Source organism: Lactuca saligna, chromosome 1 (genome assembly GCF_052625555.1).
Source record: "Lactuca saligna cultivar CGN05327 chromosome 1, ASM5262555v1, whole genome shotgun sequence".
NCBI lineage: Eukaryota > Viridiplantae > Streptophyta > Magnoliopsida > Asterales > Asteraceae > Lactuca > Lactuca saligna.
This window is the reverse complement of record NC_136417.1, coordinates 194,680,042-194,752,130: the sequence shown is the minus strand read 5'-3', so window position 1 is coordinate 194,752,130 and position 72,089 is coordinate 194,680,042. Positions and strand designations below refer to the sequence as shown.

The 72,089-nt window shown below is 37.6% G+C and overlaps 3 protein-coding genes and 1 non-coding gene across 4 annotated transcripts; 1 reads left to right on the top strand and 3 right to left on the bottom strand.

The window, feature by feature from the left end:
- The first annotated feature begins 36,781 nt into the window (after positions 1-36,781).
- LOC145014610 (ATP-dependent 6-phosphofructokinase 2-like) lies at positions 36,782-42,907 on the top strand. The gene is made up of 2 exons (XM_078973026.1): positions 36,782-37,366; positions 41,910-42,907. Exons 1-2 carry the CDS (start codon positions 36,782-36,784, stop codon positions 42,732-42,734), a joined length of 1,410 nt encoding a protein of 469 aa, XP_078829152.1. The 3' UTR covers positions 42,735-42,907.
- Positions 42,908-43,420: 513 nt separating this feature from the next.
- Positions 43,421-45,511, bottom strand: LOC145047257 (DNA-directed RNA polymerases IV and V subunit 4-like). Its single transcript, XM_078995502.1, has 9 exons — positions 45,379-45,511; positions 45,159-45,212; positions 44,802-44,849; positions 44,620-44,694; positions 44,459-44,533; positions 44,168-44,357; positions 43,968-44,001; positions 43,822-43,890; positions 43,421-43,660 (listed from the first exon to the last, which is right to left on the bottom strand). The coding sequence occupies exons 2-9, from the start codon at positions 45,205-45,207 to the stop codon at positions 43,556-43,558; spliced, it is 645 nt and encodes a 214-aa protein (XP_078851628.1). The 5' UTR covers positions 45,208-45,212; positions 45,379-45,511; the 3' UTR covers positions 43,421-43,555.
- A 1,541-nt stretch (positions 45,512-47,052) lies between these two features.
- LOC145047247 (C2 calcium/lipid-binding and GRAM domain containing protein) lies at positions 47,053-52,527 on the bottom strand. The gene is made up of 9 exons (XM_078995492.1): positions 51,652-52,527; positions 50,333-51,550; positions 49,943-50,125; positions 49,587-49,870; positions 49,364-49,480; positions 49,014-49,276; positions 48,699-48,924; positions 48,338-48,604; positions 47,053-47,572 (listed from the first exon to the last, which is right to left on the bottom strand). The coding sequence occupies exons 1-9, from the start codon at positions 51,995-51,997 to the stop codon at positions 47,357-47,359; spliced, it is 3,120 nt and encodes a 1,039-aa protein (XP_078851618.1). The 5' UTR covers positions 51,998-52,527; the 3' UTR covers positions 47,053-47,356.
- Positions 52,528-56,863: 4,336 nt separating this feature from the next.
- Positions 56,864-56,970, bottom strand: LOC145028044 (small nucleolar RNA R71). Its single transcript, XR_013675801.1, has one exon. It is a non-coding gene; the product is annotated as a small nucleolar RNA R71 (small nucleolar RNA).
- Between the last annotated feature and the right edge of the window lie 15,119 nt (positions 56,971-72,089).

Sequence of the window (72,089 nt, the reverse complement as noted above, 5' to 3'; positions counted from 1 at the left end):
GTGGACCATGATTGAGTTCGAAGAGACATCCCTTGAGAGGGAGGTCGAGAGCCTTTCAGAGTATTTTGGTAAGGAGCCAGAGGGAGGGGAGAATTTCGGTCTGAGTTGAGCAATCAGTCGATAGAGGAGATGTCACCTTCTATGACCTGGGTGCTGCTATTGATGTTCGTGTACGAAACATGAGAGGCATGATGTTTAAGTTTTGGGCTTGGGGGTAAACCCTGCAGGTTGTCATTGAGGATGATTTTCCATCAGAGTATCAGGTAGCATGTGTGCCGCGAGCCAGTAATTTACCATGAGTAGATTGTCAGTCGGGACTGAGATAGTCGAGGACCACATTACACCTATTTGAGTATAGTAAGGCGTATTGTAGAGGTATCAGTGGGGAGTCCAGTCGAGTTTATCAGTGCAGTGGTTTTTCTATCTATGTTGGGTATTGAATATGGGAGTGGGTCCCTGTTCTTGGGAAGATCCATGTGATGGAACGTCGGTTGATGAGTCGAGGTGGGGGAGTATGATGATTTCGTGGTCCAGTCTATGAGGCAGTGATGTTATTGGACAGTTGAGTTGTTTGGTTTTGGATTGGTACGAGACTTGGAACGACTAGAGGCAGTCGTGACGAGAAGTTCTTGAGGATTTCATCTGAGGTTCAGAGTATATGAGATCGATTGATTTCCTTAAAGGGGATTATTGGGCGTTGGGTAGCACTTTCCAGGGGTAGGTGCATTATTGTTGTTGAAAATAGTTTGTGAGATTGTTAATGTGTCAGATAGTGATGGTTCGAACCCTAAGTGGGGGAGAACCGGGTGGTTTATCGAGAGAACCAGAGATTTGTGCAAGAGCGGTTAGGGGATTGGATACAGAAACCTGCGGCTTGAATTCATGAGATCAGGGTCATTGGTGATCAAGGAAAGGTGCAGGGTGAGATAATGCATGTGGTATATGTATGATGGGTGTCTCCACGGCGGGTGGTCAATGGTCAGGAATCTAGGGGTGGTCAGAGTCGTTTCAAGCGGAAGACTCGTAATGATGGTATGGGAAGTTGAGAACTTCTGGGTTGAAATATGAGTAGAAGATTGTTGAGTAGCCAACTCCCGAGCTGGGATGTGTATTCTTGCTTGGATTTTAAGCAGTAGTGGAAAGGGTTTCAGAGGATCATCAGTGTGTTCTGAAGAGTTAGCGCCTTCCTTGTACTCCAATTGAGTGTTTGGATGCACTAAAGTTGCGCATTGAGTGAAATAGGAAATTATTATGGGATTCAGAGGAAATGTATTGATGTATGTGTATGGTGCTAGGAGTGAGGGAATCAATGGTAGAGGCACGACATTGTGATGCTCTGTTATGGTGTTCCGTGGTTTCCGCGTATAGCGTCCCGATTTCGGAGTTATTTAGAGTCTTGGGTTTAAGACGACTAGTGATTTATCATGTATCTACGGTTCCAGTAGGATCCCTTCGTGTATTGTCATCAAGAGGGATTATTTAAGGAATTGGATCTCCACAGAGGTAGGTTCTGTGTTATGGCGGTTGCCGCCAGAGTCTGTAATGCATATCGGGGCAAGTGTGTGTGTAACTATCTATGATAGTCTTCGGTGCAGGAGTAGTGAACATAGTGTGGCGTTGTAATGAGAATGAGAGTATAGGGTGAAGCTACGGGGAGCCGTAGTATTCACCAGTCAGAGGGAGTTGTGATGCTACGGGGAGCCGTAGTACTCACAAGTCAGAGAGAGAGAGAGAGTCGTGATGCTACGGGGAGCCGTAGTATTCACCAGTCAGAGGGTGTTGTGATGCTACGGGGAGCTGTAGTACTCACAAGTCAGAGGGAGGGAGTCATGGTACTACGGGGAGCCGTAGTACTCACTAGTTAGTTGGCGTTGTGATACTACGGGGAGCCATATTATCACTAGTCAGAGGCTGGCGTAATGTTGCGGGAAGCCATAGTACCCACTAGACGGCAAGAGAGTATGATGATGGAGTGTTCTCCGATAAGTGCATTATGAAGAAGAGTTCTAGGCTTGAGTAGCCATAGTGTTGAGTTTATGGAGCCTAGTGGTTAAACCGGGGCGAGACTGGGTTCTCCGTCTCTGTCGGGAGGGTCAGCGAGCCGCGCGGGTGAATATGCGCTACAGACGCCAGAGGTTGGAGCTGAGTCGATCTTCGATTGGATTGTATTTTTTTATGAGGTAAAGAGAATTTCGTGACTTGCGTGTCACTAGGCCGTGATAGTGGTCACGGGGAGGAAGTTAGTGAGACATTTTGGATCATGTTATGTGTGACCTTTGGGTGTTCAGCTGTGGGGCCAAAAGTTGACCTGGTGCTCAGTATCGAAGATGAATATGAGAAATAAGCTAGAGTTTGCCATAGGTGATGTATGTGGACACTTCGTAGTGAGCGAACGATTCAGATGCTTAAGGATATGCTTCAGACATGTGTATTAAATTTCAGGGGGAGGGGGGATTGTGGCCCGTATTTGACCTTGGAAGAGTTTTCCTACAACAACAACCATCATTAGTGCATCAGTATGCCACCCTTTGAGCTGTTGTAGGGGAGGAGGTATCGGACCCCATTTGTTGGGGAGAGGTAGGGCAACGTGTGATAGGAAGTACAGAGATCGTGCTTCAGACGTCAGAGCATATACAACAGGTCATACAGAGGTTGTTAACCGCTCAGAGTCGCTAGAAGAGTTATGCGGACAGACGCCGGTCCGAGCTCAAACTTTTGATCAGTGACTTTGTACTCCTGAAGGTCTCTCCTTGGAAAGGAGTGATCCGATTCAGGAAGAGGGGCAAGTTGGGGCCCCGATATATCGGTCCTTTTGGGTGATCATGAGGGTAGGCAGGGTAGCCTATCGGTTGGAGCTACCTGCAGAGCTAGGTCAAACCCACGACACTTTCCACGTGTCGCAATTGCGGAAGTGCGTCGCCGACGAGTCAGCAGTAGTGCCACTAGAGGATATTCAGGTGGATGCGAGCCTGAATTATGCTGAGAGACCAGTGGCGATCAGAGATCGAAAGATTAAGGTCCTGAGGAATAAAGAGGTGCCACTGGTGCAAGTCCAGTGGCAGCATCAGAAAGGGTCAGAGTTAACTTGGGAGCCAGAGCGTGAGATGCGTGAACAACATCCGAAGCTATTTCAGGGATGAGACTTCGAGGGCGAAGTCAGATTCAAGTGGGGGAGAATTGTAACATCCGGAATTTCAGGTATTATATTTATTCATTTTATTTTGAGTTTTGTGGAAGAACTCGGCGAGTTGGTGCGTAGACTCGCCGAGTAGAGACGCGATTTCGACCTAGGGGTTGAGTAACCGAGTTGGGTGAGTGACTCGGTGAGTCGGAAGGGACTCAGAGGAATCGGGTTCCCATAGAGACTCGACGAGTCCACGCCAGACTCGGCGAGTTGGGTTGACTGTTGACCATTGACCAGAGTTGACTGGTGTTGACTTGATAGGGTTAGTTAACCTTAGTTGGGAAAGTGTTAATTAGAGATGTATTGTGTTATAGTAGGACTATAGCTCGGGAGATCGAGCACTAGTGATTTCAGGGATTTACGAGTTACCGAGATACGCGAGGTGAGTCTTCTCACTATACTTTACCTTGAGTAGGTAAAAAGAGTTATGTGATACAGTGTTTTATATCTATTGTTGTTGTACTGCATTCTTCTATGTGATTTATGCTGTGCATGCTTGCAGAATTAGAACCCGAGGGGTTCACAGAGCTTGGGTGCAAGGACCCACAGAGTTATAGCCTCGAGTGGCTAATATGTGTTATACATGGTATTTTGGGGAACTCACTAAGGTTCGTGCTTACAGTGTTTTGTGTTATGTGTTTCAAGTTTCTCTCAGGATCACGGGACGGCACCGGTTTGATTGTACACACCAACGAAAGAATCATGTTTTGAGGATTCTGGTTTATTATGCAAGTGAAAATGGAGTTATGTTTTGTAATTTGATTATGAATGAGATTTTAAGAAAAGTGTTTTTAAGAATTAAACCATTATATTTAAATGAAAAATTGTTTTGAAATTTGCGGTGTTACACAAGAACACCCAAAATAAGGCTGAAAATTCATGGTTGAGGGGCTGATTTTTAGAGAGAGAAAGTGAGGTTTTTAGAGAGAAGGAAGAGAGAAATTGAGATTCTGTCTCTCTGGATAGACCATCTCTCTCATTATCTATTTGGGTCTATACTTCATTAAAAGAGGCCCTAAAACTCCAGAAATGTTGGTTAACATCTAAAAAATGAACTGGAAAAATAGCTCCCACAGAAAATGCCTCTAAGATTGGTTTTGCCCTCTAACATTGACATGCAAAATCTGACCTCGGGATTTTGCATAAAGGAGTAATAATGAGTGAGTGAGAGAGAGAGAGAGAGAGATAGAGAGAGAGACAGACAGACAGAGAGAGAGAGAGAGAGAGAGAATGAGTGGAAGATCCTATGAGCGAATTTTGGGAGGAGAGAAGGGATTAAAGGCTTGTTGAAAAGTGGTGAACTTTATAAATATGGCCCCATTTCAAATTTTATAAAAATTGTCTTTAGTTTTTATAAAAGTTCTAGATATATTATATAACCTTCAAAGAGTTTATTTCTTGGTTTTCATTCAAGTACTTTTTTTTTAAATAAGTTCATAGAATTGCTTTTTAATTTATAAGTGTAGGAATTAATTATATTGTGATTTAAATTTCTAAAAAAATCAAATATATAGCTCATGTAAACGGAATAAGGGTTCATAATATAAGAATGTAGGATTAGACAATCCTTGAATTGTACTTTTGATTCATAAATGAAATTATGAATTGCATGGACATTGTATCAAATTTGTAATTAGTTCATATTATGATTTAATTTTGTTCATATTTTCTTAGAATACGTAACCTTGTTAAGCATTTGATTGTTCCAATATGGAAATTTTGGGTTCATAGCATACCCTTGAGTTGTGATCTACCGAACATAGTTTTGTGTTTAGACTTAAGGTTGAACTTTGACACTTTACCACATATTTGGTTCATTCACATGTCAATGTGATTGTTCCATACAAGCTAAGGTACACAAATTGTTCTGAAGGATCTATTCAGTCGCGAACCTAGTTCAACTTGTAACTCTAAAGAAAAGTTAAGTGCACACAAGGAAATGGTAAGGTTCTAGATGAGTCCTAACCTGAGTTTTGACAGTTGTCACACTACATGATGGTGAGAAAATAGTTGGAATCGCTTGCTTGATAGTCGGGTCTTGATCTGTCATCAACATTGTTGGTTCCCATTCGAAAGTAGTTTTAAAAGCCATTAACAATCATTTATAAGATTCTATTGAATTAGTAGCAAGTAAGCCAACTGCAAAAGTGACACATTTTTTGTGATTTTCGATACCGGTAAATGGCACGAAAATCATGAAGTACCTGTATAACAAATAATACGATATAAATTAAACTTGTTATTACTCACTAGAAGTCCATATGATACAACCAAACTGAAACATGATACCTTTTTTAATAAGTAAAGCTACTACACACTTGTTTGTTCGGTAAGTAGCATCAAATCCGAAAACATCTCCAAATACAAAATAATTACGTTTTGCTTCTTCATCTGCCCAAAATAACCTACATAACTTCCCCTAACTATCCACATGATATTCAAAAGTAAAGTCGTGTAACTACTCCTTTTTTAGTAAGCTTCTCAATTACCATGTCCATATAACTCTCACCAATATATGTTATCATATCCATCTTCAAATTCTTGCATTTAACTTCCTTTGCCCCTACATTGACAAATCCTCCTTGTGTTTGCTTCAATATCTTGAATGCTCTAATTGGACCAATATTTATATCTGAAACATCATGTATAAGTTGTCTCTGATGATATGTAAGCCTCGTGTTACTTTTCAAAAAAAAAACAAGACCTTCTAGATTAACGAGTTCATGTGTGTGTTTCTCCACAAAAAAATTTGACCACCCAAAGATTTACATCATTAACCTTCAATCGGATACAAGCTTCACATTGTGTTCGGTGACTTGGCCGATTATTACGCTGTTTGCTCTGGTTTTTCAAAATATCAAAATGAACGTTTTTTTTTCTCTCCCTCCCTATCACATACTATGTACCTATGTGAATAACCATCTCCCTTTTTCGACTGCTCTGTAGTTGCCTTTCGTATTTCAAACCCACTATTGCATGCATATTCTCTGTAAAATGCCAGTGCTTCATCATACAAAGGAAACTTTCCCTACATATGATTTCAAGTCCACTTCTGGCGTCCAACTTTTTCTACAAGTTCTAGATACTAACCCCATCAGACTGAATACTTGTTGGTTGCGATTCAGACATATTTGTAACACATAAAAAGGTTTATGTCACATTCAATGAAAACACAATTAATAAAGATTACAAACTTCATCATTTCTCCTAATGGGTTTATTGGAAATGTAGTCTAGGAAACAACATAAAATGATGCAGACAACAACTTCAATCTAAAAGTGATTCATGTATAAACTGATTCACATAATTTTAATTGTATGCTCTTTGATTTTTATAAATATTATAAGCGTTGTAAAATCATTATTTTTATACTTACCGATTCAAGTAATTCAGTTTTTTTGACAATTGTGGGCTACTTGTGACAATTGTGTTTTTTAACTGATTCATTAAAAGACAAAAATGAATCCAGTGTTTCATCACATCTGTTTTACCGATTCCAGTACATATATTGTCATGCTATTTAATTAAAACTAGTTTCAACTAACCGGAAAACAGGAGACACAAATTATATTTAATTAAAACATTTGTTTAACAGTTTTTATAAGTCAAGAAACATATTGCATCGGTTATCATCTTCTTTTATAACATGATTGAATAATATAAGTGTAACATCCAGATTTCCAGGTATATTATTTTATTCATTTATTTTGGAGTTTGTGGAGGGACTCGGCGAGTTGGTGCTTAGACTCGCCGAGTAGTGTCGCGGATTCTCATTCGGGTTCATGACTGGACTCGGCGAGTCCATGAGTGGACTCAGCGAGTCCACGCTGTTTAATGAAACCCTAATTTCCCGGGTTTGGGACCTATCTAAAGGCCCTTAGGGCCATCATTTGCGGCTACCAAACCCCAGAGAGACCCTAAAAGAGCTAGAGCGATTGTGAGAGGAAAGGAGCCATTTCTTGATCTTTGTGGTTGATTCTTGCAAGAAGGATGTGTTTCCAGCTTAGAGGAGACCAAGGAGGGGGTGCATCTGTGGATTTCGAGCTAAAGACTTCACCTTTGAGGTACTATATCGCCCCTTTATCTGTTGTGTTGATGGAATCCACAGATGTAGAGTTTTCATGTCCTTTAATGGAAGAAATTGTGAGTACATGGCCCTTATTCACTTTGAGATTTCGGATCTGGACCCATAATGGTCTAAAGAGCTTATCTCAGCTTGCTTTATGTTGAGCTATAGAGGTGTTGAGCTTAGGATGTTATTTTTGGGGCTAAATCACCAAGTGAAACCTCCTAAACGTCCCATGAGTGTCAAGATTCGAGCTTTACGTGTTTATAAGGCTTGGGAAGGTCAGATCTATGGATCAAAGGAACAGATCTGACCTCAGGAGGTCAATTGAGTTTGTGCATGGCATGAACTCACCGAGTCCAAGGGCAGACTCGGCGAGTAGGGTTAGGGTTTCTCGTAAATCACTCAATGAGTAGACCCGCTGAGTTGGGGGAACGACTTAGTGAGTCAGAGAGGGATTTGTAACATCCCGGAATAACAAGAGTAGAGTTGAAGGACTAAAAGTGTAAATTTTGAAGGGCGAATCGGCGAGTCCATGGATGGACTCGGCGAGTAGGGTCGCGACTCAAGTGGCCTACTCGGCGAGTCCAAAGATGGACTCGGCGAGTAGGTGCTAAGTGGAGAAAACCCTAAATCCGGGGAATAAGCCCTATTTAAAGAACATTATATCCTCTCCCCAGCCTCTTTGATCCCCCTTGAAGTCCAGAAACCCTAGAAAGCGTGATTGTGGAATATTGGAGTGCATTTGGAGCTTGGGGAGGTGTTTGTTGAAGAAATCTTGAAGGAGAAGAGGCTTGGATCAAAGGGCTTTGCTTGGATTCGAGTTTCATTACAGTTGGGGCATTCTTTTGAGGTAATATCTCATTCTTGGGCTATCACTCATATGGATTCATCATTTTGGGGTTTATGGGGAGCTTATCTTGGTATGTTTTAGAGTTTGGAGGTTAGATCTGAGGTTTCTACCTCAGATCTGGGATGGGGAAGACCTAGAGAGCATTAAAGTCCCTGTGTTTGAGTGCTTAGTGAAGCCATCATGTCCCAAATCCTAGCTCTAAAGTGAATAAGGCCTAGATCTCTTTGGATTCACGAAAAGTTTGCCACTTTACGTGATGGATGGATTGTAGGAGGCTAGATCTATGTTTTGGATCAATTGCATGGCCTAGAATGCTTCTGTATGGATTCAGACCGGTGGTACTCGGCAAGTCACATGGGTGGACTCGACGAGTTGCTTGAAGATGAGCTAGAACTCGACGAGTTGGATGAACAACTCGGAGAGTAGGTTGAAGATAGCCTTAGACTCGGCGAGTCTGTTCTTGGACTCGGCGAGTCTTGTCGAAGAGTCCCAATATTTTCTGGTTGAGTCGAGAATCGGTGAGACAAGGGATGACTCGGTGATTTGGGTGCGAGTGGACTCAGAGTTGTTGGACTCGGCGAGTCTCGGGGTGACTCGGCGAGTTGGGTCGCGGATTGAGGGAAGTTCTGAGCATAGGGACTCGGCGAGTCATCGGGTTGACTCGGCGAGTAGAGTCAGGGGTTGACTTTGACTTTGTCCAAGGTTGACCAGTTGTCTTCCAGGGGTATTTTGGTAATTAAGGGTATATATTGAGTTGAGTGTTTTGGTGTTCAGTGGAGGAGTTCGTGTCGGAGTTCGGAGCAGCGGGATCTTATCCTTTCAGCCGGCAGTTTCGAGGTGAGTTATCCTCACTATATCAACAGGGTCTAAGGCACCAAGGCCGACCCTTTTATCGGATAGAGATCCGGGTATCTGTTGTTATTGTTGGGTTTTTGGTCATAAGACATCCTATGTGCTCATACAAACCCTAATGCTTGGATCTAGGTTTCTCTATTGTACATGCTTTGAATCCAAGACTATAAACCCTAATTCTAGCATACATATAATCATATTAACATGAGAATAAGTTTATAGTGTTACCTTGATTGTTATGTAGCAATAACAATCCCAAATCTCCTTGTATAGACTTTGGAATGCATAGAGTCACAAGTGTCACTCCTCTAATGGCTCACAAACACCATAAGCAAATGGAGAAGGTATAAAGAGAGAAGTGAGAGGTTAGAATTCGTATCTAGGACCTCTTGGGAAGGGATACACGAATTCATGGCCCTAGGGGTGTTTATATAGGTGTAGAGATAGGGTTTCAGTCATTATCCTTATCTAGTTGATTATCCATTAAGCAACCAATAAGATAATCCTTGAATCCTTATCATACTCGAATTCTAAGGGATTTACACCTCAAATTCGTTCACCATATATATAAGATAATCCTTACCTTATTTTGTAACTATCACATAATTACAATTCAGCCCCTCTAGTTTAATTAATTACATTTGATCACAAAACTAATTCTTAATTAATTATTGACCAATATTAATTAAACAAATATGATTTCTCCTTTAATATATTATTCTTATAACATATTAATAAATCATATTATCCTCTCTCTCTTTATTCATTTCTCCAATCAAGTTGCTTTGGTGAAGGCAACCCAAAAGGACCATGCACCATCGGGTCAAGTACATACCAAAATAGTTATGGACTTAGACACTAATCCAACAGTCTCCCACTTGGATAAGTCTAACAACTATTCTGCGTATGACTTCAGATCCTGATCTGCAATCGTAGCTTTCCAAAGCCGATGTCAACTCTGATCCTATCAGATACGCGTATCCTTAGATAAGGGATCATATATTCCTCCATTCTAGATATCGTATGAGATATGATTTCTAATCATTCTCTTTGTACTATATCTCGATTTCTGATTTATGACGACAAACTAATTGAACAAATCAAATTAGCCCTAGCCCGGCCGAGCATTTACGTATGTCATCACTAAACCATCGAGGGGCCCAAAGATATCGCTTTTATCCTACTTTGGATAAAAGGAACGGATAAACTTTGATACAATGCTCTCTTGCACTCACTCACCGAATTACACACAACAATATGTTTTATAACACCAAGTTACTGGTGCGTTTACATATTATCAATGTGCAACCGATCAGCAAGATACAACTCACACATCTCGGTTTCAAGAATATAAGATGTTATCGTCTCACTAATCACTCGAGATAGTGATCCAAGTGAGCGTGGGTTTAATCCAATGCTCAAATCATATTCGTAAGCACTCATGAACGTTGCAGCAAACATTTGCTTATGTCTAATACTCTTTTAGACAATCCACACACCAATTCACGACAGTCTTCATTCATATCTACTTCCAACATATGAACGACTGTGGCCCGTTTGAATAATTCGATTATTCTTAATAAACTCAATTATTCTGGAAGTCAAAACATGCAAGGTGAAACACAAGAATAATACTAATCCCATATGGCCTCAAACCTTTAAGTATAAACAAACACGTTTTATTTATCACCATATCGATTACTCATTATTTGTCGTTTCGGGTAATCAACTTCGCATTTGAATTCCAACACTTGTCCCATGCTCCTAGCATGCACACAATGTTTACCTATGGTTCTTACTTTTGCGAAATAGACAAATTGAACACATTTCCAATCATTCTCATTTTGCAATTCCAAATCCATTTTCTTAAGTGTAAGAATATCAAATTCTTGTTACTTATAGAATATATTAGATTCTAACACTTTATGCAACGATCCTTTCGTAATGTCACTGCACCAAAGTCACAAAGACTATTGCCAATGATATTACAAAGACCTCTATCGGAGATTGTTACAAGACAATTCCTTAGATATGATGTCTCTCTCTCAAAGTACATTCCTTTGAACATCCTTTTGCATAAAAGTTTCTAATCTAGACATAGATTTTCAATATTTACTTCCCAACATGGACACACTTCCATATTTTCCATATGACAACTCATTCTTAATAGTATCTTATCTATTCGTAATGATGTCGATATTGTCCATCCAATATGGAAACACTTCCATAATTTCCAATACTATACTTCCAACTACTCACAAGCGACCAATCCTCGTCGAACTTTGGATTGTCCTTTGATAGTTGTTTAATTATTTTAGTCAAAACCAATTCTAGTCCCTTTTCCCTCTAAATGCACTAGACATTTGGAAAATTTTAGAATGGTCAAACATTAAAGCATTTGCAATCGATCCTATACCCGAAGCGTAAGGGACATGATGCACAATGTTTTATTTGCTATGTTCTCAAAATTCGAATTGCGAAGAGGAATGCCGTAATCACAATCGAAATTTTAAGAACACACTATGTACCTTTGACTAAATTTATCAACATTTTGCAACCTAATCCTTTAGATTTGAAATGAAGTATAATATTCTCTCCCTTAATTATAGAAAAACAACATTTCAACTCTTACAACTTTGCAAAGTATGACTCTTGTTTTCTATAATTAATATTGCCAACTATGCAATACGTGCCTTAATAATCATACAATCATAACATTTATGCTCCCACTATCATGATGATTATTATAAAACATAACACTTATGCTCCCACTAGCTTCGACATGTATTCATAAACATCTTAACTTTCAGAAAAACAATACTTATTGAATTTCTTAAGTTCATGTTTCTAATACTTAGTGCTTTGATAATCTTTTATCAAGGCTTCTTGAACTTATACACTTTTGCCTTAGATAGTTCATATGTGTGTCTTAACAATTAAGACTAATTGCCAAACCTCACAATTCAAATTATGGAAAGGGATGCCGTAACCACGATCGAATTTGAGAATGCAATTTTACAATTACTATCTTTTAAAATCTTTCTTAGTGAAAGCATTTTCTCACAATCATTTTCATGAAGGAGGAAATCTTATGACACTTAGATTTAAACGGTGTATGTGTTCCTATCCATGCGAATTTGTTAAAACCAAAGTTTACGACAAATTCAAACTCATATGGATCGAACTTTCTTAATCTTGATTTCTTGCCTTATGGTAGCACAGCTGCCCACCACGTCTTCCAAGTAGTTAAGCATCTTACCTTTTTCCTATCAATGTACCTTTCATTGATCAAGGTCCTTGCATTTTACGCATTCAAATGAGAACTCATAGGACTCACATGCATAATTAACTCGATTGGATTGGCACAAAATAATGTCTTCACGATAGGTTGTAAACCTCAACTCGTGTGCTAGTGATGATCGATAAGGTTTATTTGATTTGTTCTTGAAACTTTTCGAGACCATTAAGACTCCCACTGACTCCTTGACATATAAGATTCTTTTGTCAATAAACATTTCTTGACAAACAAATTTTCAAGAGTTAGTGTAGCTTGTATCAAAACACTTCATAAATTGGTCATAGTTGGTCTTTGTCTTATCCAAGACATCACAACTTTCCACATTTGATGAATGTTATAAACCTTTAATACTTTTTACTCATTGTCACAATCTTAACTTTAAGACTTGTTATTGGAACAAAGTATGATTGTCTTCTTGATTTGACCATTTCATCAATCTTTGATTCCTCTTCTTGGACATACAATTGTACCAAGACTCACTTAGAGGATCAATTGAGATATGGTTCTTAATCATTAAGACCTATCATAAAGCATAAAAGCCACTCTCCCTTCTTCTTAGAATGGAGAAACTCTTATCTTTCTGCCTACATGATTCTTCTTATTCGTTCTACTATTGATCTAAACCCTTTAATCAATTTAGAATTACACTTAATCTTGTAAGTATAATCATATTTACTAAGCCTTTTAGTAAATCATGACGAATATCTTTGTTATTCTTATGGTGAACTTGATCAACACACAACTTTGTGTACTCGATCTCCTAGTCCTTCACTTGACACATTGTCAATGAATTTGTCTAATTTCCAAATATGGAATTTCTCATTCATCATGCAACCAAGTTGCGTGATTCCAAATTTCTGTCCAATTGAAACTTGGGCGATGAGAAACTCTCCCTATTTGGTAAATTCTTGACTTTCCATAACATAATAAGAAACAAATCCATTATTGCTAATAATTTTAACATCAATTTTTCATACACGCCATTGTAAGGATAAATAAATAAAATTTAAAATCAAAATTTATTTTATTGCGGAAAAATTTGTCCTTCACAATGCAACTCTTTGAAAAACTTATGCGAATACATCTTTCTTAGCACTCTAATTCTAACTCTAAGTAGTAGCTCAAGAATCTAATCTTCGAGAAACGCAATCGAAATCCATTCCTTCATGGTTAGATTCTGCTCACTTCTTCCCTTAAGCTTCTTTTCTTTTCTTTGATCCTTCTAAACATCAAATGTAATCTTATCTCATTATGTATTCAGAACCTAGAATGAAGCTTAAAAGAGTTAGTTAATGGATTTTACCTAAATTAGAGCCATACGTTTCGACTCTCCCATCTCTTAGATCTCTTAGGTAAATAGGGCAGCTTCGTATCCAATGCCCCTTCTCTTGGCAATAAAAGCAAATTGACTCCTTTTGGAACAACACATGGAACTACTTCAGACATCGCCTTTCTCTTATGATCAAACTTTTCGATCATTGCATGTCTTTCATTGCCATTGTCTATATCCACAGAGGTGTCGAAGGCAGATTCACCAATCAACTTTGCTTTTCTATTGCGCCAAACCATTGCTGATTCAGCAGCAATAAGCATATAGGTGAGATCTATAAGGGTCACGTCGCGGTTCATCATATAGTACTCTCTTACGAACTCACTATATGAGTTAGGAAGTGATTGAAGAACCCAATCAACAGCCATCTCTTCACCGACAATGGATCCTGTCATTCTTAGTCTATCAATGTGCGACTTCATCCCTAGGACGTGTGCACACACCGACTTTCCTTCTTTATGTTTACTTGCCAAAAGGGCTTGAGTGATATTGAACTTTTCAATTTTACAATCTTGTGGGTTAGGGAGAATAATTGGAGGAGGAGGAGGAAGTGAAGCATGATTTCTTGTTCCTCGATCGAATCGTGGAATATCATCTTCATGTGGAATGCTTGTTCCACGGGATTTGAGAAGACCATAGTTGTCGAACTTTGACATCGGGAGAAAAACGAATTCAAGTTAGTTGATTGATTGAGTCCTTGGTAAATCACCCAAATGAAATTCCAAGGCTAGGACCCAACACAATATCCTACAACTCGGGAGAGGGATGCCGTAACCCAAATTGCAGAACATTTGAAGGTAAGTGAATGACGATTCACTAGTTTCCACCATGAAAAACGAAAAAGAAATTTAAGTTTTAAATCTATGAAAACTCCTAGATCCTTTGAGATTCATTGAACATTTCAATGGCATGTTTAAATCTCGATATGCCCCTCTTGTTTGTGACTGGGATGCCGAGGATCACAAAGCGGGTGTGAATAACCATGCAAACTACATGGTGCCCTCACATGTTACAATCACCTATTCGATGTGCCGGTAAACCACACACGCTCCACCGAACTATGACAAACATTGAGTCACCTTCGCTACCTTTGCTTAGAACCATTTAGTGTGCCGGTAAACCACACACGCTCCACTAACGTCTTCGCAAGGGCACAAAGTGTAATTTCATGGAATTGCATCAATTCACTTTTGCTTAAGTAACTAAGATTGGGAATTTGCGAAACATTTAGTTACTCTGTATTTCATTATACTTATAATGGAAGGTTTCGTCCTATCCTACCCGTTCGGCTAACGACCCTCCACTAGTCAAGAGTGCGGTGGGTAAGAGTGGATACCCATTCAATCGCCATTTTATAGGCAATTTCCTTAAACACCCCTTATAGACCAGCTTCGTGAATGAGGCCTACTAACGGTAAGACTGACTTTTACTCATACATATATAATGTTAGACTTTTAATGTTATATATAGTATAGGGTGTATTTTATACTTTTAAAATACTATATGGTTAACTTTAACAATTACACTTTTAATTCAATTAAAGGTTAACCTAAACTTTTATGGATTTATTAAACCTCTTTTAATTATACTCCTTAACTAATTAATAAAACCATAAGGGTGTGATTTGAACTTTTCAAAACATTACTAGAGTTTTAGAATTTAACATTTCTAATTAAACCTTTAATCAACTTTTAAATTCCAAAACTTGAGGGTAAGTTTTGAAACATTTCAAAACATTAGGGTTTTAACTATTTAAATTTCAAAACAACAAAACTTTTGGGGTTCAAATTTAAACTATAAAACCTATAGGGATAAATTGAAACTATTTCACAAGATAATTCAAATCTAAATTACAAATAATCAAACTTTATCTAATAAAACAAGTGATTATCTAAATTTTGACAATTATCTTCTATTTTGGTAAGAATAATCACATAATAATGAAAAAATTCGGATTTTATCACAAAAGCAAGTTTATGGTAATTATCCAAAACCAAAACAAGAAGAAAATCGCGAATCTGAGCTGTCAGACCCTTTGACTCGTCGAGTCTGGACCTGGACTCATCGAGTACAGCTGACTCGGCGAGTTCACCAAGTGACTCGGCGAGTCAAACATTCAGAAACTCAAAAAATCGATTTTCAGTGCTTATTTCGATCAAATATGCATCAATACAATTGAAACCAATCTAGGCTCTGATACCACTGTTGGGTTTTTGGTCATAAGACATCCTATGTGCTCATACAAACTCTAATGCTTGGATCTAGGTTTCTCTATTGTACATGCTTTGAATCCAAGACTATAAACCCTAATTCTAGCATACATATAATCATATTAACATGATAATAAGTTTATAGTGTTACCTTGATTGTTATGTAGCAATAACAATCCCAAATCTCCTTGTATAGACTTTGGAATGCATAGAGTCACAAGTGTCACTCCTCTAATGGCTCACAAACACCATAAGCAAATGGAGAAGGTATAAAGAGAGAAGTGAGAGGTTAGAATTCGTATCTAGGACCTCTTGGGAAGGGATACACGAATTCATGGCCCTAGGGGTGTTTATATAGGTGTAGAGATAGGGTTTCAGTCATTATCCTTATCTAGTTGATTATCCATTAAGCAACCAATAAGATAATCCTTGAATCCTTATCATACTCGAATTCTAAGGGATTTACACCTCAAATTCGTTCACCATATATATAAGATAATCCTTACCTTATTTTGTAACTATCACATAATTACAATTCAGCCCCTCTAGTTTAATTAATTACATTTGATCACAAAACTAATTCTTAATTAATTATTGACCAATATTAATTAAACAAATATGATTTCTCCTTTAATATATTATTCTTATAACATATTAATAAATCATATTATCCTCTCTCTCTTTATTCATTTCTCCAATCAAGTTGCTTTGGTGAAGGCAACCCAAAAGGACCATGCACCATCGGGTCAAGTACATACCAAAATAGTTATGGACTTAGACACTAATCCAACAGTTATGTTATTGCTTTGATATGTTTGCATCCTGGTAGTTAGGATGGTATTCGTTAGGGACCTGGTTAAGGTCGGTATCTTGGTATGTAGGGTGAGGCTATGCAACTGATCGGTTAGGTCGGTATCCTGTTAGAGTATGTTGTGATATGTGATCTGCTAGATCGGTTGCCTGAATATGAATTGTTATGTGATCGCTTTTTTATGTGCACATGGTTGTTTAGATTGGAGTTGGGTTGAGGCGGGTCCTGCTTCGTGCTGTAGGCCAAGATACCCAGGGCGGACCGGTTATTCCGAAGGCCCAACGAGCGGTCCAGATAGGCTGTAGGCCCCACAAGGGTGGACCAGACGTGCCGAGGCTCGAAGAGTGGACCAGGCCAACTGAAGGCCCGATGCAGGCGGACCAGTCATACTGTAGACGCAGAGAGTGGACCAGGTGAGTTGAAGGCCTAGTGCGGGCGGACCAACCACACTGAAGACTCGAGGGACATGATTGGACACGGAGGGTGGACTAGGTGGACTGAGGGCCCTACAAGGTGGAGCAGTCCTACAGTAGACCCGATATGCATGGCTGTTTTGTGATTCGTTACGAGATAGCATGTTATGTGTACGGTATATGTGGTTGGTATTTTGGGGGTATCTCACTAAGCTTTCGGGCTTACAGTTGTGGTTTAATGTTTTTTTTCAGGTTCTTCAGGAGACTGTGGCAAGGCGAAGGCGTGATCGTACCGCTCCTCATGATTTTGTAGCAATGTGATTCTGGGAATAGTCTAAATGAATTGTACTGAAAACCTTTTTGTAATAATTTAATGAAATCGGGTTGTTTTTGAAAAATTTAAATTGGTTGGATTTTTCGGTCGTTACAAGTTGGTATCAGAGCCTTGGTTTGAGTGAATTGGAGGAACACTTGTGTGACTCCAGTCTCAAATCGAGGAGGGTTTTCAAAAGAGAATTTAAAATGGTTTTCAAAATAAGTAAAGGAGGACGCGGAGGTACGATCAGCCGGAGCCAGTAAGTAACCCCAAAATACCATACATGATATTTGTTTTATTGAGCTTTGATTGAACATCATGCTAGAGTTAGGCTAGGGATCTTCAGGATTTCTTGATGTGTTGCCTGATTTATGATGCCTGCTAGCCTAGGGTTTTCTTGTGAGAGATTTCTAGTGTTCCTCTAGTTGTGAGGATAGAGCGTTGTTATGTATGTTTTCACTAGGGTGTTGTGGAAGTACTTCATACAAATATGGGTAGGTGTGGAAGGTAGTATGGGCTCGTACTACTGAAAGCACAGGACCCATACGCGTATCAGGGAAACCATGACCTCTAGGGTTGGGTTGAGAATTGGTTCCCGGGATAGTGGGAAGTGTCTGAGACTTTTGGTGGTTTATTTTCAGTATGGAGATTTCAGGGCATGCTGGGAGTGGATCCGGGTCAGGATCAGGAGCAGGAGCAGGAGAGGGAGTTCCAGGTGGGTCCGTACTGCCTAAGGTTGTCGGTCAGATGAGTACGCGCGAGTTGGATGCAAGGATTCGTGAGATCCTGCATGATGAGGTTGCTGCATTGTTTCGGGCTGAGATGCCGGAGTTGTTTGGGTCGATCAAGACCGCCATGGTGGAGTATTTTGATGAGCGCTATGCGGCTCTCACGGAGACGGCTGCTGCAGCGGCTACAACGGTTGTAGCAGCGGCAGGGGGAGGTGCTAGTAGAGGTTTTCAGTATCAGGACTTTGATAATACGAAGCCTCCCACATTTGATGGAGTTCAGGATCCGATCATTGCTATGAGAAGGTTATCAGACGTGGAGGGATGTTTCTTCACGTGTTCATGCCCTGCTGATCAGAGGGTGAGGTGCGCTCTGAACCTGTTAAGGCTCGGGGAAAAGGATTGGTGGAGGTTGACCACGGGGTCATATTCGGATGCGCAGAGGGCTGCGGTTTCTTGGAATTAGTTCAGAGAGATGTTCAGCACTCGTTATGTTCCGCAGGTCGAGAGGGAGAGGTTGGATCAGGAGTTCCTTGAGCTGAAGCAGGAGTCGGAGTCGGTGACGGAAATCACCAGGATGTTTACTGAGAGGGCAATGTTTTGCCCTGAGTTCGCTTCGAAGCAGGCTCAGATGTCCCGATATCTGAGTATGCTAAAGAGAGACATCAGACAGTTTGTGTCCGCACAGAGGTGCGAGACCTTGTTGGAGTTGTAGGAGGCCGCCAGGCGGCGTGAGTTAGAGATTGAGTTGCAGCTGCGTGAGCTGAGGCAAGCTCCGGTTCAGTCGCAGCCGGCGACGAAACGGTCTAAGACCGTTGATTCCAGGATGGGAGATCAGGGCACCCACATTTGTGGAAAGTGTGGGAGGCGTCACACTAGAGTTTGTCGGTCCGGTGGTACATGCCGCAAGTGCGGAAAGGAGGGACACTATGCGAGGGATTGTCGGTAGTCAGTGCTGTTTCGGGATTTGAGGATATGTTATCATTCTCATCAGGTTGGACACTTGAGGGTCAACTATCCACAGCTTGCTGCAGGACCGATGCAGGCTCCAGCACCGGCCACGTTGAGGATCACAGGTGGAGGTCAGGGTGGAGCAGAGCCCCCAAGGGCTTAGGGTTGTGCTTTTCAGCTTGTAGTGGAGGAGGTTCGAGCAGTGCCGGATGCAGCTGCGGGTATGTTTCTTTCTTGTTGTCTTGTTTATTATGATTATTGTGGAGTATCGTTTATCTGCTAGTCTCGTTGGGTGGTTTTCGTTTTGGTATCCTTTGATCCTTGAGGGTTTGGCATGGGTATGGGTTAGTATTTCGGTTTTTCGCTGGTTATCTTTTGTGAGGATCATTGGTGGATGCGGCGTTGATTTGAATGTCGGGTAGCATCTACAGTCTGAGGAATGGATATTTGAAGATTGGGTTCCTTTCGAGCGGGATGATTGGTGTGGAAATGTGTTTTTGCGAAGGTTGCTAGTGCTAGTGGGAATCAGTTTGAGTGTAAATGTGGGTTTTGTGCAAGGTTATCTTGGGAGGTCGGTGATAGCGACTGGGGAGTTGGTAGTCAGTGCCTTAAGTGGGGGAGAATTGGAGAGTTCTCCGGAGGATCAACGAGTATGAAAGGTTGTTTACCTGCATGGAATTCAGTAGTGTCTCGGTCAGCCAAGGGCATTGGTTGGTATGAGTAAATGGCAGGCGTGCGGGGCGGGATACAGACCAAGAGCTTGATTGTGCAGGGCCTGGGATCAGGTCGGGATCGAGTATGTATGATGGAGATAGAGTTCGGAACCCCTAGGGGGCTAGAACAGTATGCATGGGAGGTTTTCCTGGAGAGGTAACTCGGAATGTTGATTGCTAGTTGAGCGGTCAGGATAGACTGAAGGCCAATGGGCGTACGAGTCAGGCCGAAGGCTCGGTGAACGGTCCAGCTAGACTGAAGGCCCTGGAGGGCGGTCCAGGTCTGCTGAAGGTTATGAGAGTGGTCCAGTTTGACTAAAGGTCTGGTAAGGCGGTCCAGTCATGCTGAAGACTTTGCATGTGTCATTAGATCAGTGCGAGGTACTGGATTGAGTATGTCGCGATATGATAGCGTTGCAAGGTCTGGCCCCGGATATTGATCTCAATCAGTAGAGGTAGTGTATGGACTTGAGAGTCTTCTCGAGTGGATTCAGAGTATGTATGGTGCATGGGATAGCGGTTACGCTATAAAGAGTTAGTGTAGCGTTGGGTGAGCACCGTAGTACTTGTCGTGGTGACAAGGCGGTCGAGTGGTTTTCCTTGGTAAGGAAAAAGGGAGGAATGTAATTCCGAAGGGGAGTGCAAATTCACGGAAGTGAAAGCGGCAGTGTAGAGTTATGATCAGAGTGGTCCGACGGTGGTCATTAAGCAGCGTGTGTGGCGGCGGTTTGGGATGACATCATGAGGGGATGTATGTTGGGGTCGTAGAAGGGATTTCCGAGGCTGTAAAGTCAAGAGGCTCTTAAGGGATGCAGATATGGAGTTTTGGATTCCCAGCTTGGTTTCGGTAAAGGATTTGTGTATCAGTGGTTCATCATGAGGGATGTTTTGAGGGTCGTCAGAGTGATGGTTTCCTAACCCGAGGGTGCTAGAGCTAGTTCAGCATGTGCATGCGATTGCAAGAAGAGAAGTCATGGGAGTTGCTCTGAAGAGTGTGTCTTTCTGTCAGCATGGAATGGATAGAGTTGGACTCGGATCGGGAATCGGGTGGTGCATAGTTATTTATAGCTCATATGGGTCGAGTAATGGTTGTGATTTGGAGCAGTGATGCATCATGGGTGGTACTCAATTGTTGTGTGTGGTTATCAGAGGGTAAAGCCGGTGCCCGGTTTGAGACGGTGGTCAGGACACCACAAGGAAGGAGAAAGTGAGTTCGAGTTTCGATGGGTATGCCTTGAGGGACCTGGTCCGGTTAAGGCCAGGTGTCGTGTTGTGGGAGTATTTTTGGAGATGAATTGTCGTAGGCTTCAAGGATGAAGGCTAATTTAAGTGGGGGAGAATTGTAACATCCCGGAATAGCAAGAGTAGAGTTGAAGGACTAAAAGTGTAAATTTTGAAGGGTGACTCGACGAGTCCATGGATGGACTCGGCGAGTAGGGTCGCGACTTTGGTCGCGAGTCAAGTGGCCTACTCGGCGAGTCCAAAGATGGACTCGGCGAGTAGGTGCTGAGTGGAGAAAACCCTAAATCCGGGGAATGAGCCCTATTTAAAGAACATTATATCCTCTCCCCAACCTCTTTGATCCCCCTTGAAGTCCAGAAACCCTAGAAAGCGTGATTGTGGAAGATTAGAGTGCATTTGGAGCTTTGGGAGGTGTTTGTTGAAGAAATCTTGAAGGAGAAGAGGCTTGGATCAAAGGGCTTTGCTTGGATTCGAGTTTCATTACAGTTGGGGCATTCTTTTGAGGTAATATCTCATTCTTGGGCTATCACTCATATGGATTCATCATTTTGGGGTTTATGGGGAGCTTATTTTGGTATGTTTTAGAGTTTGGAGGTTAGATCTGAGGTTGCTACCTCAGATCTGGGATGGGGAAGGCCTAGAGATCATTAAAGTCCCTGTGTTTGAGTGCTTAGTGAAGCCATCATGTCCCAAACCCTAGCTCTAAAGTGAATAAGGCCTAGATCTCTTTGGATTCATGTAAAGTTTGCCACTTTACGTGATGGATGGATTGTAGGAGGTTAGATCTATGTTTTGGATCAATTCCATGGCCTGGAATGCTTCTGTATGGATTCAGACCGGTGGTACTCGGCAAGTCACATGGGTGGACTCGACGAGTTGCTTGAAGATGAGCTAGAACTCAACGAGTTGGATGAACAACTCGGCGAGTAGGTTGAAGATAGCCTTAGACTCGGCGAGTCTGTTCTTGGACTCAGCGAGTCTTGTCGAAGAGTCCCAATATTTGCTGGTTGAGTCGAGAATCGGTGAGACAAGGGATGACTCGGTGAGTTGGGTGCGAGTGGACTCAGAGTTGTTGGACTCGGCGAGTCTCGGGGTGACTCGGCGAGTTGAGTCGCGGATTGAGGGAAGTTCTGAGCATAGGGACTCTGCGAGTCATCGGGTTGATTCGGCGAGTAGAGTCAGTCAGGGGTTGACTTTGACTTTGTCCAAGGTTGACCAGTTGTCTTCCAGGGGTATTTTGGTAATTAAGGGTATATATTGAGTTGAGTGTTTTGGTGTTCAGTGGAGGAGTTCGTGTCGGAGTTCGGAGCAGCGGGATCTTATCCTTTCAGCCGGCAGTTTTGAGGTGAGTTGTCCTCACTATATCAACAGGGTCTAAGGCACCAAGGTCGGCCCTTTTATCGGATTGAGATCCGGGTATCTGTTGTTATGTTATTGCTTTGATATGTTTGCATCCTGGTAGTTAGGATGGTATTCGTTAGGGACCTGGTTAAGGTCGATATCCTGGTATGTAGGGTGAGGCTATGCAAGTGACCGGTTAGGTCGGTATCCTGTTAGAGTATGTTGTGATATGTGATCTGCTAGATCGGTTGCCTGAATATGAATTGTTGTGTGATCGCTTGTTTATGTGCACATGGTTGTTTGGACTGGAGTTGGGTTGAGGCGGGTCCTGCTTCGTGCTGTAGGCCAAGATACCCAGGTCGGACCGGTTATTCCGAAGGCCCAGCGAGCGGTCCGGATAGGCTGTAGGCCCCACGAGGGTGGACCAGACGTGCCGAGGCTCGGAGAGTGGACCAGGCCAACTGAAGGCCCGATGCGGGCGGACCAGTCATACTGTAGACTCAGAGAGTAGACCAGGTGAGTTGAAGGCCCAGTGCGGGCGGACCAACCACACTGCAGACTCGAGGGACATGATTGGACACGGAGGGTGGACTAGGTGGACTGAGGGCCCTACAAGGTGGAGCAGTCCTACAGTAGACCCGATATGCATGGCTGTTTTGTGATTCGTTACGAGATAGCATGTTATGTGTATGGTATATGTGGTTGGTATTTTGGGGGTATCTCACTAAGCTTTCGGGCTTACAGTTGTGGTTTAATGTTTTTTTTTAGGTTCTTCAGGAGACTGTGGCAAGGCGAAGGCGTGATCGTACTGCTCCTCATGATTTTGTAGCAATGTGATTCTGGGAATAGTCTAAATGAATTGTACTGAAAACCTTTTTGTAATAATTTAATGAAATCGGGTTGTTTTTGAAAAATTTAAATTGGTTGGATATTTCGGTCGTTACAGGATTAGAGGACTGGAGTTCAAGGCGGAACTCGCCGAGTTGATCTAGAGACTCGGAAAGTTAAGTCGGGGTGGCCCCGCGATTCATGCCAGGTGTGACTCGTTGAGCAAGGGGAGGGACTCAACATGCCAAACGAGACTAGAGAGTTAGTGGACACGTGTAGACTCGCCGAGTTGCCCAAGTGCACTCGATGAGTCGGGTCAAAGTTTGACCGTTGACTTTGGTTGACTTTTAGGGTTTGGTTAACAATGAGGGCCTTTGAGCCAAAAGAGGGGTAAAATGGTCTTTTACCCTTCTAAGGGTGCCAAGAGAGGGTTGAGTCTAGTCCTGAGAGTTATATTTATGAGAGTATTTACTTTATGTGATTAGGCGGAGGCTAGATCGTATTTCTATCGAGTCAGAGATTTACCGAGACATCTGAGGTGAGTCTTCTCACTATACTTTACTTTGAGTGGTAATTAGAGTTATGTGACAGACTTATTGTATGCTATTTATGTGTTGTATTGTACTGCACTATTTCTATGCGATTTATGCCATGTGTATATCAAAGTATATCAGAGATAGAACCGGAAGGTTCACAGAGCTAGGACCAGAGGGTCCACAGAGTTAGGGCACAAGGGCCCACATAGTTATAGCCTCGAGTGGCTAGTATGTGTTATGTATGGTATTTTAGGGAACTCACTAAGCTTTATGCTTACAGTGTTATGTGTTATGTGTTTCAGGTACCAGTGATGATTGCGGGAAGGCGCCGGCATGATTCGTACACACGCATGGGGTTTTATGTATTTTGATATGGGGAAATGTTTTGTGAAACGAAGATATGATACAATGAGATTTTGTTAATAAATGTGTTTGGAAAATGTGTTTTAAAATGTGAAAGATTGTCTTAAATTTTATGGTGTTCCAAGTTGGTATCAAAGCCTTGGTTTGAGGGATTCGGATGCATATTCGGGCGTATCTGAACTCAAACTGAGGATTTGAGGAAAATTTTGATTATAAAGTAAATTTTTAAAGAGTAAAAAGAGTTTTGAGACAAACAGAGCAGAGCCGTGTGTACGATCCGCCAACGCCTGAACGGTGATTTCCCAAAATACCCTTACAATAAGAGTTAAAAGATACGTTATGCTATGCTATATGAGGAATTATGTTATGCATGCTAGAGTAGAGTAAGTACTCTTATTAGGATTAGAGTGGCCCGATATATGATGCCTTAGTCTAGGGGTTTTGTTGCTAGAGATGCTTGAGAGTGTTTAGATAGCAGCGAGGAACTTACGAGAGATCTGCTAGTGAGTAGCACATGATTAGAGAGAGTAGCGTACTTGGGATTTGGGACTTTGGGAGAAGGACTTGGGATGAATACTGATGCGGTATGGACGGCAGTATTGGGCCGGTAGTACTGAAGATACCGGGTCAGTGCGCAATCCAAGTAAGAATCCTTAGGGTACCAAAGATCAAGTAGGATTTGGGATATCGAGTGTGTGTACACCTGAGCGAATTACTGATATCTTATGTTGTATTTCAGAGAGGCATCATGGTAGGGACACGCCACAGACCAGGGACCAGTGGAGGGGGTGTGAGCGATGAGGAGCTCCGCCAGATGATACATGATGAGGTGGTTGCTACCATCTGCGATGAGATTCCAGAGATGTTCGGGTCTATCAAGACCACCCTGATAGAGACATTCGACGAGAGATATGCTTCTCTTTCTGAGGCTACTGTTGTTGCGGCCACCGCAGCTATAGTTGCGACGAGGCCGCAGGGTGGTGATGCGTTGCTGTTTCGAGAATTCAGCAACACAAAACCACCAGAGTTCGATGGGACCCAAGACCCGATTGAAGCGATGAGGTGGATATCAGACATAGAGGGGTGTTTCTTTACTTGCTCATCTCATGAGCATTTGAGAGTCCGGTTCACGTTGAACCAGCTTATTTTGGGAGCGAAGGATTGGTGGAAGTTTGTGACAGCACACTACACGCCTGCTGAGCTTGCTACAATGACCTGGGAAAGGTTCACTGCTATGTTTTGAGATGAGTACGTTCCCCAGGTGGAGAGGGAGCGATTGGCACAGGAGTTTCTGAACCTCAAGCAGGGTACCGAGTCCGTTATAGCGATTACTCGGATGTTTCATGAGAGGGCAATGTTTTGCCCATAGCACATGTCCTCTGAGCAGGCACGTATGAGCCGATATTTGAGTGTGTAGTGGAGGGATATACGAGAGTTCGTGGCGAACTTGATAGACTGGGTATTTTCTGAGCTTCAGGCAAATACCAGGAAGAGGGAGATAGAGTTGGAGACCCAAGCTAGGGAGGAGGTTGGGTCTCAGGGGAGGGATCGGTGGCCGGCTTAGTCTCAGCCGACAGCCAAGCGGGCCAAACCCACTGATTCAAGATCTGGGAGCTAGAAGGGCCGCACTTGTGGCAAGTGCGACAAGAGTCACGATGGGGTGTGCAGAGCAGGGTCTTGCTATAAATGTGGCAAGGAGGGGCATATGGCCAAGGATTGCCTTAAGGGGTTGCAGTATGTTTTCACTGCAACCATACCGGAAACCGGAAGGCAGAGTGTCCACAGTTGCGAGGGACAGCTCAGGGAGCATCTCAGGGGTCTTCCCCTGCTGCGGTGAGAGCTACAGACAGTCGGACAGTGAAGGCCGAGGCACCGAAGGCACGAGGGAGAGCCTTCCAGTTGACTGCGGAAGAGGTCCGCGCAGCGCCCAATGTTGTGGCTGATACTTTTCTTGTAAGTTATGTACCTGCCTTGGTGTTATTTGACTCGGGTCAAGTCGGTCTTTTGTATCTTTGACTTTTAGTCAGCACATTATTATTAGTCGAGAGGCGTTGAGTCGACCCATGAGAGTTTCCATAGCTGACAAGAGAGCGGTGTATGCCACCGAGGTGACCCGAGGGTGTGTACTCGAGATTTTCGGTGTGGAGTTTCCGATTGATCTAGTTCCTATCGCGATGGGTGATGTCTGTGTCATAGTGGGCATGGACTGGTTGAGCAAATTTGGAGCAGTTATCGACTGCGAGAGACAGCTGGTGACCATACGAGACCCTAGTGGGGGAATTCTTACGGTGTACGGCGAGGGTACGCATTCTGGGTTGGAATTTTTTTGAGCCGCTAGAGCGAGGCAGAGTCTACAGCAAGGCTGTAAGGGATTTGTAGTGTATGTGATGGATAAGAGGGTTGATTCAGAGGACCAAGATCTGTTGATGAGGTTCCGATAGTTCGTGAGTTCCCGGATGTATTTCCGGAAGAGTTACCGGGTTTGCCTCCCGAGAGGAAGGTTGAGTTCAATATCGATTTGGTTCCGGGGGCTGCACCTATCGCCAAGGTGCCCTATCGCCTTGCGCCTCCAGAGATACAGGAGTTATCCTCACAGCTTCAGGAGCTGCTGGGGAAGAGGTTTATTCGGCCGAGCAGTTCGCCGTGGGGAGCACCTATCCTTTTTGTTAAGAAAAAGGATGGCTCACACCGTATGTGCATTGATTACAGGGAATTGAACAAGCTGGCGGTCAAGAACCGTTACCCGTTACCGAGGATCGACGATTTGTTCGATCAGTTACAGGGAGCATCTTGGTTCTCCAAGATCGATTTAAGGTCTGGATATCATCAGATGAGGGTGCGAGATGAGGACATCCAGAAGACAACGTTCAGGACTCGTTACGGGCATTACGAGTTTGTGGTGATGCTTTTCGGACTCACCAATGCACCGACGGTGTTCATGGATCTCATGAACAGAGTGTGTAGGCCGATGTTAGATCGCTTGGTGATCGTGTTCATTGACAACATATTGGTGTATTCGAGATCCAAAGAGTAGCCTGAGGAACATTTGAGAGAGATCCTCGAAGTTTTGAGATCGGAGAGGCTTTATGCCAAATTCTCCAAGTGTGATTTCTGGTTATGAGAGGTCCAGTTCCTAGGGCATCTCGTTAACCAGAAAGGGATATTGGTCGATCCGGCCAAGATTGAGGCGGTGATGAGTTGGGAGGTGCCGAGGTCTCCTACAGAGATAAGGAGTTTCCTAGGATTGGCAGGCTATTACCGGAGATTTATCAGGGATTTCTCCAAGATCATCGTTCCACTCACCAAGTTGATCTAGAAGGGTGTTGCTTTCTCATGGGGCCCAGAGTAGTAGGCCTCCTTCGAGACACTTCGCCAGAGACTATGCGAAGTCCCGGTGTTAGCCCTTCCGGAGGGAATGGAGGACTTCGTGGTATATTGTGACGTGTCGATATCAGGGTTGGGAGTGGTGCTTCTGCAGAGGAGGCACGTGATAGCATACGCATCGAGGCAGCTGAAGCCTCATGAGACGAGGTATCCCACCCACGATCTTGAGTTGGGAGCAGTAGTGTTCGGTCTCAAGATCTGGCATCACTATCTGTATGGGGTTCGGTGTACCATATACACGGATCACAAGAACCTGAAGTACTTGATGGATCAACCCAACCTGAATATGCGACAGAGGAGATGGTTGGACGTGGTAAAGGATTATGATTGCGAGATCCTGTACCACCCGGGTAAGGCTAACATGGTAGTCGATGCCTTGACTCGTAGGGAGGAAAGTGACCCGATGCGGGACGTTTGCATGAGATTGACAGTGATGACTCCGGTGTTGGACACCATTCGAGGGGCCCAGGCTGAGGCCGTGGTACCTGAAACCCAAAAGAGGGAGCGAGTTATCGCGCAGGTATCGGAGTTCGTTACCAATAGTCGAGGGCTTATGACATTTCAGGGTCGTATTTGGGTACTGTTTGTGGGCGGGACGCGTACTATTTTGATGGAAGAGGCACATCGATCGAAGTTCTCAATCCATCCCGGGACCACTAAGATGTATTTGGACCTGAAAAAGGAGTATTGGTGGCCCTGTATGAAGAGGGACATCACGTGGTTCGTTCAGAGGTGTCTAACCTGTCATAGGGTTAAGGCCGAGCACCAGAGACCGCATGGTAAGTTGCAGCCGTTAAAGGTTCCCGAGTGGAAGTGGGAACAGATTTCTATGGATTTTATCACCAAATTGTCGAGGACTGCGAGGGGTGTCAATGCAATTTGGGTGATTGTAGATAGGTTGACGAAGAGAGCTCATTTCCTTACTATCAGTGAGAGCTCTTCCGTAGAGAGGTTGGCAGAGATGTATGTGAGGGAGGTGGTATCGCAGCATGGAGTACGATCTCAATTGTCTTAGATCGAGATGTGCATTTCACTTCTAGATTCTGGAAGAAATTTCATGAGGAATTGGGTACGAGACTGCATTTTAGTACCGCATATCACCCACAGACTGACGGGCAGAGCGAGCGGACGATTCAGACGCTTGAGTACATGCTTCGAGCATGTGTGTTGGATTTCGGAGGGAGTTGGGACACGTATTTTCCCTTGGCAGAGTTTTCCTACAACAACAACCATCATTCGAGCATTGGTATGCCACCCTTTGAGCTGTTGTATGGGAGGAGGTGTCGGACCCCCATTTGCTGGGGAGAGGTAGGGCAACGTGTGATGGGTAGTACAGAGATCGTGCTTCAGACAACTGAGCAGATACAGCAGGTCAGACAGAGGTTGTTGACCGCTCAGAGTCATCAGAAGAGTTATGCGCACAGGCGCCGGTCCGAGCTCGAGTTTCAGGTTGGCGACTTCGTGCTCCTGAAGGTCTCTCCTTGGAAAGGAGTGATCCGGTTCAGGAAGAGGGGCAAGTTGGGGCCCCGATATATTGGTCCTTTCAGGGTGATCGCGAGAGTAGGCAGGGTAGCCTACCGTTTGGAGCTACCTGCAGAGTTGGGTCAGATTCGTGACACCTTCCATGTGTCGCAGCTGAGAAAGTGTATAGTCGGCGAATCGGCAGTGGTACCATTAGAGGATATTCTGGTGGATGTGAGCATGAACTATGTTGAGAGACTGGTGGCAATTAGAGATCGGAAGATCAAAGTTCTGAGGAACAAGGAAGTGCCTATGGTGTAGGTCCAGTGGCATCATCGGAAAGGGTCAGAGCTAACTTGGGAGCCAGAGCGCGAAATGCGTGAGCAATATCTAGAGTTGTTTGCAGAGTGAGACTTCGAGGGCGAAGTCTGATTCTAATGGGGGAGAATTGTAACATCCGGATTCCCAGGTATATTATTTTATTCATTTATTTTGGAGTTTGTGGAGGGACTCAGAGAGTTGGTGCTTAGACTCACCGAGTAAAGGCCCTTAGGGCTGTCATTTGCGGCTACCAAACCCCAGAGAGAAACCCTAAAAGAGCTAGAGCGATTGTGAGAGGAAAGGAGCCATTTCTTGATCTTTGTGGTTGATTCTTGAAAGAAGGATGTGTTTCCAGCTTAGACGAGTTTTCATGTCCTTTCTTCATCTTTGAGGTACTATATCACCCCTTTTGTTTTGAAGGAATCCATAGATGTAGAGTTTTCATGTCCTTTAATGGAAGAAATTGTGAGTACATGGCCCTTATTCACTTTGAGATTTCGGATCTGGACCCATCGTGGTCTAAAGAGCTTATCTCAGCTTGCTTTATGTTGAGCTATAGAGGTGTTGAGCTTAGGATGTTATTTTTGGGACTAAATCACCAAGTGAAACCTCCTAAACATCCCATGAGTGTCAAGATTCGATCTTTACGTGTTTATCAGGCTTGGGAAGGTCAAATCTATGGATCAAAGGAACAGATCTGACCTCAGGAGGTCAATTGAGTTTGTGCATGGCATGAACTCACCGAGTCCAAGGGCAGAATCGACGAGTAGGGTTAGGGTTTCCTGTAAATCACTCAATGAGTAGACCCGCCGAGTTGGGGGAATAACCCAGTGGGTCAGAGAGGGATTAGAGGACTGGAGTTCAAGGCGGAACTCGCCGAGTTGATCTTGAGACTCGGCAAGTTGAGTCAGGGTGGCCCCGCGATTCATGCCAGGTGTGACTCGTCGAGCAAGGGTAGGGACTCGACGTGCCAAACGAGACTAGAGAGTTAGTGGACACGTGTAGACTCGCCGAGTTGCCCAAGTACACTCGACGAGTCGGGTCAAACTTTGACCGTTCTTGAGCCAAAAGAGGGGTAAAATGGTCTTTTACCCTTCTAAGAGTGCCAAGAGAGGGTTGAGTCTAGTCCCGAGAGTTATATTTATGAGAGTATTTACTTTATGTGATTAGGCAGAGGCTAGATCGTATTTCTACCGACTCAGAGATTTACCGAGACATCTAAGGTAAGTCTTTTCACTTTACTTTACTTTGAGTGGTAATTAGAGTTATGTGACAGAGTTATTGTATGCTATTTATGTGTTGTATTGTACTGCATTATTTCTATGTGATTTATTCCATGTGTATATCAGAGATAGAATCGGAAGGTTCACAGAGCTAGGACCAGAGGGTCCACAGAGTTAGGGCCCAAGGGCCCACAGAGTTATAGCCTCGAGTGGCTAGAATGTGTTATGTATGGTATTTTGGGGAACTCACTAAGCTTTATGCTTACAATGTTATGTGTTATGTGTTTCAGGTACCAGTGATGATCGTGGGAAGGCGCCGACATGATTCGTACACACGCATGGGATTTTATGTATTTTGATCTGGGGAAATGTTTTGTGAAACGAAGATATGATACAATGAGATTTTGTTAATAAATGTGTTTGGAAAATGTGTTTTAAAATGCAAAAAATTATCTTAAATTTTACGGTGTTACAATAAGTAGCATCACAAAATATAATGAATCATAAAAAATGTTCATCAGACGGATTTAATTAATAGTTTCCTAGTATATAAAAACATATATAATATTGAACAACATATTCACATTAACGTAGAGTTAAAAATTGCATTCTTTAGACTCAAATACACACAACAACAACAACAACAACAACAATAACAACAACAAATGAATTAGAACTTCTTTAACCAAACAATGCACTTATTATCACAATGCATTTATACATTACATATATAAATTATAGTATTATATGAATTATTAATTAAATTTAATTAAAAAAACCACAAAATGACATGTGGATTTAAATTTATTACAAAATTACAAAATTACATGTGACAAATTAAATAAAAAGATAACATTTGACAAAAATGATCTTTATTTATTATGGTAGATATATATTTGTTAAGATTATTTGTATTTATTATAACATTCAATATATTTAATACATTATATATATATATATATATATATATATATATATATATATATATATATATATATATATATATATATATATATATATATTAGTATTCTTTGGCATATTAATTGAACTTAACTAAAAAACCACAAAATGACATGTGGAATTAAACTTTTTTTAAAAAATCACAAAATTACATGTAACAAAGTCAATAAGAATATGACATTTAGCAAAAATTATTATTATTTATTACGGTAGATTTTGAAGGAAAAGAATAGAAAAGTAGATGAACAGTCTTACCTTTACCAGAATAGCCATCATCCTTTCCATTAGACGTGTCATTTCCATTTATCTCAATTTTTTAATCGAACATGTCTATGAAATTATATTTGTTAATGTGTCATGACTCAAGTCAATATCATGTTGATTATATTATTATAGAAAATAATAGTGATATGAAATGGGGTTAAAACCTTCCTACACAAAAGAATTTAAAAACGCAGAAACAAGTAATAAGTAACAAGTAATTCCTCCCCAAATAGATACCTACCATCATAAGAGGCAGCAAATTCATTAAAAAAAATGGACTAGCAAAATACAGAGCCTAAAGAGAAGAGCAACCAACTATGTTGTGTATACCAATGTAAGAATTCAAGCCCATAAAAAGAGAGATAATATGAAAGAAAAAACCCAAATTGAAGTAGAAAATGGAAACAATATGGCATCGTAAAAGTTTCGCATTGCATTAGTGTTTTTTTTACTCGGAGATTTTAAAACAGAATTTCCTCCCTTTTTTGCAGACTTCAGACCAACCCTGTACAAAACAACAGCTTCTACCACCCATGCGATGACAGATTCTACGTCTCCCACTCTGATGTCATCCTTCATCAAATCTTGTTTGACTTTTCTGGTAACTTCCCTTCTTATTCCCCTCACTTGGCCTACCACAGTGCTGGTCTCCGGAAAGAGATCTTATTCGATCCCAGACAAGTGTGTGCTGCCATCGTGATATGTGGTGGCCTTTTCCCTGGGCTTAACACTGTGATTTGTGAGCTTGTGGGAGCTTTATGGTATCCATGAGATTTTTGGGATCAAAGCCGGCTACCATGGGTTTTATTCTAGTGACCCCATTCGACTTGACCCAAAACTGGTTCATAACCGGCACAAGACAGGAGGTACCTTACTCAAGACCTCTAGAGATGATTTTAATCTTTAAAATATCATTGATGCCATTCAAAATCTTCACTTTAATTAGGTCATTTTTTACTTCTTAAACTAAAATCATCTCTGTGTGTGTGTGGCTATTTGTTAACTAGTATTATTGATAATTATCATGGTCTTGAATCCAATATCGATTGTGGGTTAGATATTCAAAAGCCAAATTAGTGCTAAAATAATGAACCTATTGCTAAATGTCCATTTTAATAGTATATGATATATATTAGGGCCGGAAGTATACTTTTCTTAGTTGGTCAATCGTCAAAAAACCCTCCAGCTAAGTTACATATACTTTTTCTTCCAACTTTCCATTTAGACCATATTTATTAGTCTCATAATCGCAATTGCTTGCCACATACTTATCCTAGGCGGCAAAAAAAACAAATAAGAAACATTTTCATCTAAGCATTTGGTTGCAACCTTTTGACATCCACAATCCATTGAACTTTATAAAGTCCATTGTATTAGTATCATAAAACAAAAGTAGGATTAAGATGCACCATAATAAACAAATCAATGAAAGTATGTTGCTATTTATAGCATTAAACCATAAAAAATATTATCATATACCTTTAATGATGACATGAGACCAAAAGCTCCGCCGACAGATTCAACTACAGTATTTGCAATGACAAAAATCTGGGAATAATATAAAAAAATTCATAAGAAATATATATATATATATATATATATATATATATATATATATATATATATATATATATATATATATATATATGGGAAAGTGAATATACCTAACAACCTTATATAAGCTTAGGTACCTAACCACATCATACTACGTAATTTTTGTATCATATTTGCATTGTTATCACCCAATGTTCTTAAAAGTCAACCTCATAACTTGATTGTTTCCAAAATCTTTGGACTTTCACCATTATCTTCCTTCAAATGACGTTTTTTCTATCGGAGACCCCCTGGTGGGCTTCATATACCACCCTTACAAATCAAATGGTATAGGAGGAATATAATGGTGAATGTCTGAAAATATTGGAAGTAAATCAAGTTAAAGGTTGAAGTTTAAGAACATTAGACCATTGCATTGGAAATATAATGCAAAACAATATAGTATAATGTGGTTAGGCACCTAAGCTTATATAAGGTTGTTAGGTATATTCACTTTTCCCATATATATATATATATATATATATATATATATATATATATATATATATATATATATATATATATATATATATATATATATATATATATATATATATATATATATATATATATATATATATATATAGGGTTAGGTTCATTTGATACCACCTATATTTTGTGAGACCGTGAGACGCATTTTTTTATTTTTTTTTATTTTTTTTTATTTTTTTTAGTTAATTCATGTTCCGAAAATAATATTTAAAAAAAGAATTTTTTGATTTTTCCATTTATTTTGCATTTTAAAATTATTTTTAAAATATGTACAGTGTAATATTCTATTTAGAATATTTCACGTATTTTTCAAAACAAATAGAATTTTTTTTTTTTTTAGTTAATTCAAGTTCCGAAAATAATATTTAAAAAAAGAATTTTTATATTTTTCCATTTATTTTGCATTTTAAAATTATTTTTTAGAATATGTCAGTGTAATATTCTATTTAGAATATTTCACGTATTTTTAAAAAAAAAACGGAATTTTTTTTATTTTTTCTTATTTTGTTTTATATTTTTTTTAGTTAATTCAAGTTCCGAAATAATATTTAAAAAAAGAATTTTTGGATTTTTCAATTTATTTTGCATTTTAAAATTATTTTTAGATTTGGTCTCACGGTCTCACAAAATTAGAATGGTCTCAAATGAATCTGAACCTATATATATATATATATATATATATATATATATATATATATATATATATATATATCACAAAACAAGTTTTTGAGGTTTAGATTTGTACCTCGGCATAAGAAACAACTTGGCTCATGAGAGGACTAAATTTGAGTTAAAGGATCAATACAAATAACAAGCAACAATTTATATACACAAAAGATTCATGGCATGACATGCATGAAAAATGGGATGAGAAAAACCAACAAGCCAATAAGAAGCTTGAATGAAAAGAGCTAAATGCAAGAAATAACAATTTTCTTCCACTTATTATTATTATTTTTTTGGAAAGCGAACTTCCCTAACGAGGGTTTCCGGGCCAGCTTTTGCGCACCGACTAATCCCCCGCTGCAAACATAAAGCTTTGCCTCTTGCCCTGGAGTCACTGCAGGTGAACCTCCATGGCCATAAAGGCTGAGTGGTGCCAGGATTTGAACATGCGTCAATAGGTTATCCACCATATCTTCCACATGCCTTACCAAGTCACCACAACCCAAGTACTTATTTGTTTACTGTAGTATCATACTCACATTTCTTTTTATTAGAGTGTTGTCTTTTCAATTTTTTCTTATTAAGGCATTGCACTTTAAAAAGGAACCTAGTTATAGCATTGCACTTTCAATTACTGTCTTATTAGGACATTAGTACTTGGAAAAACAAATAAAGGGAATTAATAAAAATGTAAAGGATACTCTAATACTTTTCTAACAGAATGAGGATCGGTGTAATGATTGCCTCTAGATTCATATTGTAGTGCCCTATCAAATGAAATTGGGGTTTTAATTGATGGGTCCTTTGACAGTAACACCATGTGTTCTTGGATTCCTTGCAAGAACTGTACAGGTTCACAATCCATCAAACATGTCACATTCTCAGGAATCCCTGCAAAATACAAGTACAAATCATTCATGTTTCAAACTAGATAAATAAATTTAGTGTATTTCAGATAAAGTGAAAAAAGAATATTAACCCTCTTCAACCTTGAGCAAAAGTCTAGGAGGTTCTTTTTTTTCTAGAGCTTCCCTTATCTCCCTTTCCCTCCTTTGCCTTGAGAATAATAGGTAGTACTTATTATATTAGCAATCTACTTTTATTGAACATTTTGAAGGAAAGGAAAAGCAGTAAAACAAACATAACTTTACCAGAATAGCCATCAGCCTTCCCATTAGACTTTCCATTTCCATTTGTCTCAAATTTTTCGTCAAACATATCTACGAAATTACATGAGTTAATGTGAAATCATTCAAGTCAACACCATGTTTGATTATATTCTCATAGAAAATACTAGAAATATGAAATGGGATTAAAATCTCTAGGTGACCCTAGTAAGCTTGACCCAAAACTGGTTCATAACTTAAACAAGAGAGGAGGTATTGTATTCGAGACCTCTAGAGGTGGTTTTGATCTTCAAAAGATCATTGATGCCATTCAAAATTGTTACTTCAATCATGTATTTTTTTTTCTTAAACCAAAATCATCTCTTGATGTGGCTATTTGTTAACTAGTATTATTCATATTTAGGGTGGGCTTGAATCCAATATTGGTTGTGGGTTAGATAGTGACAAGCCAAATTACTGATAAAATAATGAATTCGTTGCTAAATGTCCATTTTAATAGTATATTTTATATATTAGGACCGAAAGTAAGTTTTATGTAGAGGTTATATAAGCATTAATAATAGTATAAACTATAGAAGGATACAAAAAATCATGTGCATGTAATAGAGAACCTCTTCTTCCAACAACAAATAAAAGTTTGCTATGGGTTGAGGAAATAGAACTTAGACTTGTGCTTGGGGCAATTTTCTTGTTGCGTGGCTGTAAAAGGGCTTGCGGCATGCATTCCTTTCACTCAAATGAGTCCAAAAAATCATCCTACAACAACTTTTAATCCTAGAGTCTTCCAAGCTCCAAGAAACCTTGTGTATTAGCTACGATGTATTTGTGGTGACTCAATTGGGATGACATGTCATCCCTAATGTTAGGGACGACATTTTTGAGTATTTGCGACGCTTTTTGACATCCTAATTGGTGCGATTTTTGTTGTGCTTACGAGTCAGGAAGGAGGACGAAGAAGAAAAAAAGGCTTTAAGTTCTTTCCAGTTATCAGCCTTTTCCGGTTATCGAAGCTTTCGACTTTCACTTTTTGGTTCAATCACTTTAAATGTTCACAAAACCTTTTTTTATATAAATTTTCAATTATGTCCCCTGTAAACTTCAATAATTTCATAAGCATGTCTATTAAAGTGGAGAAATTTTTGGTCGATGTACATGCAAAAACTGACAACAACGTACCACGTGTTGGATGATCTTATAAGGCTAATGCACACATCTTCCTTCCCTCCGTCGTCCTCAGTCGGTGTCTCATCTGACGATGTCATCCTCCGCTATGAACCCTCCGATCCAAGATCAACTTCAAACCCTCACAATTTCTCCCCTAACTGTCACCCTGAAACGCCTCCCCCACCTCACCGATGACCTCCCAAACCTCCAGACTCAGAACAACCCTTTACAAAACAACAGCTTTTACCATCTTTGTGATGACGGATTCTACATCTCCCATTCCGACGTCATCCTTCGTCAAATTGTGTTTGACTTTTCCGGTAACTTCCCTTCCTCCTCCCCGCACCTGGCCTACCACCGTGCTGGTCCACGAAAAGAGATCTTCTTCAATCCCAAACAAGTGTGTGTTGCCATCGTGACATGTGGCGGCCTTTGTCCTGGGCTTAACACCGTGATTCGTGAGCTTGTGGTGGGTTTGTGGGAGCTTTATGGTGTCCGGGAGATTTTTGGGATCAAAGCCGGCTACCGTGGGTTTTATTCCGGTGACCCCATTCGACTTGACCCAAAACTGGTTCATAACTGGCACAAGAGAGGAGGGACCGTACTCGAGACCTCTAGAGGTGGTTTTGATCTTCAAAAGATTGTTGATGCCATTCAAAATCGTCGCTTTAATCAGGTCTGTTTTCTTAAACCAAAATCGTCTCTCTTTATGGCTGTTTTTTAACTAGTATTATTCATATTTAGCATGGGCTTGAATCTAATATCAATTGTGGGTTTGATAGTGACAAGCCAAATTAGTGATAAAATAATGAATCCGTTGCTAAATGTCTATTTTAATAGTATATGTTATTTATTAGGGTCGAAATAAGTTTTATGTGGAGGTTATATAAGCATTAATATTAGTATAGACAATAGATAGATACAAAAAACCATGTGCGTTTAAGAGAGAACCTCTTCTTTTGGCAACAAACCGAAGTTTGCTATGAGATGAGGAAATAGAACTCAGACTTGTATTTAGGGCAATTTTCTTGTTGCATGCATAAAGGAGGGCTTGCAAAATGAATTCCTTTCACTCAAATGAGTCCAAAATTCATCCTAAAACAACTTTTAATCCTAGAGTCTTCCAAAATCCAAGAAACTTTGTGTATTAGCTACGAGGTATTTATGGCGACTCAATTGGGATGACATGTCGTCCCTAAAGTCATTCGGGATGAAATTTTTTAGTATTTGTGATGCTTTTTGTCATCCCGAATGGTTCCGATTTTTGTTCTGCTTAGTATTCAGGAAGGAGAACAAAGAAGAAAAAAGGGGTTTAAGTTCTTTTCTTGTTATCAGCCTTTTCCAGTTATCAAAGCGTTCGACTCTCCCTGTATGGTTCAAGCACTTTAAATGTTCACAAAATCTTTTTTTATAGAAAATTTCTCTTATGTTCCCCGTAAACTTCAATAATTTCATAAGCATGTCTATTAAAGTGGAGAAATTTTTGGTCGATGTACATGCAAAAACTGACAACAACGTACCACGTATTGGATGATCTTATAAGGCTAATTGCACACATATTCCTTCCCTCATTCATCCTCAGTCGGTGTCTCATCTGATAATGTCGTCCTCCGCCATGAACCCTCCGATCCAAGATCAACTTCAAACCGTCACAATTTCTCCCCTAACTATCACGCTGAAACGCCTCCCCCACCTCACTGACGACATCCCAAACCTCCAGACTCAGACCAACCCTTTACAAAACAACATCTTCTACCACCCATGCGATGACGGATTCTACATCTCCCATTCCGACGTCATCCTTCGTCAAATTATGTTTGACTTTTCCGATAACTTCCCTTCCTCTTCCTCTCACTTGGCCTACCATCGTGCTGGTCCCCGGAAAAAGATCTTCTTCGATCCCAAACAAGTATGTGCTGCCATCATGACATGTGGCGGCCTTTGTCTTGGGATTAACATCGTGATTCATGAGCTTGTGGTAGGGTATTGGGAGCTTTATGGTGTCCGGGAGATTTTTGGATCATAGCCGGCTACCGTGGGTTTTAGTCCGGTTACCCCTTTCGGCTTTACCCAAAACTGGTTCATAACTGGCACAAGGGAGGATGTACCGTACTCAAGACCTCTAGAGGTGGTTTTGATCTTCAAAAGATCGTTGATTCCATTCAAAATTGTCGCTTTATCAGGTCTTTTTTTTTCTTAAACCCAAATCATCTCTCTGTGTGGCTATTTATTAAATAGTATTATTCATATTTACCGTGGGCTTGAATCCAATATTGATTGTGGGTTAGAAGTGACAAACCAAATTAGTGCTAAAATAATGAATTCGTTGTTAATGTCTATTTTAATAGTATATGTTATATATTAGGACCAAAAGTAAGTTTTAAACGGAGGTTATATAAACATTAATATTAGTGTAGAAAATAGAAGGATACAAAAAACCATGTGCGTATAAGAGAGAACCTCTTCTTCCAGCAATAAACCAAAGTTTGCTATAAGTTGAGGAAAGAGAACTTAGACTTGTGCTTGGGGCAATTTTCTTGTTGCACGGATCAAAGAGGGCTTTCAACATGCATTCCTTTCACTCAAATGAGTCCAAAAATCATCCAAAAACAACTTTTAATCTTAGAGTCTTCCAAGCTCCAAGAAACCATTGAAAGGGGACCAAACAATGCATAAAACTCATAGATCTGGATGCTAAATTCATAAAGGTTGGAACTTTATATCGTACAGAGCTTAATGGCGTGTCTAGAAGGCTGAAACTTCACTGGATCTAGCTTTTCTTGGTACCTAATGACTTGTTTCTTCTTCAAGTTATACCATATGCACCAAATCTTCAAGATCTCGCAGGAGGCTAGTGTTTTCTTGCTTAGGATTTCAGGAGGTTGGAGGTTGGCGATGAGAGCAAACCCTCGAAGTTAGTGCCTTTAAATATGGCTTAAAGCTCAATATTTCTTAAGATTTCAAAGAAATAAGCTAAGGTTTCCTTGCTCATCCTTGTTTAGCTCTAACTTAGGTTCCACAGGGTATTTAAATGAATTTAGCTCATCCATACCTTCCTTCTCAAGTATGTATTTATCATAGGTTGTTTGCTTCAAGTGATTTCACCTTCACATTAACCCACATCTATAGTATGACGGTGACCCAAGGTAACTCATCTCAAATTCCTTGTTTATTTGTTGCTTGAAAAACTTCATTTCAACACTGCAAATTCCTATTACAAAAAGATCATCATCAATGTATACCCATTTATTATGAGTTTTCCATCTTTATTTCTTATGTAAAATTCAGACTCATGTCGGTATCTCCAAAAATCCAGGTTTTTTTATGCATTTATCTAAACATGAAATCCAAGCTCTATGAGTCTAAGGGATCCCAAAAAGTTCTTTTGGCAACTTGCATACTTTTCTTAGTTGGCCATTCTTCAAAAAAAAACCCTCCAACTGAGTTTCATATACTTTTTCTTCCAACTCTCCATTTAGACCATATCTATTAGTCTCATAATCGCAGTTGCTTGCCACATAGTTATCCTAGGCGGTAAAAAAATAAGAAATATTTGCATTTAAGAATTTGGTTGCAACTTTTGGGCATCCATAGTCCATTGAACTTTATAGAGTCCATTGGATTTTCACATCATCATTCTACATTCTATACAATTTTATCATTTTTTCTTGTAATGCATTGAACTCTATAAAGTTCAATGGAACATTATAAAAACTAATTTATAATATTTATTTTAGAATTCGAAAACTTTACTTTTTCTCGTTGAAGAATTCAATGATCATAAAACTTCAAATTTATTGAATGTGACATCTCATAATAGTAGAGTTTCATCCTTTTAATGACAATCAAATTTGCTAACCCATTCAACTCTCTATTGTGTATGCTGGTAGATGCTCCTGCAATCTTTTGAAGGCTTGGTTTCCAAGTTTAGATATAGTTTAGAATTAGATATTTTTACTTTTTTACTTTTTATTTTTAATATATATTTATTGAAAGTTTACAAAAAATCTATCAAAAATCATGATTTTAAGTCCCAATAAATGAAGTATGATATTAATATATGTTTTGTATATATTTTAAGGTCTTATATAAAATGTGTTGTTGATTGTGTTGGGGTGTTGATAATTGAAAAAAAAATGGTTGGTAGTATATATGGATGCGAGAGAACATATTTTAATGAAATAATAGCTTGTGACCCGTTGTTGATATACATACTTTAGAAACATTGGTTTTACATCAAGATTATGTACTATCCGTCCATTCTTGGACTAATAGAGCAAGTCAGACGTGTACTAATAAACATAGTCTTAGAAACATTGATTTTCTTACGCATAAAATCAGTATATACATTGTTTAATAAAAACATGATTATGCTTTATTACACATAATACTAACAACGTACTAACATTTTTTTTACCGATGATGCAACAAATAAAATGTATAGCGCACATTGCTAGGGAAATGTTAGTATGATACCATCATGGACAATAATTAGAGTGTATTGCTATTATCGTCAAAAACACATAAATACATTATAAATTTATAATGGTAGGAAAAAATATATAATGCTAAACTATATCGGGTAATTGTTATTCCTTTCCATTTTCCTTGATATTAACGGGGGCTAATTAAAGAAAAAAAAATGGCAACGTACTTCCCATGTTTTTATTTTATCCAATGTAATATTGTGCTTCATTATAATTTACCATTGTATGATAAGATTTTATCTATTATATCATTATACTTTTAAAAAAATAATTATTATAATATCATATTTTTAAAATTCCATTGAATTTATTATGAGTGAAAAATACTTTGTATGAAGAGTCCTATTATTTTTTTACTAGATATTTAGTTTATGGAAAAATCCTAACTTTTACTTTTTCAACAGAAAAATCTCATCATCTAATTTTATCTCATAATTTGTTATTTTTTGTATATAAAAAAAAAAAAAACAACTTGTCAGTAAACATAATTTGTATTTTTTGTATAAAAAAACAACTTGTCCGTAAATTTAGGTAAAATACCATATATAATTGGGATTTTTTTGTTTAAAAAATAAAATTAAACATTTTTCATAAATTATAATAAAATAATAAGACTTTCTTTTAATAATAATCTTATATTTTTTCCGTAAAAAAATGAAAATGTTAGAATAAACAAACAAATAAATTATTAACTTCATGTAGTAGGAATATTGATTGTATTTGTAAGTGTAGGTATACATCATTGGAGGAGACGGAACTCTACGAGGGGCAGTGAAGATATTCAATGAAATCCAACGGCGGAAACTAAATGTAGCAGTCGTCGGAATCCCGAAAACAGTAGACAACGACGTCGGAATCATTGACAGGTCATTCGGGTTCCAAACCGCGGTGGAGATGGCCCAAGAAGCCATAAGCGCGGCCCACGTGGAGGCGGAGAGTGCACCGAATGGGATCGGGCTAGTGAAACTGATGGGGCGTCACTCCGGGCACATCGCCCTGGATGCAACCCTAAGCAGTTGCGATGTTGATTGTTGTTTGATCCCGGAAAACAAGTTTTATCTGGAAGGGAAAGGGGGTTTGTTTGAGTTTCTTGGTATTCGTTTGAAAGAACACGGACATGCAGTGGTGGTGGTGGCGGAAGGGGCGGGGCAGGATATTATTCCGAGGAGTGATTCAGAGAAGCAAAAGACGGATGAATCAGGGAATCCGGTGTTCTTAGATGTTGGGGTGTGGTTGAATTCGGAATTGAAGAGATGGTGGGAGAGAGATCATAAAGGGGAGTTGTTTACAGTCAAGTACATAGATCCGACTTATATGATACGAGCTGTTACTGCGAATGCAACTGATAACTTGTATTGTACGCTTTTGGCACATTCCGCCATTCATGGGATTATGGCCGGGTATACGGGATTTGTCACCGGTCCGATCAACGGGAACTACGCTTACATTCCGATGGAGGACGTGGCTCAGGCCAAGAGTCCGGTTGGGACCAAAGACCATAAATGGGCTTGGGTTCGATCCATCACAGCTCAGCCTGATTTTCAGTTCACTACATAGACTCACTTTACTTCACACGATTTTCGAATCAATGGAATTCAAAGATGGAATCACTGAATTATATATTATAATCTTTTCTGACCCTATCTATCACTGGTTGTTTGGTTAGAAATGAAATGGATGGAATTCAATGCTCAAATCTAAATAATTTTATACTTTTATTTGTATTTAAATAGTTTTTCTTTATTGTAATCGTATATAATTGATTTTTTTTTTTTTTTATTTCGATATATAAAGATTAAACACAAAAAACGTAGGTACTTTTACTTCTTTGTGCTATAGCATTCATGGTATGTTAATTTGAAAAACATACCCAATGATAGCGATGTAATACAAATACAAAACACATGATTTTTCTGAAGTAGTATGATGTCGTAATTGTGGAAAGAAAATACTATAATTGGACAGATTTTATAAAGTACAATGTTTTGATAAAAAATATATATATATAAATACAATGTTGTGATAGAAAGAAATGGAAATAAGATGTTACAATATGTTTGCTTGCTATTTCTTGCATTTAGACCTATCGGCGTCAGTAGGTATTATTTTGGTGTTTTAACAAAAAAAGAATAGTGGACTTGAATTCCTTCCATCAAACATTTTTTTAGTTAATAAAAGGATTCCAATGGAATCTGATTTTCCAACTCCGTCTAATTCGCCAGCAAACCAAAAGCAATAGGAAAGAAACGGAAACGAGAGATAGATTAGAATGTTAGAATTTAGATAGATGTGGATTAGCAACAGAAGCATTGAAATCTATACACTAAAAACCAGAACAGAAAAACAAGCATCGGTTTTTTTTAAAACCATGGATTCCTTCAATCAAGGACTATAGCCTTTTTGGTGCTTTCCATCACAATTTTGAGCTTTTCCAGCTCAGTCAACGCACTTTTCAACGGCTCCTTCACTTTGCTTTTTTTCGCCTGAAAAACAACATAAGTATGATGTTGTAATTGTATTTCTATTTGGATGACATGGCAGCTATATTTGGATAGATTTTTCAAAGTATGATGTTGTAATTGTATTAGTATTAGAAAATAATAAACAAATCAATGAAAGCATGTTGCTATTTATAGCATTATACCTTTAATGATGGCATGAGACCAAAAGCTTCGCCAACAGATTCAACTGCAGTATTTGCAATGAGACATATCTGGGAATAATATAAAAAATTTCATAAGAAAAGAACAATTATATCAAAAAACAAGTTTTCGAGGTTTAGATTTGTACCTCGGCATCAGAAACACCGTGGTTCTTGAGAGGTCTAGATTTATTTGAGTTAAAGGATCAAAACAAATAACAAGCAACAATTTTTTTGTTATTAAGGCATATTGTACTTTAAAAAATGTACCTAGTTATAGCATTGCACTTTCAATTATTTTCTTATTAGGATGCTGTAATAAATGAATAAAAAAACAAATAAAGGATACTCCAATACTTTTCTAACAGAGTGAGGATCGGTGTAATGATTGCCTCTGGATGCATACTGCAATGCCCTATCAAATGAAATTGGGATTTTAATCGATGGATCCTTTGACAGTAACACCATGTGCTCTTGGATTCCCTGCAAGATTTGTGCAGCTTCACAATCCATCACACATGTCACATTCTCAGGAATCTCTGCACAAATTTACAAATACAAATCATTCAAGTTTCAAACTAGATAAATAAATGTATTGTTATTTTGTATTTCAGATAAAGTGAAAAAGAATACTACTAACCCTGTTCAACATTGAGCAAAAGTGCACGAGGTTCTTTTTTTCCAGAGCCTCCCTTATCTCCCTTTCCCCCTTTGCCTTGAGAATAAGCAGTACTCTTACTATATTAGCAATGTCTACTTTTTTTTATTGAAAGATAAGCAGATGAGAACAGTTGTATATACCTTTACCAGAATAGCCATCAGCCTTCCCATTAGATTTGCCATTTCCATTTGTCTCAAATTTTTCATCCAACATGTCTATGAAATGAAATATTATTATGAGTTAATGTTTCATGATTCAAGTGAAAACCATCTTGATTAGATTTACTGTAGAAAATACTAGTAATATGAAATGGGGTTAAAACCTTCGGAATCAAACTGAACTTTTCTTCCCTTGTCCTTTCCTTTAGAAGCTATACACAAAAGAATTTAAAAACACAGAAACAAGTAATAAGTAATAATTCATCCCCAAATAAATACCTACCTTCATAAGAGGCAAGAAATTCATTCAACAAAAAGGACTAAAAAAAAGGCAGATCCCAAAGAGAAGAGCATCCAACTATGTTGTGTACAAGAACAATACAAGGGTTGTTTTCTCGTCATCCCAATGTAAGAATTCAAACCCATAAAAAGAGATTTGATATGAAAGAAAAAACCCAAATTGAAGCAGAAAATGGAGAGAATATGGCGTCGCATTGCATTAGGGTTTTTTTCTCTTTTACCTGGAGATTTTAAAGCAGATTTTCCTCCCTTTTCTCCTTTCTCAGACATTTTAGCTACAAAAACATAGACGCAGTCAGAGAAACCAAGATTTTAGACATCGCTGTTAACCAAATTTTTCTTCACAAATACTAAAATAAAAGATTTTTTTTTTTTCATCATGTAGGATATGAAAGATGCATTAAAGAAATGAAGATCGAAGCTGAAAAGAAATGATTTTACCTTGGGAGTCAGGAAGACGAAGAAAAAAATGTTTAAGGTGACAGCAGTGCCGTCGATCTCTCCCTTTCCGGTTATCGGCCTTTGCCTAGAGAGAAGCGTTGCACTCTCAGTCTGGTACAACACTTTAAACGTTCACAAAACATTTTTTTTTTTTTTTTTTTTGTGAGAATTTCTTTTAATATTTATTTTTCTAAACTGGTAATTATGTTTATATTTTATAAAACTTATAATCTAATAATTATATTTATATTTTTATAAACCTTTAAATTACATGTATAAACTTATATAGATACAAAAATATTTAATTTAATCATTACTAATCTATTTTAAAATCAAAAATATTATCTTTAAATTAATTTCTAATTATCAAAACACTAATTAAATTATCACCTTATAATATTATCTTTCTCCCAAATCGATAGAAATATGGATGTATCCGAATGATAAGTTAGGATCAATATATCATTCATGAACCCGCCTAATAATCAACACATCAAAAATAGAGTTTGGATCCCCTGTTCAAAATCTGATATAAAGCTGTCATCAACCAAAATTAAATGTCTATATTGATAGCTACTTTTAAGATGTTGATCGATAACAAATTAAAGATCAATTGAGTTTGTATGTTTGGAGCTATTGATGTGTCATAAATTAAGTATATTTTAAGGGATATATTATTTATGTTGTTTATGTACACTTTTATATATATATATATATATATATATATATATATATATATATATATATATATATATATATATATATATATTTGTTATTTAAATGTTATAAAATCTCGTAAGGATCATCTACGATTCAAAATTCCTCAAAATGACTTACGGTGGTAGTATTGCCAACCATTAGGACCATTTATGTAATTTTGTCTTGTTTAAATGATAAACACATTCATAATAAACCCTCACAAAGTTATATCAATGTTAATCTTTATATCCATTTAGAATATGATGAAATATGCTAATTTATATTCATCTAGAAGTTGAGAAATAAGGAGCATGTGAATGACTTGCCCAAAGTCATCTTTAGGATGTATATATAAAGTTAGCAAACAAGTTTGTTTGTCGCATAAGTCCAAAAAATGTAACCTCCTCAAAAAAAAAAAAAAAAAAAAAAAAGTTTAGTAACATTTCAAATAGATCTATCTGGACCATCTTCTATTCAAAGTCGTATATGAAATCTTTAAACACTTACAAGTTACAACTTGGCTCTGTACAAAGTTTTTGTTTTTAATACAAAAAGTGATTCTTCCAACAAATAATGCATTACCAACAAATGTGTAAGATTGTTTCCATTTATACAAACCCTTGTACTTTGGATCATGATATTGTGATAAACATTATATAAATCGCTCTTTTCCTAAAATGTTCTAATGTGGTGATATTATAATGACCATTTTATGCATCTTCAAGAAAACCCCTTATGAGCTTTTATCATGATTAAAACTCTGTTAGGGGATGTTTATAATGCTTGATGATTCTAATCTCTTAATGGTTCAGAAAAACCAGTATTCTTTAACCATTCAAAGGCTTTTTACGTTCAGATTCAGATTCAAGGTGACCTATGAATGATCTTATTCAGAGTTTATCCTTGATCATCTTACTGCTAGAATAAGCATACACGGACAACAAATGACAATAAAGGAGCTTTAGAAGGAGATGATGATAGCAAGCATGTGTAGTAGTATTAGTATACTATAAAAGTCTTTACATTTAAAAGGATTTATTCGTGGTAGTAAGTAATAGAGTGTATAAACCTCGAGTCTAGGCTACTTTCCTACACTTGTACACAAGTAACTACACTGGCTTTCCAAAATTGATTCCAAATGAAATGGGGTTGGGGGGTTATTACAATTGACAACTATACAAAATACAAAGCGCTATCTATGATATGCTAGACAATTGGCTTACAAATTACAAAATGTCTGTCTATATATAATAAATATATCGAATGATTTGATTTGAGTCTAGGTTGAGTCCTGCATCTGTTGTTTTCCTGCTACAAATTCCTTCTCAATTGTACTAAACATGATCATCATACGATCTTGGAGATTCGCATGTATGTTTTTTGTGATCTTTTTCTTATGTTTTGTGCTTTTTAACCATGCAATCCCAAAATACACCACCACTTTACATCCAATGGATCTTGAAGCTTGATCCTCTATTTGGTACTTGGTATGAAGCTGTCAAAATAATTACTTCATATAATTCTCTATAATGCCATCTTGCTTACGTTTATTTTTATTACAGCATTCTACTTTGAAAAAATTATCAAATTATAACCACTATACTTCCAATTTTTTTTTCTTATCATAGCAGTGAAAGTTACATTGTATTGTGAGCATATTTCTACAATCGGGTAGATTTTTAAGTATAATGCTGTAATAAGAAAAAATGGGAATAGGATGTTACAGTAAACAAATCAATGAAAGCAAACTGCTATTTCTTTCATTTCAACCCAACACGTTAATATATTAAGAAATAGCAATGTACTTTCATAAAATTGTGTATTTCAGCATCCGACTTTCTTTTCTTTCTCTTACAACATTGTATTTTCATTTTCTTTTTCTTATTAAAACATTGTACTTGGAAAAACCCAACCAATTATAGCATTGCAGATTGTACTTTAAAAAAAAAATCTTATTGAATGATATCACCGTAATTAGGTATATGTTTGAAGTATAATGTTGTAATAAGAAGAAATGAACGTATGATGCTATAAAACAAAAAGCGCATTGCTATATTAAGAAATGTCAATGTACTTTGATCGATTTGCATATCATACTTTCATTTGTTTCTATTTCGGCATTGAGCTCTGAAAAATCTACCCAATTATAGGATTGTACTTACGCTATAAACGGATAGATGAGTATGAGTGTGTGTGTGTGTGTGTGTTTTTTAAATAATAATAATAATGTAATTAATAAGAGGAAGGAACTGGTATTTACGGTGAAATAATCGCCAAGTGGGACCCCGTGGAGAGTGGTGACCTCTTCGACAAGCCAACCGTTTCGGTCTCTGGATTTTTGTTGAGTGGTGGTGACTTCACCTCCATAACGAGAGACGCTGATGTCAAATTTGTAATAAGTCTGTCTCTGATAAACATCCGGCTTTTCAAACTCCCATGGGCTCGTTGAATAATTCACACAGTGCGCCCTGTCCATTGCTCTCCGCTCCAACTCACTCCCACTAAACAGCTCCATCACAAAATTCGACTGCAACACAATTTTGGAAATCAATCACAATGTTTTCCTAAAATAAAATAAAATATATATATATATGCAAACAACTCCAAGTATAAGGACTCACAGGGACTGAAAGAACAGAGGAGTAGACAACAGACAGGCTGACATCTTGAATGCCTAAAAAGGATCCGCTTTCTTCGCTCTGAAGGGTTTTGTTATCGGAGTCATCATCACTTCTAATGGATGATGTCGATTCCTCTTCAACCATTTTATCATCAGATTCCTCTTCAGCAATTAGCGCCTTCTGCTCAGGACTCAACGCTCTAGCCCTCCACAGAGCCATGATTGTCCTATTATCACCCAAAATCACAACATATTTGTTCTTAAATACCAATCTACTTTCATTTTTTTTTATTTAAATAAATAAATAAATAAATACCTGTGTGCAACATTGAAAGACACAAAAGACTGGAAATGAAATCTGAGCCTGCCTTGTGGGTCTTGTGTCTTTGCACCATGCTTTGCATCCAAGCCTTTGCCTGGAAGTAATGTTATGACGACAATTGGACTACCCATTGATGACAAAGTAGGTGGGACCACTTGAATATCTTCTATGTCCTCCCATAGAAAATAAAAGTTTGTCTTGTGTCCAAATATGTCCCCATGGAACCCTATTATTCTTGCTGACAAAAACAAACGACCCTGCACCAAAAAACATAATTTCTCGCTTATTACCACGAAAATGAGCATATATTTGGAATGCTTGTGTCAAAAAAAAAAAAAAAACACCTGGAGGGGCATTTTACGCTTCAAATGACATGTAAAATCATTTATCAAAAACTCTTCCGGTGGAAGCTTAAAGAGCTTCTGAAATGCGGAGTTTGTTTGAGGAGAGCGTAATTTTATCTGGATAATTTAAAAAAAAAAAAAAAAAAAAAAAAAAAAAAAAAAAAAAAGTTAAATCGCAAAAAGCGAGCAAATCAAAGAAGAAAATAAAAAGAAAAGAAATTACCTTCTTTCCAACCTCTTTTTCCATCTTGGTCAAATATTCTTTGATGATATTGCTACCTCTTGTATTATTCAAAAAAATCCTCAAATGCAATTTAGATTGACAGGCCTGTGCTAACTTCCCTTGAAGAGGAATCCAGACATCCCCCAAATCAGAAATATTTGTTTTTACAAAATTTATTTGAGTTCGCCCCAAAGACACAGCTTCATCAAAAGGCCCATCAAAATCATAAACCTCAACATCCAAAGTGGATGGAGGGTCATCCATTGCATCAAATTCAAATATTTCTGCATCAACAAAAATATATAACATTTCAAATGAGGGCGTTTATGTCTTTTTCAAAAATCACACTGACTCACCATTCCAACGAGGATCGGATTTTTGGAATTTTATTGAGCTGCTTCTTGTTTTCCCATTGCATGTGAAGACAACGTATGGATCAGATAAGCAACTTGAATCAACAGCTGCTAAATTGCTTCCTTCAACCAATGCAACAGTCAGCAACCATCCATCCCCTTGTGCTTTTATTCCATGATCACCACCTGCAAATTACAATTTTCAATTTTCAAATACGGTATTATCAAAATTACCATTTTACCCTTACATACTAAATACCAACAATATTCGTCGATTTTAGCATATGAGAGGAGTTGGAAGGAAAAAGACAAAATGAAAAATAGGTAAAGTAACCCCATTAGGTCGTTAACTCCAAATTGAATGAAAAAAAAAAAAAAAGCAATTATTTATACCTTTTTGCACCCTAGCCTGCATAAAGCGTGATATGAGATACATAACTCTTTCAGCTTGAAGAACCAAAACTCCACAGACAACAACTTCCCCAATTGAATCTGGTAAATCCAAGCCACCAAATTCAAGGCCTTGAATGGTACTAGGCATGGCTAAAAACAGATGCACAAGCACATACAATCCCATGAAGAAAGTGGAAATCACAGTGAAATTAGCAAAATATTGAACAGCAAGCTTCCAATCTGACTGTGTTTCCACCTGTAAAGATGCCAAAGCCTGTTCTTTTTCTGATCCAAAATCTTTCAAATCAACCACCTTCAGCTTCTCACCCAACAAACCCCCAACCTGCTCAAAACTATCCTTCACACCCTGGCGGGCCCCACCTTCAATCATACCCTTCATCATTGTGTTATGCAAGAAATTCATCCGCCATGAAACCACCAAATGAGAACACTCTTCCCCTGATGGAAGCTCGGGTCCTGGAGAAATGGAGGTCATAACCTCAACCCTGTAATTGCTTGCATATGGAGCTTCTGGAGTGTTCACACTTGCTAAAACTGCAAAACATTTTCCATCTGCTTTCAGATACGTTTGATCTTCAATTGCTTTTATTGCTTTTATCAGCCTGGATGCTGCTTTCACGTATGTAACCACTCTTTTTAGACTGCTGCTTTCTGTGTCGAATTTCCATGGTCCCACTTGAAGATCTGTACTTCCTTGAATCTCTGCTAATTGTTTCAGATAGTTTGATTCGGATGAGAAGATGAAAGAATTCAATTCAGATGGTGAAATCGCATACATCTGATCCAACATCACCCCTCCGGGTAAATTAGCAGGCATCTCCCTGCCTTCATCTTTCTCTTCCATGTTTTTCATTAGTTCTCCAAAGTTTGCAGATAAGATTTGTTCTTCAGTTTTGTCCTCGGATACCTCTGAGTCGTCGGTTTCGGGCACCTCGGGTAGCTCGGTCAGTTTAGTAGAGACGGATTGTAGGATGGGTTCGTTGTTTCTGTTGAAAATCTGAGAAAGCAGACTTGAAATCTTCTCTTTGTTTGTTTTCTCCTCTTTCATAGGCGCAGCAGCTTCTTCTGGCCTCATTGGAGATGACATTCGTGAACTGGTGGAAGACCTTGCAGGCGACATTGATCCGTTCTCAGCTTGTGGTTGCAAGTCCGATTGAGGGTTATTTTGGGAAAAACATACCGTCAGAAGAATTTCGCCTGGTAAAAATCATTCAATTCATACATTTCAAAACAAGATCTGTATGTATTACATACATAAAATAACAGAGAGTAAGTAAGTAAGTAAGTAAGAAGATTACCGCATTCTTTGAACTTGGATTTCTTCTTGGGCTGCAAACGATACCATATAGTACCAAGGGATTTGTCAACAGTATCGAAAACCTGAGAAATGGGGATTTTAATGCTGCCAACAAAATCATCATTGAAGTACTTATCTTCATTCAAGACAGTAACAACAAGCTGCTCCTTCAAATCCTCCACCTTGAAGCTAAACTCATCGCACCAAGAAGGGTTCAAGCACTTTTTCACCACTTTAGTCTTGAACCTCTGGCTCCCTAGTTTTAATTTCACGTATGGATCAATGGAACCATTTGGATCTATTGCAGGTAGATTCTTGGCTTCAATCACACGAACTAACAGCTTCATATCCAATCAGCACGATACAAACTTCGGAGTAATGTTAATGTGAAGTAAATTGCAATCGGTAGAGATCACGGAAGTGGATTGACGTTTGCCGAAGAGGGGCACATTGTAGTAGAGATCAATGAACTCCGTGAACTCAGCATAGGGGGGGAAGGTCAACCAAAAACCCAGAAATTTGATAAAATGATTTACAAAGCGGAATATAACGAAACTGGAAAAGGGTCTTGGAGATTCTTCAAGTCTGAAAAGGAGCAATGGAATAAACAAACCAAAAACCCAGAAAATTGATGAGATGATCGAGGGGATCAATCAAGAAATTGGGACAAACGAAGTGGATGAATTTGGAGAAAACAGCAGAAACGAAATGACAAGAAATTGGCGACGATTTGAAGAACAGTGGAAAAGATTGATTGATCGAGGAAGAAGAAGAAGAAGGGTATTGTTGAATTCAATTCAATTTTTGTAGCAGACGACGGGAGGAGACTTTGATCTATTTTTATTTTTCCTGAGAACATTTAAATATAAAATATTAATAAATAATAACCACCATCACCATGTGGCATGTAGTTCATATTTCATTTCCTTGGTTTATCTATCTTTTTTTGTTCTTTTTCTTTTTCTATCTATGTTATTCAAATACGGATTGCGCGTCTCTCTTTGGAACCATTTGACTTTTTGGAAACTTTCTCACATCTTTTAGTTTTGTTCATTATTAGTTCACCAAATTAGGTTTTTTTTTTTTTTTTTGTTCTTTATTTATATATATTTAAATTAGGTATGTTTTTTTCTTTATTTACATATATTTTAATAAATAGAGTTTGTAAACAGATTAGATAGAATATATATATATATATATATATATATATATATATATATATTCAAATGTTTTTAGCAAATATTATGTGCCTAAATGTTCCAATCAGAATTTAGGAAAAAAGAAATCATTAATTAAATAATAAATGGTAACTTAGTCATTTTACCTTTATAAACCAAAAATAAATGTTGTATATTTGGAAAATCATTAAATGAGTATCACAAATCCTTTTTAAATCGTTGTTCATCTCACTAACCCTAATCTTTGTTCTTTTCTTTTTTCGATCGGCATGCACATGAGAGACCCGATTTCTTGTTCCTCCCTCTTCATCAGATCGAGAAGGCATCGGGCGATCGAGAAGGCATCGTGGCTGGTCTTAATCTGTTGGTCTCTTTTTCCTTATTCCACGGATATTGTTGGTGTTGATCTCATGGAAGGGGTTCCTCCTGATTTGGAACCTGATGTTATTATGAAAAAAGAAAGGGGAAAAATGTGAACCCGAGAAACAAGCTGAAAATCGATTTTGGTGAGGCTTCTAAGTTACCGTTTGATCCTTTGAAAGCTAAATCAGTCACTCTTCTTGTCAATAAGTTTGAATCAGAAGTGAAATCTCTTGTGATAAAAGGATCGAGTGATGTGAGTAAATCTAAAGGCCCTAGGTCTGGAGTGAATTTGGTGGATTCCCTTTTGGATGTTGGATGTGATGCGATTTCTATTGAGAATAAGGGCTTGGGATTAACGAATGGTTCTGAGGGTGCTGTGATGGGATCGAAGATTTCTTCTAAAGTGGTTATGGCTGATATATCTGGTTCTCTAATGGTTAATCATGTCATTCGCAATCCCATTAAGGAGGATGAAGTGATAGAAGGTTTGAGCTCCCATGTGCTTGAAATTGAAAAAGACATTGAGAAACCAATTATTTATTTAATGCCTACCAATTGTTTGTTAAAAATCCTAAGAGACAAGATTTTTGTTTTTCATGTTTTTCACAGGTTTCAAGATTGACCAAGGGATAAGTTGTCATTATTGAGAATTTAAAGAAAGTTTCATGATGCATACCAACTGCTCGATAAAATGCTTAAATCAGGTTTCTATCCAATCTTTTTATATAAGTTCAACTATTTTTTTTGGCAAATATAAATGGTTTCTTCATAAAGGTTTTTGTTGTAAGCAAGGTGTTTAACAAAACTCTTGGATCAACTTTTTTTCAATTATATTATAAATTGTTTTGCAGGACCATGGAAGTATCAAATCTGTTAATTTTTTTTATTCATTTGATTGTTAATAAATTGAGAGGATAAAAATCTGTTAATTTTTTTTTATTCATGTCTTCTGATTATGGTTTTGGTTAATTATTTATATATTGATAATAAATTCTGCTAGAATTTTACTGTTTTAATTTGATAAAATTTTAATATTTATATGTTGATAATGTATTCTAACAGAATTTTACTATTGCATTCTAACAGAATTTGTGATAGAAATGGCTTGAAGAACTGATGGGAAAGGTTTGAAGAATGAATTAAAGAATTATCACACTTAATGTCTAAGAATGTTGTTATTTTTTAAGAATTACACTTGTTATTCTTTCAGAATTGTAACGCCCCGATTCTCAGGTATGATTTAAATAAGATTTCTTGGGTTAAGGCCTACTCGACGATTTGTCGCCCTACTCGTCGAGTAGCAGCAGGGGTGGGATTGCGTGATAAGTGACTGATATTTGCATATTTAGTCTTATATTAAGCATAGATTTTTATCATTTATTAGATAAATTATTGCATTTCATGGACAAAAGATACTTAAAAGTGTTTGAATTATGTTTTCAGTCCAAAGTTTAAGCTTGGAAGCAAAAGGAAGCAGGAGAAGCGGTTTGGAGCTCGGGAATTGAACAAAGAAGAAAAACCACCAAAAACAACACCTACTCGGTAAGTAGGGTCGCCTACTCAGCGAGTTCGAGCGAAGGATCGAGAAGATAAAGACTTCGTGACTTACCGTACATGGGATTTAAGTGATGGACTCGGTGAGTCAAACATGGACTCGACGAGTCGGGTCGAATCTATAAATACGGCTTTCCAGATCGACATTCAACATTCTGGAACCCTTGGGGAGAAGCAAGCTGTGAATAAGAGCTAGGAGAGACCTAAAGAACGAAGATACCACCTAGAATTCAATCCCGAAGGAGATTTGAGGCAAATCTACATCATTGTACTTAATCTTTTGTTTTCCATTATGGCTAGACAATTAGAATTTGTTTTTATGCTGTTTATCACCTCAAACATGAGCTAAAACTCTTAAACTTCTGTTTGGGGATACAATATTGATACTATGGATTGATTATTATGGTAGGATTAATTCAATGTTGGTGATTTTGTTGATTTTAGCTTGTTAAAGAACCTTATGTGTGAATGATAACTATTTTTCTGTTAATAGGAAGATAATTAGATAGCATGAACATCTTTTAATTATCAACCTCATATGTTATGTGACCACTTTTTCATATGTCTAGGATTAATGAACATGAAACTAGAATTAATAAGAAAAATAGGTAAATTCATGTGTGAGCTTGTGTGATGACCATCAACAAGAAGTTAACTAAAGGACCAAATTAGTTAGCTATTACAAGTCTAAATTAACCCGAATAAATAATCTAGTGAATTAAATTAAATTAGACAACTGATCACTGTTTGAGTTAGTTTGTTCTCTAAGGATTAGTGCAGCGAATGTGAATCTAATTACTTTAATCGGTAACCAATAGAAGAATTAATCCATTGCACTATCACCATAATATCAACCATATGATCAATTGAGTTGAACTAAACAAAAGTCCTTCCCATTATTGAATTTAGTTAAATCTTTGTTCTTCTAGTTTTTAGATTAAGTGTTAGTTAATAAGTTTCTAGTCTTGTAAAACTAGAGAGAAAAACCCTTAGTTATTAATAAAGTTAGATAAAATTAGTTTTTAGTTTTAAGTTATCGTTCCCTGTGTTCGATACCCTACTTATTTAGCTTTACCACAATTGATAGGTCCACTGCCTTTGTGTGTTATTTTATAAATAAAAGTAGGTTTAAAACTAGTTAAGTTTACACACATCAAGTTTTTGACGTCGTTGCCGGGGAACGGTTCTAAATTAGCACTAATTTTTATTTTTATCGATCATTTGTGTGGGATTTATCTAACACAGAGTTAATTCTTAGGTAATTTGGTAATTAGTATAGGTTTTAATAAATATCTGTTTTATTAGTTAATTAGAAAAAAAAAAGTTGCCTTGAACTCGCCGAGTGCACTCGTGCCAACTTGGCGAGTCCATCGCTGTTACAGTTTTAATTTTAATTTTATTTTTGTTCTTTTTACGCGTTTTTTTATTTTGTTTGCAGTTGTTTCATGACCTGAGGATCTGATACACCTCTGGTCCCTCCTCTAGAAGACCCAGAATCCGCACTTAGGAGGAACAAAGGAAAAGCCGTTGGAGAATCCGTTTCTTCAAAGAACTCACCACTAAAGAACCTCAAGTCCGTTTTCAGCAAGAAGAAGAGCAGCAAATCAGGATCATCCAACGCCTCTTTAGCAATTGAAGACCCAATTATAGAAGTCATCGAGTACGAGACCGAAGGAGAAGAAGATCTCACTTTCGGACACGAATCCGACTTTGAAGACGATTTAGCTATCACTATGGCTAACATCGATGAAATCCCCATGGAGGAATAGAAGAAGAGGATGTGTGACGACACCGGACCGGGACTTATGCAACCCACAATTCCCACTACTGCCACTTTCGAACTAAAAGGGCCACATACTCGCTCAACTTAAGGAGATACCCTTCTATGGAAAAGACCACGAAGATGCCTACAAGCACTTGGATGAAGTAAATGGTGTCGCTGACTATTTCAATGTACCAAATGTGCCACGCGAGACTCAGCTACTTTGCATGCTTCCAGTTACATTCAAAGGTGCTGCAAAAGACTGGCTCAAGTCACTTCCTCCCGGGTTAGTCACCACATGGTCCAAGATGAAAGAAGAGTTCATAGACCATTTTTGCCCACCTTCCAAAATAGACAAGTTAAAGAAAGCCATTGTCAACTTCGAGCAACAACCCGGAGAATCTCTTTATGAGGCATGGGAAATGTACAAAGGTCTTCTCAGAAATTGCCCACACCATGACCTTGTTGGATTAGTGTCTAATTCCATAACTATTTTGGTATGTACTTGACCCGATGGTGCATGGTCCTTTTGGGTTGCCTTCACCAAAGCAACTTGATTGGAGAAATAAATAAAGAGAGAGAGAGGTTACTATGATTTATTAATATGTTATAAGAATAATATATTAAAGGAGAAATCATATTTGCTTAATTAATATTGGTCAATAATTAATTAGGAATTAATTTTGTGATCAGGTGTAATTAATTAAACTAGAGGGGCTGAATTGTAATTATGTGATAGTTACAAAATATGGTAATGGTTATCCTAAATATGGGTTGAACGAATTCAAGGAGATAAGGATCCTTGAAATCGTCCAAAGGATAAAGGATAAGGGTTTTCAAGGCTTCCATATGCTAGAATTAGGGTTTGAAGTCTTGGATTCAAAGCATGTACAATAGAGAAACCTAGATCCAAGCATTAGGGTTTGTATGAACACATAGGATGTCTTATGACTAAAAACCATCAGTGGTATTAGAGCCATTGGTTTGGTTTCAATTGTATGAACTTGATATATTAGGGTTTATTGCCAATAAACCCTAAGAGGCTAGGGTTTTTCGAGATTAGGGTTTGCAAACCCTAATTTGCAAGAGTTTGAATAAGATCATCAAATCCTTTCCTTAAACCCATAAATTTCGAAATCTAGGGTTTGTTATAATCCCTTGATTTTCGAAATTTGCCTCCTCCCCAAGATAAGGTCCTAATTTTTAGGGATTTGGATTATCCCATATCTTGTAATTATCCTCTAATTGTTATATATGGTAATTCAAGATCTTGCATTATCCATCCATATTTTCAAAATCTATATAGATATTTAAGGGATTAGGATAACTTAAATGTCTAAATGGTAATTATCCTCATTATTTAGATAATCCCTTATGATTTAATAATTAAATTAATAGTCTAATTCAAGATAATTATTAAATCAAGAGTTTTAATATTTAAAATTTTAATTTAAATGTCATAAATTCGAAATTTTAAGATAGATTAAAACTAAATTGTTTTGAAATGTTTCAAAACTTGCCCTCAAGTTTTGGAATTTAAAAGTTGATTAAAAAGGTTTAATTAGGAGTGTTAAAGTCTAAAACCCTAGTATTGTTTTGAAAAGTTCAAATCACACCCTTATGGTTTTATTAATTAATTAAGGTGTATAATTAAAAGAGATTTAATAAATCCATAAAAGTTTTGGTTTGCAATTTAATCGAATTAAAGGTATAATTATTAAATTTGACCACATAGTATTTTAAAAGTATGAAATGCACCCTATATTATATATATAACATTAAAAGTCTAACATTATATATATATATATATATATATATATATATATATATATATATATATATATATATATATGTATGAGTAAAAGTTAGTCTTACTGTTAGTAGGCCTCATTCACGAAGCTGGTCTATAAGGGGTGTTTAAGGAAATTGCCTATAAAATGGCGATTGAATGGGTATCCACTCTTACCCACCGCACTCTTGACTAGTGGAGGGTCGTTAGCCGAACGGGTAGGATAGGACGAAACCTTCCATTATAAGTATAATGAAATACAAAGTAACTAAATGGTTTTCTAATTCCCAATCTTAGTTACTTAGGCAAAAGTGAATTGATGCAATTCCATGAAATTACACTTTGTGCCCTTGCGAAGACGTTAGTGGAGCGTGTGTGGTTTACCGGCACACTAAATGGTTCTAAGCAAAGGTTTCAAAGGGTGACTCAATGTTTGTCATAGTTCGGTGGAGCGTGTATGGTTTACCGACACATCTAATGGGTGATTGTAACATGTGAGGGCACCATGTAAGTTTGCATGGTTATTAACACCCACTTTGTGATCCTCGGCATCTCAGTCACACACAAGAGGGGCATATCGAGATTTAAACATGCCATTAAAAGTTCAATGAATCTAAAAGGATCTAGGAGTTTTCATAGATTTAAAACTTAAATTTCTTTTTCGTTTTTCATGGTGGAAATTAGTGAATCGTCATTCAGACCTTCAAATATTCTGCAACTAGATTACTGTTGGGTTTTGGTCATAAGACATCCTATGTGCTCATACAAACCCTAATGCTCGGATCTAGGTTTCTCTATTGTACATGCTTTCAATCCAAGACTATAAACCCTAATTCTAGCATACATATAATCATATTAACATGAGAATAAGTTTATAGTGTTACCTTGATTGTTATGTAGCAATAACAATCCCAAATCTCCTTGTATTGACTTTGGAAGGCTTAGAGTCACAAGTGTCACTCCTCTAATGGCTCACAAACACCATAAGCAAGTGGAGAAGGTATAAGGAGAGAGGTGAGAGGTTAGAATTCGTATCTAGGACCTCTTGGGAAGGAATATACGAATTCATGACCCTAGGGGTGTTTATATAGGTGTAGAGATAGGGTTTCAGTCATTATCCTTATCTAGTTGATTATCCATTAAGCAACCAATAAGATAATCCTTGAATCCTTATCATACTCGAATTCTAAGGCTTTCCAACCTTTAATTCGTCCGCCATATAAATAAGATAATCCTTACCTTATTTTGTAACTATCACATAATTACAATTCAGCCCCTCTGGTTTAATTAATTACATTTGATCACAAAACTAATTCTTAATTAATTATTGACCAATATTAATTAAACAAATATGATTTCTCCTTTAATATATTATTCTTATAACATATTAATAAATCATATTATCCTCTCTCTCTTTATTCATTTCTCCAATCAAGTTGCTTTGGTGAAGGCAACCCAAAAGGACCATGCACCATCGGGTCAAGTACATACCAAAATAGTTATGGACTTAGACACTAATCCAACAGTCTCCCACTTGGATAAGTCTAACAACTATTCTGCGTATGACTTCAGATCCTTATCTGCAATCGTAGCTTTCCAAAGCCGTTGTCAACTCTGATCATATCAGATACGCGTGTCCTCAGATAAGGGATCATATATTCCTCCATTCTAGATATCGTATGAGATATGATTTCAAATCATTCTCTCTGTACTATATCTTGATTTCCGATTTATGACGACAGACTAATTGAACAAATCAAATTAGCCCTAGCCCGGCCGAGCATTTACGTATGTCATCACTAAACCATCGAGGGGCCCAAAGATATCGCTTTTATCCTACTTTGGATAAAAGGAACGGATAAACTTTGATACAATGCTTGCTTGCACTCACTCACCGAATTACACACAACAATATGTTTTATAACACCAAGTTACTGGTGCGTTTACATATTATCAATGTGCAACCGATTCGCAAGATACAACTCACACATCTCGGTTTCAAGAATATAAGATGTTATCGTCTCACCAATCACTCGTAATACAATTCATGGAGTGATCCAAGTGAGCGTGGGTTTAATCCAATGCTCAAATCATATTCGTAAGCACTCATGAACGTTGCAGCAAACATTTGCTTATGTCTAATACTCTTTTAGACAATCCACACACCAATTCACGACAGTCTTCATTCATATCTACTTCCAACATATGAACGACTGTGGCCCGTTTGAATAATTCGATTATTCTTAATAAACTGAATTATTCTGGAAGTCAAAACATGCAAGGTGAAACACAAGAATAATACTAATCCCATATGGCCTCAAACCTTTGAGTATAAACAAACACGTTTTATTTATCACCATATCGATTACTCATTATTTGTCGTTTCGGGTAATCAACTTCGCATTTGAATTCCAACACTTGTCCCATGCTCCTAGCATGCACACAATGTTTACCTATGGTTCTTACTTTTGCGAAATAGACAAATTGAACACAGTTCCAATCATTCTCATTTTACAACACCAAATCCATTTTCTTAAGTGTAAGAATGTCAAATTCTTGTTACTTATAGAATACACTAGATTCTAACACTTTATGCAACGATCCTTTTGTAATGTCACTGCACCAAAGTCTCAAAGACTATTGCCAATGATATTACAAATTCCTCTATCGGAGATTGTTACAAGACAATTCCTTAGATATGATGTCTCTCACTCAAAGTACATTCCTTTGAACATCCTTTCGCATAAAGTTTCTAATCTAGACATAGATTTTACTTCCCAACATGGACATACTTCCATATTTTCTATATGACAACGCATTCTTAATAGAATCTTATCTATTCGTAATGATGTCGATATCGTCCATCCAATATGGAAACACTTCCATAATTTCCAATACTATACTTCCAACTACTCGCAAGCGACCAATCCTCGTCGAACTTTGGATTGTCCTTTGATAGTTGTTTAATTATTTTAGTCAAAACCAATTCTAGTCCCTTTTCCCTCTAAATGCACTATACATTTGGAAAATTTTAGAATGGTCAAACATTAAAGCATTCGCAATTGATCCTATACCCGAAGCGTATGGGACACGACGCATAATGTTTTATTTGCTATGTTCTCAAAATTCGAATTGCGAAGAGGAATGCCGTAATCACAATCGAAATTTTAAGAACACACTATGTACCTTTGACTAAATTTATCAACATTTCGCAATCTAATCCTTTAGATTTGAAATGAAGCATAATATTCTCTCCCTTAATTATAGCAAAAACAACCTTTCAACTCTTACAACTTTGCAAAGTATGACTCTTGTTTTCTATAATTAATATTGCCAACTATGCAATACGTGCCTTAATAATCATACAATCATAACATTTATGCTCCCACTATCATGATGATTATTATAAAACATAACACTTATGCTCCCACTAGCTTCGACATGTATTCATAAACATCTTAACTTCCAGAAAAACAATACTTATTGAATTTCTTAAGTTCATGTTTCTAATACTTAGTGCTTTGATAATCTTTTATCAAGGCTTCTTGAACTTATACACTTTTGCCTTAGATAGTTCATATGTGTGTCTTAACAATTAAGACTAATTGCCAAACCTCACAATTCAAATTATGGAAAGGGATGCCGTAACCATGATCGAATTTGAGAATGCCATTTTACAATCACTATCTTTTAAAATCTTTCTTAGTGAAAGCATTTTCTCACAATCATTTTCATGAAGGAGGAAATCTTATGACACTTAGATTTAAACGGTGTATGTGTTCCTATCCATGCGAATTTGTTAAAAACCAAAGTTTACGACAAATTCAAACTCATATGGATCGAACTTTCTTAATCTTGATTTCTTGCCTTATGGTAGCACAGCTGCCCACCACGTCTTCCAAGTAGTTAAGTAGCTCACCTTTTCCTATCAATGTACTTTCCATTGATCAAGGTCCTTTCCTTTTATGCATTCAAATGAGAACTCATAGGACTCACATGCATAATTAACTCGATTGGATTGGCACAGAAACAAAATAATGTCTTTACGATAGGTTGTAAACCTCAACTCGTGTACTAGTGATGATCGATAAGGTTTATTTGATTTGTTCTTGAAACTTTTCGAGACCATTAAGACTCCCACTGACTCCTTGACATATAAGATTCTTTTGTCAATAAACATTTCTTGACAAACAAATTTTTCAAGAGTTAGTGTAGCTTGTATCAAAACACTTCATAAATTGGTCATAGTTGGTCTTTGTCTTATCCAAGACATCACAACTTTCCACATTTGATGAATGTTATAAACCTTTAATACTTTTTACTCATTGTCACAATCTTAACTTTAAGACTTGTTATTGGAACAAAGTATGATTGTCTTCTTGATTTGACCATTTCATCAATCTTTGATTCCTCTTCTTGGACATACAATTGTACCAAGACTCACTTAGAGGATCAATTTAGATATGGTTCTTAATCATTAAGACCTATCATAAAGCATAAAAGCCACTCTCCCTTCTTCTTAGAATGGAGAAACTCTTATCTTTCTGCCTACATGATTCTTCTTATTCGTTCTACTATTGATCTAAACCCTTTAATCAATTTAGAATTAGACTTAATCTTGTAAGTATAATCATATTTACTAAGCCTTTTAGTAAATCATGACGAATATCTCTGTTATTCTTATGGTGAACTTGATCAACACACAACTTTGTGTACTCGATCTCCTAGTCCTTCACTTGACACATTGTCAATGAATTTGTCTAATTTCCAAATATGGAATTTCTCATTCATCATGCAACCAAGTTGCGTGATTCCAAATTTCTGTCCAATTGAAACTTGGGCAATGAGAAACTCTCCCTATTTGGTAAATTCTTGACTTTCCATAACATAATAAGAAACAAATCCATTATTGCTAATAATTTTAACATCAATTTTTCATACACGCCATTGTAAGGATAAATAAAATTTAAAATCAAAATTTATTTTATTGCGGAAAAATTTGTCCTTCACAATGCAACTCTTTGAAAAACTTATGCGAATACATCCTTCTTAGCAATCTAATTCTAACTCTAAGTAGTAGCTCAAGAATCTAATCTTCGAGAAACGCAATCGAAATCCATTCCTTCATGGTTAGATTCTGCTCACTTCTTCCCTTAAGCTTCTTTTCTTTTCTTTGATCCTTCTAAACATCAATTGTAATCTTATCACATTATGTATTCAGAACCTAGAATGAAGCTTAAAAGAGTTAGTTAATGGATTTTACCTAAATTAGAGCCATACGTTTCGACTCTCCCATCTCTTAGATCTCTTAGGTAAATAGGGCAGCTTCGTCTCCAATGCCCCTTCTCTTGGCAATAAAAGCAAATTGACTCCTTTTGGAACAACACATGGAACTACTTCAGACATCGCCTTTCTCTTATGATCAAACTTTTCGATCATTGCATGTCTTTCATTGCCATTGTCTATATCCACATAGGTGTCGAAGGCAGATTCACCAATCAACTTTGCTTTTCTATTGCGCCAAACCATTGCTGATTCAGCAGCAATAAGCATATAGGTGAGATCTATAAGGGTCACGTCGCGGTTCATCATATAGTACTCTCTTACGAACTCACTATATGAGTTAGGAAGTGATTGAAGAACCCAATCAACAGCCATCTCTTCACCGACAATGGATCCTATCATTCTTAGTCTATCAATGTGCGACTTCATCCCTAGGACGTGTGCACACACCGACTTTCCTTCTTTATGTTTACTTGCCAAAAGGGCTTGAGTGATATTGAACTTTTCAATTTTACAATCTTGTGGGTTAGGGAGAATAATTGGAGGAGGAGGAGGAAGTGAAGCATGATTTCTTGTTCCTCGATCGAATCGTGGAATATCATCTTCATGTGGAATGCTTGTTCCACGGGATTTGAGAAGACCATAGTTGTCGAACTTTGACATCGGGAGAAAAACGAATTCAAGTTAGTTGATTGATTGAGTCCTTGGTAAATCACCCAAATGAAATTCCAAGGCTAGGACCCAACACAATATCCTACAACTCGGGAGAGGGATGCCGTAACCCAAATGCAGAACATTTGAAGGTAAGTGAATGACGATTCACTAATTTCCACCATGAAAAACGAAAAAGAAATTTAAGTTTTAAATCTATGAAAACTCCTAGATCCTTTGAGATTCATTGAACATTTCAATGGCATGTTTAAATCTCGATATGCCCCTCTTGTTTGTGACTGGGATGCCGAGGATCACAAAGCGGGTGTGAATAACCATGCAAACTACATGGTGCCCTCACATGTTACAATCACCTATTCGATGTGCCGGTAAACCACACACGCTCCACCGAACTATGACAAACATTGAGTCACCTTCGCTACCTTTGCTTAGAACCATTTAGTGTGCCGGTAAACCACACACGCTCCACTAACGTCTTCGCAAGGGCACAAAGTGTAATTTCATGGAATTGCATCAATTCACTTTTGCTTAAGTAACTAAGATTGGGAATTTGCGAAATATTTAGTTACTCTGTATTTCATTATACTTATAATGGAAGGTTTCGTCCTATCCTACCCGTTCGGCTAACAACCCTCCACTAGTCAAGAGTGCGGTGGGTAAGAGTGGATACCCATTCAATCGCCATTTTATAGGCAATTTCCTTAAACACCCCTTATAGACCAGCTTCGTGAATGAGACCTACTAACGGTAAGACTGACTTTTACTCATACATATATAATGTTAGACTTTTAATGTTATATATAGTATAGGGTGTACTTTATACTTTTAAAATACTATATGGTTAACTTTAACAATTACACTTTTAATTCAATTAAAAGGTTAACCTAAACTTTTATGGATTTATTAAACCTCTTTTAATTATACTCCTTAATTAATTAATAAAACCATAAGGGTGTGATTTGAACTTTTCAAAACATTACTAGAGTTTTAGAATTTAACATTTCTAATTAAACCTTTAATCAACTTTTAAATTCCAAAACTTGAGGGCAAGTTTTGAAACATTTCAAAACATTAGGGTTTTAACTATTTAAATTTCAAAACAACAAAAACTTTTGGGGTTCAAATTTAAACTATAAAACCTAAAGGGATAAATTGAAACTATTTCACAAGATAATTCAAATCTAAATTACAAATAATCAAACTTTATCTAATAAAACAAGTGATTATCTAAATTTTGACAATTATCTTCTATTTTGGTAAGGATAATCACATAATAATGAAAAAATTCGGATTTTATCACAAAAGCAAGTTTATGGTAATTATCCAAAACCAAAACAGGAAGAAAATCGCGAATCTGAGCTGTCAGACCCTTTGACTCGTCGAGTCTGGACCTGGACTCGTCGAGTACAGCTGACTCGGCGAGTTCACCAAGTGACTCGGCGAGTCAAACATTCAGAAACTCAAAAAAATCGATTTTCAGTGCTTATTTCGATCAAATATGCATCAATACAATTGAAACCAATCTAGGCTTTGATACCACTGTTGGGTTTTGGTCATAAGACATCCTATGTGCTCATACAAACCCTAATGCTCGGATCTAGGTTTCTCTATTGTACATGCTTTCAATCCAAGACTATAAACCCTAATTCTAGCATACATATAATCATATTAACATGAGAATAAGTTTATAGTGTTACCTTGATTGTTATGTAGCAATAACAATCCCAAATCTCCTTGTATTGACTTTGGAAGGCTTAGAGTCACAAGTGTCACTCCTCTAATGGCTCACAAACACCATAAGCAAGTAGAGAAGGTATAAGGAGAGAGGTGAGAGGTTAGAATTCGTATCTAGGACCTCTTGGGAAGGAATATACGAATTCATGACCCTAGGGGTGTTTATATAGGTATAGAGATAGGGTTTCAGTCATTATCCTTATCTAGTTGATTATCCATTAAGCAACCAATAAGATAATCCTTGAATCCTTATCATACTCGAATTCTAAGGCTTTCCAACCTTTAATTCGTCCACCATATAAATAAGATAATCCTTACCTTATTTTGTAACTATCACATAATTACAATTCAGCCCCTCTAGTTTAATTAATTACATTTGTCACAAAACTAATTCTTAATTAATTATTGACCAATATTAATTAAACAAATATGATTTCTCCTTTAATATATTATTCTTATAACATATTAATAAATCATATTATCCTCTCTCTCTTTATTCATTTCTCCAATCAAGTTGCTTTGGTGAAGGCAACCCAAAAGGACCATGCACCATCGGGTCAAGTACATACCAAAATAGTTATGGACTTAGACACTAATCCAACAATTACAACATCCCTTTTCTAGGTTGTAGCGTATTGTGTTGGGTCCTAGCCTTAGTATCTCATTTGGGTGATTTACTAAGGACTCAATCGATCAACTAACTTGAATTTGTTTTCTCGCGTTTTGTAGATGTCAAAGTTCGACAATCATGGTCTTCCCAAATCCCGTGGAACAAGCATTCCACATGAAGATGATATTCCACGATTCGATCGAGGAACAAGAAATCATGCTTCACTTCCTCCTCCTCCTCCAATTGTTCTCCCTAACCCACAAGATCAAAGAATTGAAAGGTTCAATATCACTAAAGCCCTATTGGAAATGAAACATGAAGATGGTAAATCCGTGTGTGCCCACATTCTAGGAATGAAATCACACATCGATAGGTTGATTATGTTGGGTGTGTCATTCCCGAATGAGTTGGCTGTAAATTGGGTTTTGCAGTCACTTCCTGAATCATATAATGAGTTCAAAAGAAAGTATTATATGATGGATCATGACGACTACCTCATCGACCTAACCTACATGCTCATTGCTGCTGAATCAGAAATGATTTGGCGAAGCAATGGAGCGTATTTGTTGGGAGAGTCAAGCGACCATGCTTCCGAGGACGTTCTAGGAGAACCAACCTGCGTTTGCTGCCAAGAGAAAGGGCGTTGGATAGAAGTCTGCCCCAGGAGCCTGAAAATTCCAAAGATGGGAGAGTCAAAGAGTATGACTGCGCTTCAGGTAAAATCCACTATCTAACTTCGTTAAGTTCCTATTCATTGATTCAAATACATGATGTGATAAGATTGCATTTGAATGTTTTGCAGGATCGGTGAAAAGAAAGGAAGCTTGATAAGAGAGCAAGATGAATCTAATCACAAGAGATGGATCTCGATCGCATGGACTTGAAGATTGGATTTTGAGCTTAGATAGTTATGATAGAGTTGTTAGAAATTTTCCTTTTCCGTAGTTTTCAATAGATTTTTCATTGTAAGGACAAATGTTTTTCCGCTGCTTTTATAAATAAGATAATTTTTGTTTGACTTATTTATTTGTTTACTTCCTTGCAATGAAATCATTATGAAAATTGATGTTTGCATATTTCTACAATGAATGGATATGATTCTTAGTTATGTTATTTATGGAAATGTCAAGAATTTACCAAATAGGGAGAGTTTCTCATCGCCCAAAGTTTCAATTGGACTGAAATTTGGAATCACGCAACTTGGTTGCATGGTGAATGAGAAATTTCATATTTGGAAATTAGAAAAATTCATTGACAAAGTGTCAAGTGAAGGACTAGGAGATCGAGTACACAAAGTTGTGTGTTGATTAAGTTCACCATAAGAGTAACAAAGATATTTGTCATGATTTACTAATGGCTTAGTAAATATGATTACACTTACAAGATTAAGTGTAATTCTGAATTGATTAAAGGGTTTAGATCAATAGTAGAACGAACAAGAAGAATCAAGTAGGCAGAAAGATAAAAGTTTCTCCATTCTAAGAAGAAGGGAGAGTAGCTTTTATGCTTTATAATAGGTCTTAATGATTAAGAACCATATCTCAATTGATCCTCTAAGTGAGTCTTAGTACAATTGTATGTTTAAGAAGAGGAATCAAGGATTGAAGAAATGGTTAAATCAAGAAGTCTATCATACTTCGTTCCAATAACAAGTCTTAAAGTTAAGATTGTGACAATGAGTGAAAAGTATTAAAGGTTTATAACATTCATCAAATGTGGAAAGTTGTGATGTCTTGAATAAGACAAAGATCGACTAGGACCAATTTATGAAGTGTTTTGATAAAAACTACACTAACTCTTGAATATTTGTTTGTCAAGAAATGTTTATTGACAAAAGAATCTTATATGTCAAGGAGTCAGTAGGAGTCTTATTGGTATGGAAAGGTTTCAAGAACAAATCAAATAAACATTATCGATCATCACTAGCACACGAGTTGAGGTTTACAACCTATCGTGTTGACAATATTTTGATTATGTGCTGTTCCAATTGAGTTAATTATGCATGTGAGTCCTATGAATTCTCATCTTGAACGCATAAAAGGAAAGGCACCATAATCAATGAAAGGTACATTGATAGGAAAAGGTGAGCTGCTTAACTACTTGGAAGACGTGGTGGGCAGTTGTGCTACCATAAGGCAAGAAATCAAGATTAATAACAGGCTCGGTCCATATGAGTTTGAATTTGTCGTAAACTTTGGTTTTAACAAATTCACATGGATAGGAACAAATACACCATTTAAATCTAAGTGTCATAAGATTTCCTCCTTCATGAAAATGATTGTGAGGAAATGCTTTCACTAAGAAAGATTTTAAGAAGATAATGATTGTAAAATTGCATTCTCGAATTCGATCATGGTTACGGTATCCCTTTCCATAATTTGAATTGTGAGGTTTGGCAATTAGTCTTAATTGTTGAGACACACATATGAACTATCTAAAGGCAAAGGTGTATAAGTTCAAGAAGCCTTGATAAAAGATTATCAAAGCACTAAGTATTAGAAACATGGACTTAAGAACTTCAATAGGTATTGTCTCTCTTAAAGTTAAGATGTTTATGAATACATGTCGAAGCTAGTGGGAGCATAAGTGTTATGTTTTATAGTAATCATCATGATAGTGGGAGCATAAAAGTTATGATTGTATGATTATTATAGAAAGTATTGCAAGTTGGCAATATTAATTATAGAAAAACAAGAGTTATACCTTGCAAAGTCGTAAGGGTTGTAAAGTTGTTTTGCTATAATTAAGGGAGAGAATATTATGCTTCATTTCAAATCTAAAGGATTAGGTTGAGAAATGTTGATAAATTTAGTCAAAGGTACATAATGTGTTCTTAAAATTTCGATAATGATTACGGCATTCCTCTTCACAATTTGAATTTTGAGAACATAGCAAATAAAACATTATGCGTCGTGTCCCATACGCTTCGGGTATAGGATCGATTGCAAATGCTTTAATGTTTGACCATTCTAAAATTTTCCAAATGTCTAGCGCATTTAGAGGGAAAAAGGGGCTAGAATTGGTTTTGACTAAAATAATTAAACAACTATCAAAGGACAATCCAAAGTTCGACGAGGATTGGTCGCTTGTGAGTAGTTGGAAGTATAGTATTGGAAAATATGGAAATGTTTCCATATTGGATGGACCATATCGACATCATTACAAATAGAAAAGATTCTATTAAGAATGAGTTGTCATATGGAAAATATGGAAGCGTGTCCATATTGGGAAGTAAATATTGAAAAATCTATGACTAGATTAGAAACTTTTATGCAAAAGGATGTTCAAAGGAATGTACTTTGAGTGAGAGACATCATATCTAAGGATTTGTCTTGTAACAATCTCCGTTAGAGAACTTTGCAATATCATTGGCAATAGTCTTTGTGACTTTGGTGCAGTGACATTACGAAAGGATCGTTGCATAAAGTGTTAGAATCTGGCATATTCTATAAGTAGCGAGAATTTGATATTCTTACACTTATGAAAAAGGATTTGGAGTTGTGAAATGAGAATGATTGGAAATGTATTCAATTTGGTCTATTTCATAAAGTAAGAACCATAGGTAAACATTGTGTGCATTCTAGGAGCATGGGACAAGTGTAATAATTCAAGTAAGAAGTTGATTACCCGAAACGACAAATAATGAGTAATCGGTATGGTGATAAATAAAAGGAGTTTTATTTATACTCAAAGGTATGAGGCGATATGGGATTAATATTATTCTTGTGTTTCACATTTGCATGTTTTGACTTCCAGAATAATTGAATTTATTAAGAATAATCAAATTATTCGAACAGGGCCACAGTCGTTCATATGTTGGAAGTAGATATGAATGAAGACTGTCGTGAATTGGTGTGTGGATTGTCTAAAAGAGTATTAGGCATAAGCAAATGTTTGCTGCAACGTTCATGAGTGCTTATGAATATGATTTGAGCATTGGATTAAACCCATGCTCACTTGGATCAATCCATGAATTGTATCTCGAGTAATTAGTGAGACGATAACATCTTATATTCTTGAAACTGAGATGTGTGAGTTGTATCTTTCAAATCGGTTGCACATTGATAATATGTAACACACCAGTAACTTGGTGTTATAAAACATATTGTTGTGTGTAATTCGGTGGGTGAGTGCAAGCAAGCATTGTATCAAAGTTTATCCGTTCCTTTTATCCAAGGTAGGATAAAAGCGATATCTTTAGGCCCCTCGATGGTTTAGTGATGACAAACATAAATGCTCGGCCAGGCTAGGGCTAATTTGTTTTGTTCAATTAGTCTGTCGTCATAAATCAGAAATCGAGAAGTAGTACAAAGAGAATGATTAGAAATCATGTCTTATACGATATCTAGAATGGAGGAATATATGATCCCTTATCTAAGGACACGCGTATCTGATAGGATCAGAGTTGACAGCGGCTTTGGAAAGCTACGATTACAGATCAGGATCTGAAGTCATACACAGAATAGTTGTTAGACTTATCCAAGTGGGAGACTGTTGGATTAGTGTCTAAGTCCATAACTATTTTGGTATGTACTTAACCCGATGGTGCATGGTCCTTTTGGGTTGCCTTCACCAAAGCAACTTGATTGGAGAAATAAATAAAGAGAGAGAGGTTATTATGATTTATTAATATGTTATAAGAATAATATACTAAAGGGGAAATCATATTTGTTTAATTAATATTGGTCAATAATTAATTAGGAATTAATTTTGTGATCAAGTGTAATTAATTAAACTAGAGGGGTTGATTTGTAATTATGTGATAGTTACAAAATAAGGTAAGGATTATCTTATATATAGGGTGAACGAATTTAAGGAGATAATGCCTTAGAATTTGACTATGATAAGGATTCAAGGATTATCTTATGGGTTGCTTTGTGGATAAGCAACTAGATAAGGATAATGACTGAAACCCTATCTCTACACCTATATAAAGGCCCTAAGGCTCATGAATTCGTGTATCTTTTCCCAAGAAGTCCTAAGGACGAATTCTAACCTCTCTCCTCTCTCTTTATACCTTCTCCATTTGCTCTTGGTGTTTGTAAGCCATTAGAGGAGTGACACTTGTGACTCTAAGCCTTCCAAAGTCAATTCAAGGAGGAATTGGGATTGTTATTGCTACATAACAATCAAGGTATGATCTTAAACCTAATTACATATTAATATGATTACTTGAATGCTAGAATTAGGGTTTATAGTCTTGTATTCAAAGCATGTACAATAGAGAAACCTAGATCCAAGCATTAGGGTTTGTACGAGCACATAGGATGTCTTATGACCAAAACCCATTAGCATATGCCAAGGCCGTAAACACCTCTTAATCATGTCAAAATTCCCCAAACACACTCCTAAAACACCCTTGGACTTAATACATAAATTAGGGGTTTATCATTTTGGGTTTAAACCATTTAAACACATCAAAATGGAGGGACAAAAGGAGTTTACGGCCCAGGTATGTACCAAGGCCGTAAACACCCCTAAACATACCCAAATG

Bases quoted from the DNA above. Each gene is read 5' to 3' on its own strand.
- LOC145014610 (XM_078973026.1), top strand. From the start codon at position 36,782: ATGTCATCCTCCGCTATGAACCCTCCGATCCAAGATCAACTTCAAACC. The intron at 37,367-41,909 runs GTCTGTTTTCTT...TTGTAAGTGTAG, and splicing joins AAAATCGTCGCTTTAATCAG to GTATACATCATTGGAGGAGA.
- LOC145047257 (XM_078995502.1), bottom strand. From the start codon at position 45,207: ATGTCTGAGAAAGGAGAAAAGGGAGGAAAATCTGCTTTAAAATCTCCA. The intron at 44,850-45,158 runs GTAAAAGAGAAA...TTTTGTGTATAG, and splicing joins ATCTGCTTTAAAATCTCCAG to CTTCTAAAGGAAAGGACAAG. The intron at 43,661-43,821 runs GTATAATGCTAT...GTTGTTTTTCAG, and splicing joins GTCTCATGCCATCATTAAAG to GCGAAAAAAAGCAAAGTGAA.
- LOC145047247 (XM_078995492.1), bottom strand. From the start codon at position 51,997: ATGAAGCTGTTAGTTCGTGTGATTGAAGCCAAGAATCTACCTGCAATA. The intron at 50,126-50,332 runs GTATAAATAATT...TGTAATTTGCAG, and splicing joins GCAGGCTAGGGTGCAAAAAG to GTGGTGATCATGGAATAAAA. The intron at 48,605-48,698 runs GTGAGTCCTTAT...ATTGTGTTGCAG, and splicing joins CCTCTGTTCTTTCAGTCCCT to TCGAATTTTGTGATGGAGCT.